Below are 72,089 nucleotides of genomic sequence, written 5' to 3'. Positions count from 1 at the left end.
TGCCTTCGCTGGCAAACGCGAACCACCCAAAGTTCGCCTGCGACCGTTCGCGGGCGAACCGTTCAAGCCATCTCTAGTGACCAGTCAGGTCACATCTTTTAAGACAAATCAGCCAATTGGGGACCAGTAGTATGAAGAACATCACTGCTCATATTGTTGTGTACATGGCCCTGCCTTAACATAGATATTACGGTAGCTAAAGCTACATACACATGAGGCACGGATGTCTGCAGTTGCATGGAGACAAGCAACAGTTGAAAGTCTCCAGCAACGACAGTTGTATACAAGCAACGATTGTATACACGCGGCAACAACCTGTCTGCAACATAGCGGAAACTGTTGCTCAGCAACTTCTGTCGCAGGTTCAATGAACTGTCGGACTCACAACAGTTGCTAGAGACTAGCATACACACGACCGCACCGACTTGAGACTAGGGACGGTTGCTGCAACAGCTGTTGCCGGGGATTGAACAAGTCAATCGCCTGGAGACAGCTCTGATTAGCAACAGTTGCTTGCTCGCACCTCATACACATGGAGGACCTGTTGCCGCAACATGCGCGCGCCATGTGTTTCCAGCAACAGTTGTAGCCCGTGTGTATGGGCCTTAAGACTACTCCTGGGCCTTTCTTGTAGTTGAAGAGATGAGTGAACTGTGACACCACACTTAAAATAAATAAATAAATAAAAACAACAAACAGAGAAGCTTCCCCATATTGGAGCATTGGATTTGGTAAAGTCTTAAAGGGGTTCTTTCGCGAAAAAAGTAGGCAGTTAAAAAATGTGACAGATAACAGGTTTTGGGTCAGTCCATCTTTTTAAGGGGGATTCTCAGGGCTTTCTTTGTTTTCAACAGCATTTCCTGAACAACAGTTGCAAAATCTGACTGACATAGTAGTGTGCAAGTGATTAGGGAGGCCGGCTGGTATCTTGCTATTTTGGCAGTTAAACTGCTGTTCAGGAAATGCTGTTGAAAACAAAGAAAGCCCTGAGAATCCCCCTTAAAAAGATGGACTGGCCCAAAACCTGTCATCTGTCACATTTTTTAACTGCCTACTTTTTTCGCGAAAGAACCCCTTTAAGCCAATGTGTTGTAAGACACAAGTAAGCTTTAGGTTAGCAGGAATGGTTGCATGGCCACCTACCTTTTCATCCTTCCCAGGCCAGCTAGACTGGCTTCAGCCTGTAGTGTTGGTAGTGTAGTGTAGTGATGAGCATAGCTGCCCTTTAAGCAGTTGACCTGGGTTCGATTCCTGGCCAAGGTATGTGAGTGTGCTTTTGACATCCTACAAATCCCTGGAAGACAAGATCCTCCTCCTCCTCCATTGAAGTCTATGGCGGTTCGCGAAAGTTCGAGCGAACCAAACTTTCGCGGTAGATTCGCGAACCGGGTTCGCAAACCTAAAGTCGGAGGTTCGGGCCATCTCTACTGGTCACTCAGTAAGAGAGCAGAAGCAGACTGTGCCCCTCATTATAAAACGGTTGTGATTGGTGGCTGGGATATGACCAAAGTTGCAATAGTGATCTTTTCAATGATAAAAATGTGACATAGCAATACCAATATGCCTATTGCATCTTTACAATTATCACAGTAAACAAAAAATAAACCAAAATGCTTTTTTATAAAAATAGACCCCCTAGAATTCCCGATTACTTGCATTTATTTACACCGAGCCATTTACATTGCATAGAGGCTTTACAGAGTACATAGATCCATTCAGGTCTGTTTTATGTGAGATATTATGATGCTGTGTTAGAGACTGCACTTTTTATCACATCCCAGGCAAGTCTGTTGAATCGCATTGCAGCTTTGCCACTTCCTCTCATAGAAATTTATGAAGAAGGTTTACCGCCTGTAGAACAGCCTAAAAACCCATAAAATCCATGAAAGAGAAATAATGGCAGAAGGAGAATGTAGCTGATTCTCATTTCATCAAATAGCAATATCGGCGGCTGCACAGTATTTCGCACCCACTCAGCCATACAGATCCTGAAGTGCACTGAAATGAATAGCACTTTCCACTACCAGCCTATCTCGTGTAATCATGGGCTTTAGAACCTTCAGTGGTGGAATTCCATCTCATCCACTCGCTATGTGTATGCAAATTGCCTGTTAAACAACAAGTATCTCTTACTAGCCTCGAGGGAGATAACAGAAAAATAATTCAACTGTAAGCAAGCACCAATTCCATGAATATTATCGAGTACTGGCTTTATTAAAATGCATCTTATATTGATATTTTGAAGTAAGAAAGAGGTTCTTGTAAATCTCTCCAAACATTGTGAAAAATGAATTCTCGCAATGTGTTATTGTAGACATAGCTGAGTTTAATAACCTGAAGCCTGTAGTTACACAGCTTTGCCCATCTGAAGTGTCAGTTATTGACTGACAGCACTCTAAAGGCCCATTTACATGAGTGGTTGCGCCAACATTAGCCGCCTCCTCCCACCGCCAACTGCTTGTTTTTTTTTGGGTGTGTGTGTTTTTGACCTTGTTGTTTGACCAGTATTCAGTCAAACAGTTAATTTTGCCTCTGTTTGGACACCAAGCAGCAAGCACTCAGAGCAGTTGAAAGGGGCACCCGAAAAAATAGCGGGCGCCAGGGCAGTGCAGTGAGTTTATGTATGCTCTGTAAAGTTAACGTATCCTCTGTAATTTCTGTGTATCGAGTAGGCATGTGCCTAGATGTTTGCCTACACTCATGTTCCTGAAGGTGTTTCTTTGGGTAGACGTTTGATTGTAGTGCCCAATATGATGGACTTGGACTTACCCTGAAGGGTTAATGTAGTAGTTGGTCAGCTGACCAAGGAGGAGGGACTATCAATTTGGGTGTGTATTGTTGAAGTTCATAAGTTTGCTGTGTTGGTGAGGTTGCATGTACACTTGAGGAAGGGGGAAACCCCAAAACATGTCGTGTCGGCTACTGAATTGATAAACGCAAGTTTATAATGCCATTTGAGTGCCTCCTTCATTTCTGCTTGTATCGCAATAAGGTGGAGTGGTGACCCACGGAGGGATCGTGCACCGGCGGACCAGGTGTCATATCTGGTGTTGAAGCCCAGCTCAGCAACCCCCTGTTGTGTCTTGAGCATTGATCACCAGCTGAGCGAGGGGTTCGTGTCCAAATGGACGACAACACAGGAGTTGGAGTCAACAATATAGATACACAGGCTGGGGACACAGCGAACTTTGCAGTAACCTTTGCATACAATGACGAGGATGTGTCCAGGATTCTAAGCCAAGTGGAATTTGAACCATTGGAAGTAACCACAGGTACTTTGACCACGACCCACCAAAGGGAACTGTTTGACCTAAAGAAACAAGCCTTGAGTTATACCCTGCATCAGTCATTTCTGGCAGAGTACATCAAGAATAAGCGGATTCCGAGAGGATATCGTATCAGCCTGAGATCTACTCTACTGAATGACGATCAAGTGTTCACCACACGTTTTTTTGAGATTTTGAATAAAGGCAGCCTTGATGTAATGCTCTTAACGGTGGAGAGACTGCAGGTCAAACTAGGCATCATTAAGAAACAGATCTCTGATGTTGAATTAAAAGTGCTGGCGGCCTTACCTGAGGAGGATTACGAGAAGCTGTGTGAAGAGCAGCGTGAGAAGTTGGAGGAGGCGCGCCGCGTGATCCTGCAGAGGAAGCAGGGCAAGCTGGTAAGAGACGCAGAGGATTACCAGTTGAACCGCGTCTACACGTGGAAGAAGGAACGCAGGAATACTCAGCAGCGTCCCAGACCGAGCCCAGGAACAGGAGCACCCACCGGAAGCAGCAGCAGAGGCCAGACCGGAAGTAGAGCGGGCATAGCGGACGGCAGTAAGGGAGCAGGGCATCAGCCACAACGTCGGAGGCAACGGCGTAAGCGTCAACACGAACGGAGAAACCCAGCAAGTGGGGGCAGCACAGGAGGCTACAGCAGTGGATCGGCATCTGACTCCCTGGATCCGGATTTTCGGGAGGAGCAGGCCTCAGCCGATACAGGGGGACAAAACAGAACAGGAGGGGCAGGCGGAGGAGTGGGTTCCACGAGACCCCGCCGCAATCCGAGAGCCCCATTACCACGGGACCATTACCCAAGGAGGGACAGAGTGCAGAGGTAAGCACCCTAGTGGTGAACATTTCCACTTATACCCTGACAGAAAGTGAGCAGTGTGTGCTGGACAAAGGGTTGGGGTATATACCAGTGTTTGACCTGGAGTTTTTTGACTGGGAAATTGACTTCCATAGATTCATTAGGAGCCTGCAACTAAAAATGTGCTTTAAAGACACCACGGGCAGTACAGGTGTGGTCCCCTTGCGCAAAAAGAGTACCTGGATGCCGGATCTAATGACTCCTGCATTACAAACATTTAAAAGTTTAGTATACACTGAAGTGCAAAGGTTATGGAAAGAGCAGGATTATACAGTAAAAGAGAACTTGTCATCCAGGGAGAAGCAGGCATTAAGATCTTTAAAAAATAACGAATCCATCATTATTATTAAAGCGGACAAGGGGGGAGCCACTGTAGTCATGGATAAGCAGATGTATGTGCAAGAGGCAGACAGACAGTTGCAGGTTCCGGGGCACTATGAGAAATGCAGAAGTGATCCCACTTGGGTAATAAAAAATAAGGTAGATCACATGGTGCGGGATGCCCTGTTGCTGGGATTGATCACTAAAAACACGGCTGAGTTTTTGGAGGTGGTGCATCCACAGGTACCTTTGCTGTACCTGTTGCCTAAAATCCACAAGAGTTTGAGTTTACCACCAGGTCGTCCGATTGTGTCCGCGGTTGGGTCAGTGCTTTACCCCTTGTCCAAGTTTGTGGATGTTTATTTGCAGGACTTGGTAAGAGGTATACCCACTTGCCTAAAGGACACCACAGACCTGCTACTAAGGTTGAAGGAGGTGGACACTAGGGAGGCAGGGTTAATCCTGGCCACCCTTGATGTACAAAGCTTGTTTACCTCAATCCCACATGAGGAGGGCATGAGGTATATTGAAGAATTGCTGCTGGAGACATCTATGGACAATCGGTTGATATACTTCGTATTGGATTGCCTAGAAATGATATTGACGAACAATTATTTCAAATTCTGTAATGATTTTTATCTACAGAGACAGGGCACGAGTATGGGGTCCCCTGTGGCCCTGTCATTCGCTAATCTTTTTATGCACAAAATTGAGCAATGTATGTTTTTCAAGAATGACAAGTATCGTCACAATATTGTGAGGTACTATAGATTTGTCGATGACATTCTGATTTTGTGGCAGGGGAAGCAGGAGGAGTTACAACTGATGGTGAATGAGGCCAATGAGGCACATTCCACCATCAAGTTTACGATGGAGGCCTCAGATAGAGAGATCCAGTACTTGGACGTTTCTATAAAGATTACAAGTGAGGGGTTACAGACTGATTTGTTCACCAAGCCCACGGATCGTAATAACCTGCTCAGAGTGGATAGTTTCCACAATAGGAATGTCATTAAAGCCATCCCGAAAGGACAGTATTTAAGAGCTAGAAGGATAGCCTCCACAGAGGAGGGCTATCAAACTGCTGCAGATAGACTGACGGAGAAATTCAGATCCAAGGGGTATGACTCTAAAATGTTGGAGAGTGTACGGGCAGAAATTGGTGAGGTCCCCAGGGAGTCCCTATTGTCAGGTAGGCCCATGCAGGAGAGGAGAATTGATCGTATCCCATTTGTGCAGACGTATTGTAAGCAGTCCAAGGTGGTTAGACAGGTGGTGAATAGGTATTGGCCGATACTGCAGCAGGATCCGACATATGGGGAGATCTTTAAAAATGCCCCACTGTTTTCATTTAAACGGGGGAGGACCATCAGAAATATAGTCAGTCGGGTGGATCTTGCAGAAAGATGTGTCGAGATGCACAAGCTCACCAAGAAAAGGGGTACCTTCCCATGCATGAACTGTAATTGTTGCGGGGCGGTCATTAAAGGAGATCATATCAGCCATCCGCATACGGGGGAGAAAATTTGGATCAATTCTATGTATACTTGTGAGAGTACATTTGTGGTTTATGCTTTGAAATGCCCATGTGGGCTCTTGTACGTGGGAAAGACGACAAGAGACGCCAAAACCAGAGTACAAGAACACAGAGGCTCCATCCGTGGGTTCAAACCACTGGAAGTAAGCAGCCATACACCGGTAGGCAAGCATTTTTTTGCCCGTGGACATGGTGTATCGCAGCTTAAATGGATGGTATTGGACCACGTACCCCCACTCAAAAGAGGAGGAGACAGGGACAGATGTTTGCTACAAAAAGAAGCACGGTGGATGAGGAAATTAGACTCTATTACGCCTAGGGGTCTTAATGAAATGTTTAGTATGAAATGCTTCTTGTAAGAAAATGTCATTTTGTTGTTTCTCTCTTGCAGGTTGTGATGAACTGTCATCGCTTTGGTGGGTGGAGAGAGGGAACGTCTGCATCGGTGGTGCAGTGAGTTTATGTATGCTCTGTAAAGTTAACGTATCCTCTGTAATTTCTGTGTATCGAGTAGGCATGTGCCTAGATGTTTGCCTACACTCATGTTCCTGAAGGTGTTTCTTTGGGTAGACGTTTGATTGTAGTGCCCAATATGATGGACTTGGACTTACCCTGAAGGGTTAATGTAGTAGTTGGTCAGCTGACCAAGGAGGAGGGACTATCAATTTGGGTGTGTATTGTTGAAGTTCATAAGTTTGCTGTGTTGGTGAGGTTGCATGTACACTTGAGGAAGGGGGAAACCCCGAAACATGTCGTGTCGGCTACTGAATTGATAAACGCAAGTTTATAATGCCATTTGAGTGCCTCCTTCATTTCTGCTTGTATCGCAATAAGGTGGAGTGGTGACCCACGGAGGGATCGTGCACCGGCGGACCAGGTGTCATATCTGGTGTTGAAGCCCAGCTCAGCAACCCCCTGTTGTGTCTTGGCGCCAGGGCAACCCAATATCATCCCCTTAATGTTTACCATTTCCTGGCGATTAAACTTAAAGCGGACCTAAACTCAGAACTTCCTCTTTGCTCCAAAAGGTATGCAACAGTATAATAACCTTTCAAGAAAAACATTTTTTTGTTACAGCTGATACAAATCCTGCAATTAATCTGCAATGTGTCTACTTCCTGCTTTCATGAAAACAGACATATTATTAACATCCAGTGCTTTCAAATTAGCTTATCTACCGTGGCAGTCAGCTGACCCAGTGGGAGATCAAATTACAACTTGTGATTAGTCACAGATGAGGGGAAATTAGACAGGCTAAACTCTAAATACATACAGGGTGCATTTCTGTATGTTTTTCTTCTGTCCTGTACAAGCGTTCAGGTCCACTTTAACCTTGCCTTATCTTTTTATGGAGTTTAACCTTAACCTTCTCATATTAACTATGAAAGTTAGCCTCACCCCTCCATATATTGGTGATATGGAAAATGGATAACATTACAGGAGAGGTTAAAGTTATGAGGGAAAGAATTATAAAAAAAAAAAACAAAGTGACACCATTTAAATAAATAAGGTATATAAATAAATGTATGTCATGAGGGTATATTATTGTTATTTTCACAAATAAGGGCTTGTAATTAGTGATATAGTATAAACAATCACAAAATGGAAAAAAAATACACTTTTTTTTCCAAATAAAATATTGTCACTATACATTGTACTAGTGACATAATTTAAATGTTTTAATAACATATATAACAATCTGGAGAGTCCCATGTATCGTGTGCTTGAGCAGGCTCTAAATGAGCAAGAGAAGCAGGCACAATAGAATGGGGAAGTTCATGCTGACGTGTCTGAAAAAGGACCTCTGTACCACAGCAATGAAGTACACGGACCTGTACTGGGTGGCAACCTTATAAGACTCTCGATACAAACAGAAAATGGTGGAGATGCTACTTTAACCTCCTTGGCGGTAACCCCGTGTGTGACACGGGGTAAGCCGCCGGAGGGTGCCGCTCAGGCCCTGCTGGGCCGATTTTAATAATTTTTTTTTTGCTGGACGCAGCTAGCACTTTGCTAGCTGCGCCAGCACTCTGATCGCCGCCGGCCCCTGCCCGATCGCCGCTATCTGCTGCGGCGCGGGCCCCCCCCCCCTCCAGACCCCAGCGCTGCCTGGCCAATCAGTGCCAGGCAGCGCCGAGGGGTGGCCCGGGACTCCCAATGACGTCCCGACGTCAGTGACGTCGGTGACGTCATCCCGCCCCGTCGCCATGGCGACGGGGGAAGCCCTCCAGGAAATCCCGTTCTATGAACGGGATTTCCTGATCGGAGATCGCCGAAGGCGATCGAAGCGGGTGGGGGGATGCCGCTCAGCAGCGGCTATCATGTAGCGAGCCCTCGGCTCGCTACATGATTAAAAAAAAAATTTTTTTTAAAAAAACTGCTGCGCTCCCTCCTGGCGGTATTTTTCATACCGCCAAGGAGGTTAAATAGTTAAACAGGTAATTGCTCAATTTTTCAGGCTTCAGCTAGTGGGGCTGCTATTTCAAATGTTTAGACAGGTAACTGCTCAATTTTTCAGGTCTCAGCTAAAGTGAATGCAACTAAAAATGTTTACTCTGACGCCTATCGCTAGAGTCGGGTGGTAATATTGCCAAAAAAATACATTGTAAAAATAACTTCAGAAAATTGTAATCATTTTGTAATAGAATGCCGGATATTTCAGGCCATCCTTACAGTGGAGGCAACTAACAATAGTTACTCTGTTGTCTGCCACCTTCTACTGGCCCATGCTACAGTACCTGCTGCAAATAATGTTAAAAATTGAAATTGTAAAAATAATTTCAGAAAAATGTAAGGCCCTGCTCACAGTGGTCAGTTACGTTGCAGAATAATTTTCCATTACAACTCACTGCCCATACAATTCTATGGGCCTGTTCACAGTACTGCGTTGTAACTGATCGCATTATTCTAACTCGCTGCATGCAGTATTCAAGTCTATGTCCAGTCTACATGCCAGTTCACAGTTATTATAACGCATTATAATGTGTGCATTATGCAAATGACCACAGTGAACCTAGATGAATAGTTTGCCTATGGAATGCTGGATATTTTAGGCCTCTCCTACAGTGGAGGCTGCTAACAATGTTTACTCTGCCACCTGCCACCTTCCCCAGGTTTATGCTACAGTACCTCTAAGTAGAGATAGCCTGAATAGTTCACCGGCGAGCACTATGCGCATACGGCGAAGATTGTGTATTTGCACGAGCGGCGAGCATATGGCTCTATTCGACTCACCCCCATACATCATTGTTGGGCTAAACTTTGACACCTTACATCACAATCAGCAGGTACATGGCAGCCAATCAGCCTGCACTCCCTCACAGACCCACACGCCCCCTATAAAAACGCTGCAGCACCCGCCATGTTCCAGTCTGTCTTGAGCTGGAATAGTGAGAGGAAGGGACAGAGCTTAGTGGAGATAGGGAAAGCTAGGCTTGTTCATTTTGTTTCTCGCTGGCTGATAGCTGTTTAATCACCCAAACAGCCCTTCTGAGGGCTACCTCATCTTCCTGCTGGTGTGTGTGTGTGTGTTTGTGTGTGTTTGTGTGTGTGTGTGTGTGTGTGTGTGTGTGTGTGTGTGTGTGTGTGTGTGTGTGTGTGTGTGTGTGTGTGTGTGTGTGTGTGTGTGTGTGTGTGTGCGCGTGTGTGTGTGTGTGTGCGCGCGCGACAGGGCCGTTTCTTGAGCAGTGTGGGCAGGGCGACCGCCCTGGGCGCAGCCCGGCAAGTAGAAGAAGGGGGGCGAAGGCAGTAGGACATAACCGCTGGTGATGAGCAGTGCAGCCAAATGGAAGAAGAGATAAGATTACCACTAGTGATGGGCGAACATCCAGATGTTCGGGTTCGGGGGGGTTCGGCCAAACATGCCCCCGATATTCGGCATGTTCGGACCGAACCCAACCCGAACATGTCCCTTTGGGGCCCCTATAGGGTCCCAGCATAAAGGGAGAGCATGCCCCGAGCGCGGGGGGGGGGGGGGGGGGTCGGAAATGCCCCCCACCCCTCCCCGCTAAGCTCTCCCTTCTGCTGGACCCTATCAAATTAAATAGAAGTCCCCCAAAGTACCTGTAGCAGGCTGGCAGGAAGAGGTCAGGAAGCGGGCAGCCGGCGATCACAGGCGCTAGTACCATTTGGTACTTCCGCCCTCTCTCTGACGCACTTCCTGTTTACATTTGTAAGTCGCGTCAAGAGAGAGCAGAAGTACCGCGATGACGCGTACGAGGGTACGCGTCATCTACATGATGGCACGTACCCTCGTACGCGTCATCGCGGTACTTCTGTTCTCTCTTGACGCGACTTACAAATGTAAACAGGAAGTGCGTCAGAGAGAGGGCGGAAGTACCAAATGGTACTAGCGCCTGTGATCGCCGGCTGCCCGCTTCCTGTCCTCTTCCTGCCAGCCTGCTACAGGTACTTTGGGGGACTTCTATTTAATTTTATAGGGTCCAGCAGAAGGGAGAGCTTAGCGGGGAGGGGTGGGGGGCATTTCCGACCCCCCCCCCCCGCGCTCGGGGCATGCTCTCCCTTTATGCTGGGACTCTATAGGGGGCTTTGTTCGGCAGGACACGGCTGTGTTCGGCCGAACACAGAAGGAATGATCGGGTTCGGGCAGCGTGCCCGAGCACCCTCCCGAACACCATGAGGTGTTCGGGGGGTGCCGAACCGAACCCGAACAGGCCAAAATCCGGGCGAACCCGAACAGTGGCGAACACTGTTCGCCCATCACTAATTACCAGCGCAATTGCCTTCCTTGACTCCTCCTAGGCTGCCGGCGTCAGACGTCAATTCATCATCAGACAGACACTGAGAATATGCTGCAGTTCAAACACAATTTAGTGATAATAACAGAGGCCCTGGATCACTATTTGTAGTGGGCACTGGGCACAATGCTGGGTGGCTGTGGAGTGTCGCACACCAGGGCAGTTTCTGGGCTAAAGTGCCCCCAATGCAAGGGTGTAAAAATTAAAAACCCTTCCCCACCACCCCCGTGTCCTGACAAACCCTCCTGATGAAAAAGCAACATTAAGGGCCCTTTTTTTCAGCCAAATTACCCATAGAGTCCCTGAGCCGTCTACCCTCCTCCCTCCAGATCACACCTCAACTTAACTGTGCCCTCAGGGGCCCCTGCAATGTCTTCAGCAGAGGCGAGCTCCTCTGTCAGTCCTTCATTACTCTATTGCAGGGTCCCTGGGGAGCACAGGTAAGTGTGGGGGGAGGACACCTTGTAGGGCCCGTACAGGCTCTGGAGCCCTGGGGCAATTGCCCTCTTTGCCTCTACGGAAGCGCCGGCCCTGCATCTAGTCACCTATACTAAGGAAGGGGGAGGGAAATTTGACTACCTATAATTAAGTGGTGTTATCTGGCTACCTAATCACTGACACATTGTATATATTTTGGCGAAACACTGCGCATTGTGTGTATTTTAGGGGAAACACTGCGCAATGTGTGTATTTTGTAGGGAAACACTGCGCAATGTGTGTATTTTGTAGGGAAACACTGCGCACTGTGTGTATTTTAGGGGAAATACTGCGCAATGTGTGTATTTTGTAGGGAAACACTGCGCAATGTGTGTATTTTGTAGGGAAACACTGCGCGCTGTGTGTATTTTAGGGGAAACACTGCGCAATGTGTGTATTTTGTAGGGAAACACTGCGCGCTGTGTGTATTTTAGGGGAAACACTGCGCACTGTGTATATTTTGTAGGGAAACACTGCGCAATGTGTGTATTTTGTAGGGAAACACTGCGCACTGTGTGTATTCTAGGGGAAACACTGTGCAATGTGTGTATTTTGTAGGTAAACACTGCGCACTGTGTGTATTTTAGGGGAAACACTGCGCACTGTGTGTATTTTAGGGGAAACATTGCGCAATGTGTGTATTTTGTAGGGAAACACTGCGCAATGTGTGTATTTTGTAGGGAAACACTGCGCGCTGTGTGTATTTTAGGGGAAACACTGCGCAATGTGTGTATTTTGTAGGGAAACACTGCGCAATGTGTGTATTTTGTAGGGAAACACTGCGCAATGTGTGTATTTTGTAGGGAAAAACTGCGCGCTGTGTGTATTTTAGGGGAAACACTGCGCAATGTGTGTATTTTGTAGGGAAACACTGCGCGCTGTGTGTATTTTGTAGGGAAACACTGCGCAATGTGTGTATTTTGTAGGGAAACACTGCGCAATGTGTGTATTTTGTAGGGAAACACTGCGCACTGTGTGTATTCTAGGGGAAACACTGCGCAATGTGTGTATTTTGTAGGAAAACACTGCGCAATGTGTGTATTTTAGGGGAAACACTGCGCACTGTGTGTATTTTTTGGGAAACACTGTTTATTGTGTGTATTTTGGGGGGAAACCACTGGCGTAACAATAAGGGATGCGACCCCTGCCCCTGCAGGGGGGCCCGCTCGGGCCGTTTTGGGGGGCTGGAGGGGTCGCAGCATGAGGGGAAAGCCATACCCACAGTCGGCGGGGAGGGGGGAATGGTCCCCCCCCCCCTCCCTCACCTCGGGGCTCTCCCCTCTGTGCTCCCCTCCAGCTTAATGAGTGTCCGGGCAGCGGTGGGCAACGGCTGATACATACCTTTCGTCTTCTGTGCGCTCCAGCGTGCGTTCCTCAATCTAGTCTCTGATGCAACTTCCTGTTTTATATCATCTCTAGCAGAAATACAGTGATTTGACATTTCCCGGAGTTATGCTTTTTTTTTCACAGGAATCATCCTCTGATATAAATAATAGGTACTTACATATTATCCCGGTCTGGAAGGTTTGGTGGCTTTTTGTTAAAGTTCTGTTTGCTCCCCCAGGATGATCTGACCATTTTTGGAAAGCTGAAAGTCCCGGCTATCTGTTGCACCAAGTCAGTATGATGCTTAGTTCCCAAGTTATGGGGTTTTGATGGAGGAGTGTCCCCTGAACTTGGCTGCAGAAAGTGCAATTACAGAAGCATGGGACGAACCCGACATGATGATAAGCAGCACACCCGGTAGGTCTTCTTCTTCCTTCGCAGCATAAATCTGTGTCTTCAAAACTTATGTCACGTGTCCTGGGTCTCTCATTACAGATGAAGGAGTAGCGCAGCTATGCACCCTCATCTCCTCTCTGTCTAAGGCCCGGTTCATATCTGCATTTTTTTTTTGTGGAGCCGGCCGTACGGATCCAACCATCTGGATCCTGGAGAAAATGGTCCATTTTTAGAGCCAGTGTGCTATAAACCATCCATTTTCCATAGGTTCCAATTGTGCTGCCGAAACCTTCCGTTTTCGTTCCGCTGAGCAAAACGGTCCGGAAAATTGGGTCCTGCTGCATTTTTTGTTCATTCAGCAGAACAGACAACGGAACCGTACGGCCGGTTCCGTTGTCAAAAGCTAATGTGAACCGAGCTTTACTGACATGGGCAGGAGACTCAATTCCACTGTGCTCTCTGCAGCAAAGTGCAGGGGACACCGTCCCCCAACCACCCCTAACTTAGGAAAAGGGTATCACATTAACTCGGGACACAGTGCAAAGGAAAGCTGGGATGTTCAGCTTTCCAATAATGGGTAGATCTAGCTAGGGGATGAAACAGAACTTTAACAATAAGCTGCCAAACTTTCCAGGCGGGATAATACGTAAGTACCAAATAATAGAAATAATGACTTAGAGGTCCTTTGTATTGAAGATGCCGGAGATGTAAATCCTGTCGTAGATCCACATACAGCTATGGGAGGAATTCAGTTCTAAAGAACAATGCTGCCCTCTTGTGGACTTTGCCTAAGGATCACATTAAAACATTTAGCAGAAAGCTTTTAAAGTAATCTTATTAATAAAATAACAATGTTGTTTCTGATAGCTTGCTTCTGCATGGAGATAAGGGATGTCAACAGGAAATTTCTGGGTAAAAAATGGGTGCGGTAGAAAGACAGGTTCAAACAGCAGCTGTTTCAGGTTAGCACAGTTGTTTTGCAATGATAGTATGAAGCCTGGGGCATACTCAGGGTTGCCAACTCATCCCTTTAAATACCAGCACATATGAATTATACATGCCTTGTGGCTATTTAGTGCAGTGCAGTGCAGTGTAGCTTAGCTGATGGTGGCAGCAAGGGCTAGTGTAGGGTAGTGTAGTGCAATGTAACTGGTGGGGGCAGCAGGATTTAGTGTAGTGTAGTGCAGTGTAACTGGTGGGGGTAGCAGGAGTTAGTGTAGTGTAATGCAGTGTAGTGTAGCTTAGCTGGTAGGGGCAGCAAGGATCAGTGCAGTGTAGTGCAGTGTAACTAGTGTGGGCAGCAGGAGTTAGTGCAGTGTAGTGCGGTGTAACTGGTGGGGCAGCAGGATTTCGTATAGTGTAGTGCAGTGTAACTGGTGGGGCTGCAGAAGTTAGTGTAGTGTAGTGCAGTGTAACTAGTGGAGGCAGCAGGAGTTAGTGTAGTGTAGTGCAGTGTAACTGGTGGAGGCAGCAGGGGTTAGTATAGTGTAGTGTAGTGTAGTGCAATGTAACTGGTGGGGACAGCAGAAGTAAGTGTATTGTAGTGCAGTGCAGTGTAACTGGTGGAGGCAGCAGGAGTGAGTGTAGTGTAGTGCAGTGTAACTGGTGGGTGCAGCAGGGGTTAGTATTGTGTAGTGTAGTGCAGTGTAACTGGTGGGGACAACATAAGTAAGTGTAGTGTAGTGCAGTGTAACTGGTGGAGGCAGCAGGAGTGAGTGTAGTGTAGTGCAGTGTAACTGGTGGAGGCAGCAGGAGTTAGTATAGTGTAGTGCAGTGTAACTGGTGGGACAGCAGAATTTCATATAATGTAGTGCAGTGTAACTGGTGGATGCAGCAGGGGTTAGTATACTGTAGTGTAGTGCAGTGTAACTGGTGGAGGCAGCAGGAGTTAGTGTAGTGTAGTGCAGTGTAACTGGTAGGGGCAGCAAGAGTTAGTGTAGTGTAGTGTAGTGCAGTGTAACTGGTAGAGGCAGCAGGAGTTAGTGTAGTGTAATGCAATGTAACTGGTGGGGGCAGCAAGATTTAGTGTAGTGTAGTGCAATGTAACTGGTGGGGGCAGCAAGAGTTAGTGTAGTGTTGCAATGTAACTGGTGGGGGCAGCTGGAGTTAGTGGAGCACAATGTAACTGGTGGGGGCAGCAGGAGTTAGTGTATTGCAGTGTAACTGGTGGGGGCAGCAGGAGTTAGTGTAGTGTAGTGCAGTGTAACTGGTGGATGCAGCAGGAGTTAGTGTAGTGCAGTGTAACTGGTGGGGGCAGCAGAAGTTAGTGTAGTGTAGTGCAGTGTAACTGGTGGAGGTAGCAGGAGTTAGTGTAGTGTAGTGCAATGAAACTGTTGGAGGCAGCAGGGGTTAGTGTAGTGTAGTGTAGTGCAGTGTAACTGGTGGGGGCAGCAGGAGTTAGTGTAGTGTGTAGTGTAATGCCGTGTAGTGTAGCTTAGCTGGGAGGGGCAGCAAGGATTAGTGTAGTGTAGTGCAGTGTAACTGGTGGGAGTAGCCAGGAACGGTTCTAGTAACAGTGGGGCCCCAGGGCAAAATTAGCCTGGGGCCCCCAACAGAGACCCCCTGGCCAAAACGCAGCATTTGAGGCCCATTGTTGCAGTCAAATTTCCCTTCCGGGGCTCTGCAGAGTCTTTGGCAGTGAAGCGTCTCACTTGCCCGGCAGCACAGATGAGACTCTACTCTGCCAAAGAGTATGCAAAGTCCTGGGGAGCAGTTATGATGGGGGGGATACCTCGGGGGCCCCTTACAGGCTCTGGGGCCCTGGGGCGATTGCCCCCTTTGCCTCTCTGCTAGTGCCTGCCTTGGGAGTAGCAGGGGTTAGTGTAGTGTAGTGTAATGCAGTGTAATGCAGTGTAGTGTAGCTTATCTGGTAGAGGCAGCAAGGATTAGTGTAGTGTAGTACAGTGTAACTGGTGGTGGCAGCAGGAGTTAGTGTAGTGTAGTGCAGTGTAACTGGTGGGTGCAGCAGGAGTTAGTGTAGTGTAGTGTAGTGTAGTGTAGTGCAGTGTAACTGGTGGTGGCAGCAGGAGTTAGTGTAGTGTAGTGTAGTGCAGTGTAACTGGTGGGTGCAGCAGGAGTTAGTGTAGTGTAGTGTAACTGGTGGGGGCAGCAGGAGTTAGTATAGAGTAGCTGGGCAGTGTAGCTTAGACAGAGTAGCTTAGAATCAGCTTGGGGGAAAAGGTCCATTAGATGCCTCTGCACCATAAACGCTGTAGGTTTAGTATTTTTTTCCCTGATTTTTTACCTCTAAACCTAGGTGCATCCAGGGCATTTTATAGTCTGGAAAATACAGTAATTTCCAATATTCTCCTTAAAATAACTTAAAAACAACTTTTCAGCACTTTGGAATTGAAAATGTACCATAGCAGTTTAAAAAGTACATTCTTTTGAGTATTTTCTTGCTTAAAAGGCATTTTATTAAAATATCACCTAGGAGAAAACTCAGAAGAAAATTGCATATGGGCCATAGGGGTTGATTCACTAAACAGTGCTATTGAATAGCACTATAGCGCTATATGAATTACGCGCGTCATCGTGTGTGTAACACTTTACACGCAGTAAATCTGATAGTACGCATTCATTTAAGCGCTTAGAAGTTTACGCATGTAATGTTAGCATTTGTCAGCTGTTTGCCTATATAAGATTTGATCAACAGCACTTGCTTCAGAATAGTTTGAGACTGGGCAAGTAAGTTTTATTTGTTTGTATTTGTCCTTTTACAATTTTCAGCTGTTTTTGGCCTCTGTGCAGTTTTTCAAAGTAGTCATTAAATTGTGTTGGTCATACGTACAATGCAAAGCAGCCGTAACTTTTATTAATTGTATAACACTGTATGCATTGTAACATGTGGATACGTGTAGTGTGACTTGTGTTGTGTGCTGTGCAATGTGTGTGTACTGTGAAGCTGCAGCACACTGCTGGGGACACTGTGAAGCTGCAGCACACTTCTGGGGACACTGTGAAGCTGCAGCACACTGCTGGGGACACTGTGAAGCTGCAGCACACTTCTGGGGACACTGTGAAGCTGCGCACACTTCTGGGGACACTGTGAAGCTGCAGCACACTGCTGGGGACACTGTGAAGCTGCAGCACACTACTGGGGACACTGTGAAGCTGCAGCACACTGTTGGGGACACTGTGAAGCTGCAGCACACTGTTGGGGACACTGTGAAGCTGCAGCATACTGCTGAGGACACTGTGAAGCTGCAGCACACTGCTGAGGACACTGTGAAGCTGCAGCACACTGCTGGGGACACTGTGAAGCTGCAGCACACTGCTGGGGACACTGTGACGCTGCAGCACACTGCTGAGGACACTGTGAAGCTGCAGCACACTGCTGGGGACACTGTGAAGCTGGAGCACACTGCTGGGGACACTGTGAAGCTGCAGCACACTGCTGGGGACACTGTGAAGCTGCAGCACACTTCTGGGGACACTGTGAAGCTGCAGCACACTTCTGGGGACACTGTGAAGCTGCAGCACACTGCTGGGGACACTGTGAAGCTGCAGCACACTACTGGGGACACTGTGAAGCTGCAGCACACTGTTGGGGACACTGTGAAGCTGCAGCACACTGTTGGGGACACTGTGAAGCTGCAGCATACTGCTGAGGACACTGTGAAGCTGCAGCACACTGCTGAGGACACTGTGAAGCTGCAGCACACTGCTGGGGACACTGTGAAGCTGCAGCACACTGCTGGGGACACTGTGAAGCTGCAGCACACTGCTGAGGACACTGTGAAGCTGCAGCACACTGCTGGGGACACTGTGAAGCTGGAGCACACTGCTGGGGACACTGTGAAGCTGCAGCACACTGTTGGGGACACTGTGAAGCTGCAGCACACTGTTGGGGACACTGTGAAGCTGCAGCACACTGCTGGGGACACTGTGAAGCTGCAGCACACTGTTTTGGACACTGTGAAGCTGCAGCACACTGCTGGGGACACTGTGAAGCTGCAGCACACTGCTGGGGACACTGTGAAGCTGCAGCACACTGCTGGGGACACTGTGAAGCTGCAGCACACTGTTGGGGACACTGTGAAGCTGCAGCACACTGTTGGGGACACTGTGAAGCTGCAGCATACTGCTGAGGACACTGTGAAGCTGCAGCACACTGCTGGGGACACTGTGAAGCTGGAGCACACTGCTAGGGACACTGTGAAGCTGCAGCACACTGTTGGGGACACTGTGAAGCTGCAGCACACTGTTGGGGACACTGTAAAGCTGCAGCACACTGCTGGGGACACTGTGAAGCTGCAGCACACTGCTGAGGACACTGTGAAGCTGCAGCACACTGCTGGGGACACTGTGAAGCTTGAGCACACTGCTGGGGACACTGTGAAGCTGCAGCACACTGTTGGGGACACTGTGAAGCTGCAGAACACTGTTGGGGACACTGTGAAGCTGCAGCACACTGCTGGGGACACTGTGAAGCTGCAGCACACTGCTGGGGACACTGTGAAGCTGCAGCACACTGCTGGGGACACTGTGAAGCTGCAGCACACTGCTGGGGACACTGTGAAGCTGCAGCACACTGCTGGGGACACTGTGAAGCTGCAGCACACTGCTGGGGACACTGTGAAGCTGCAGCACACTGTTGGGGACACTGTGAAGCTGCAGCACACTGCTGGGGACACTGTGAAGCTGCAGCATACTGCTGAGGACACTGAAGCTGCAGCACACAGCTGGGGACACTGTGAAGCTGCAGCACACTGTTGGGGACACTGTGAAGCTGCAGCACACTGTTGGGGACACTGTGAAGCTGCAGCATACTGCTGAGGACACTGTGAAGCTGCAGCACACTGCTGGAGACACTGTGAAGCTGCAGCACACTGCTGGGGACACTGTGAAGCTGCAGCACACTGCTGGGGACACTGTGAAGCTGCAGCACACTGTTGGGGACACTGTGAAGCTGCAGCATACTGCTGAGGACACTGAAGCTGCAGCACACAGCTGGGGACACTGTGAAGCTGCAGCACACTGCTGGGGACACTGTGAAGCTGCAGCACACTGTTGGGGACACTGTGAAGCTGCAGCACACTGTTGGGGACACTGTGAAGCTGCAGCATACTGCTGAGGACACTGTGAAGCTGCAGCACACTGCTGGGGACACTGTGAAGCTGCAGCACACTGCTGGGGACACTGTGAAGCTGCAGCATACTGCTGAGGACACTGTGAAGCTGCAGCACACTGCTGGGGACATTGTGAAGCTGCAGCACACTGCTGGGGACACTGTGAAATTTCAGCACAATGATGGGGACACTGTGAAGCTGCAGCACACTGCTGGGGACACTGTGAAGCTGCAGCACACTGTTGGGGACACTGTGAAGCTGCAGCACACTGTTGGGGACACTGTGAAGCTGCAGCATACTGCTGAGGACACTGTGAAGCTGCAGCACACTGCTGGGGACACTGTGAAGCTGCAGCACACTGTTGGGGACACTGTGAAGCTGCAGCACACTGCTGGGGACACTGTGAAGCTGCAGCACACTGTTGGGGACACTGTGAAGCTGCAGCATACTGCTGAGGACACTGTGAAGCTGCAGCACACAGCTGGGGACACTGTGAAGCTGCAGCACACTGTTGGGGACACTGTGAAGATGCAGCATACTGCTGAGGACACTGTGAAGCTGCAGCACACTGCTGGGGACACTGTGAAGCTGCAGCACACTGCTGGGGACACTGTGAAGTTTCAGCACAATGATGGGGACACTGTGAAGCTGCAGCACACTGCTGGGGACACTGTGAACCTGCAGCACACTGCTAGGGACACTGTGAAGCTGGGACACAGTGTGTGCTGGAGCTGACATAGAGGTAAAGGAGACAATTGGCCCAGGGCCCCTGAGTTCTGCAGTGGCACCTGCACTGCTGGACCCCAAGTTGCCTCTCCCTCCTACTGCACCCCAGGTCCCCCCCATAGGGAACATGTATTTACATGGTGTTGTGGGCCACTTACAGATGCTCGAATGTGCTTGATCACATAAATTAGTATTTTTTACATTTAAAAAGTATGAATAATCCTGGACAAATGTTAATTTTTTAAAAAATATTTTTGTTTAAATTCCCCTTCAGTGATGGAACCGTTTGAGGTTTGGCTGGATGAGTGCATGTTAGATAATGAATGCTAACTTTGCATTTTTAAAGCATACACTATTAAACTACACACTATTTAAATTAATAACACATAATTTTGTATGCGCGTAATTCTTTAAGGGCGCAAAGTATTACGTGCATTGAAAATATCACCGGTCTTGATTATTTCCCTACCAACCCCTATCTAATTAATGCGCTCTACCGTACTTGCTGATAGTGCTTGTGGCGTTACGCCGTACGCGCGTTATAAAATAGCACTATTTAGTGAATCATAAAAAAGAGAGAAAGAGGTAGAAGTGCGGCACTCTCCTTTATGCAGCAAGAAGGATTATAGCTGTACCTGCAATCTCTCACCTCTCGTGCCAGGTTCTTCCAGCCTTCTATAATAGACAAAGGGTGGGGAAACAAGAGAGCGCTCCGTAGTGCATTAAATGGGGTTTGCTATTATCACAAAATTAAAATCATAACACTCACATTTAGTGATAGTGTCTGTCTCTGTGCCTCTAGCCCGTCCGGCGGGTCGCCTCGTACCATAGATAGCCTGGCCAGCGCCAATGGTGTAGATGGAATATCGGAGGGACGTCACCTGAGGAAGGCATGGACTTACGCCGAAACCGGTAGTGACGTCAGACGGCAGAGTCTGTGCACTGCTCGCCCCAGACGGACGTCCCTCCGATATTCCATCTACACCATTGGCCCTGGCCAGGCTATCTATGGTACGAGGCGACCCGCCGGACGGGCTAGAGGCACAGAGACAGACACTATCACTAAATGTGATTGTTATGATTTTAATTTTGTGATAATAGCAAACCCCATTTAATGCACTACGGAGCGCTCTCTTGTTTCCCCACCCTTTGTCTTTTACAGTTGCTGGCACCAACCAGTTTAAGAGAGCAGCGCCGTGTGCATTCTTAAAGGGCCAGTGCTATTTTGTTTGAGCGCAAGTGTTTCTTTTCTTAGCCTTCTATAATACCCTGGGACGTGTGCTCCGTGAGAAATATTGAAGGAAGACAAAAATGGTATATGTTCTCAAAAGAAAAGTATGTGCACCATCCGTCCATTGCTTGTGGTATTTATTGATCATAAAAGGCATCAATAAGGAAAGAACATACAGTGGTCAAAAACGAATGTTACAATCTGACCTGTGTGGCCTTCAGGGTGGAGGAGGTGGGTGGTGGGCACTGGTGGAGGGAAGGCGACGGCCGTTTCGTGTTGCACAGACACTTGGTCACGCTGCGTTCCACAGGTGCCCAGGGGCGTCTCCCAGGGGCATCCCACTCAGGGCTATTTTACAGTCCTCCCAGAGGCATCCTACTCAGGGCTCTTTCACAGTCCTCCCAGGGATCTCCCACTCAGGGTTTCTGCACCTACTATGAGAGTATCAGCTCCCTATCCAGTTACACACAGAGATGGTTCTTTCAAACGAATGTCCTTGAGAGAATCGTCGGCAGGAATGGAATACTAAATACACGTTACCCATTCTATATGATTTCTTAGCTAATGCTTAGATTTAGTTTATTATTTACTTCTACAAGGATTAAATATAGACCGTCAGAATACAGAAAATAAAGGTATGGAATAAATAAATAGCTTGCATAAATCCGTACATTGGAAAAAAAACCTGAAATCTAACCTGGCTGTCTGTGAACTCTGGCGACCTGAAATTTTCCAGAGAAAAGAATCCACTTTTTGTTGAAAATGTTTAGGTGTAGCTCTTACCTACACAATAGCGAGGATAAGCAGCTTTCACCGTGAATAAGACTTTGTGTACGGAATGTACTGTATATGCCCTGCATACACAGTGTGGCGATTATTGCAAGGCGTAGCTGAATTTTTTATGTGACCCCCCTGAATTTGTTATGACATTTTTAAATGCTTCTCCTGAGTTGCTATATTGATTACATGAATACAGACAGCTTCCGAGATACAAAGAATTGGTACATTGAAAGACAAACACAAAGACAGCGGGTGCCCAGATGGTGCAGTACGTTTGGCAACAAAGAAGAGAAAGGTACTCATAAAATAGGGTTACTTGAAAGGGCAAGCAACCAATAAGGGCCTTAGAGAATAACCGTCTCGGATACGGAGGTCTTTTGTTCTCTTTCAACACCAGGGATAAAACCCACCAACGAAAAAGTGATCACCGCACATGTAAACATATTTCAATAGCATGAAATTTTTATTTAGCTGAGGACTTGTACTGTTACTGTGGGGGGGGGGGGTGAACGGAGTGGTGCGTACATCACATCACTAGGCGGAAAGGGGGGAGGTTGGAGTGGCAAAGTAGTTTGACATCTGTCGGGTATTTAGATCCACCGGGTGCATCTCTTGTGGGTTTGCGGTCGGCCCATGGTGATTTCTGTGGGAAATTGCTGTCCAAAATGGACATCCCACTAGTGCAGTGATGGCTAACCTTGGAACCAGGGGCGTAACAATAGACCCTGCGAGGGATGCAACCGCAGGGGGCCCAGAAGCCACAGGGGGCCTCGTCCTGAGAGACTGACAACTAAGGGCAAGGAGAGAAAAAACTTTCTGCTCTCTGCACTAATGACTGCAACTGCTCAACCACTGATAAGGAATCATACAAAGTTTTGCAGACAATATTTGTAGACAGTCCCTATTCAGTGAGCAGCAGGGTCTTGTGTACAGTGCCTAGCCCCCAACCTCCCTACTCCTCCACAAGTGATATACAGGTACAGTATATAATACAATGTAGTGATGGTGGAAGAGTCTACAGAGCCAGTTCTGCTCCATAAAAGGAGGACAGAGTGGGTGCTATAAGATGAGGGTGGAAACACACTTGTCTGTGTGCGTGAAAACATGCACGTTTTATCATAGGGGATGGGGGGGGGGGGTAGGGGTGTTTAATGGGAGAGGGCCCCATCCAAAGTTTTGCAGGGGTTTCTAGTTACGCCCCTGCTTGGCACTCCAACTGTGGTGGAACTACAAGTCCCATGAGGCATTGCAATACTCTAAGCATAACTCGGGGAGGCAGAGGCATGATGGGATTTGTAGTTTTGTCACAGCTGGAGTGCCAAGGTTAGCCATTACTGCACTAGTGTTAACCCAGCCTTAGGGATTGATTGATTATGATGGATAAAGTTGTCTTTTATTGTTCCTTCAGCTTGATCATCTGCCACTAAGGGCTTATCTCTACTAGGTGCCGCGGCCGTTTCCGATTTGGTCGGCTGCTGCGATGCCATGCATGGCTATAGGGATTCTGGTGCGTGCTGCAGGACACTGCAGCATGCTGTCCAGAATCACACCACAGTGCAATTCAGATGGCAAGCCATAGCAGGAATAGGAACAGTTAATAGGCACTGTCACCCTGTCCTGCTCACCCACTCCAGATTCGGGCCCAGGTTTGGCTCTAGATGAAACGGGTTCCCATTTGTCCTGCCTTCTTTTTCCGCAGCAATGTGTCTGTACAGATCTCATTCCTATCCGTCTCCTTCAAACACTAAGCTGATTATCATTTTGTGCAGCAGCTATTCTGCAGGTCTACAAGGCTTTATGCTGGGAATACACAATGAGATTTTTCAGCAGATTTACTGTCCGATCGATTTTCCGATCCTTATTTCCACTCGATTTCCATTCACTTCTATGAGAAATCGATCAGAGAAACGATTGAAAATCAGATCGGACATGTCAGAAATTATCTATCGAACCATCTATCTACCCAAAAAAATTCTCATGGTGTATTCCCCGCATAACAATCACTGTTTACACAACCTACAGAAAGCAGCAATAAAAGAAGTTGCATGTAAAGTTGTATTATCACATCATGATCTGCAATTGTGTTAACCTGGCTGTCCAAATAATTAATTCAGGTGCAGATTTTGTTTAGTTTTATTTCAGCTTTGTTTCAATCACTCTATTTACTATGTTTACAACAACTAAAACATTTTTTAACAACACTTTTGGGTACTTTTCCGTTAGCCAGGCGCAAGTGTAACAGGGCAAAGTGATGTGTTCCGTGAGGCGTTAGCCGGCCGCAACTTTAATAGGGCAAAGTAATGCGTCTGCCGCGGAATAATAGTGGAATACGTGTAACTTGTAACAAATTGTAACTAGTTTTTACTGGCCGTCTCGCTGCGGCTAAATGTATCAAAAGTGAGTTAATTGAATGAAATTAAGCCGTCGGCAATGTAACAGATGAAGCCGCCGGCTTCGGCTCTCTCTCCTTCCCCTGCCTCTCTCCTATACAATAGTGGCAGCCGGCGGACATGTGTGTCCCCCCAGAGTCGTTTGTCGTGGCAGGGAATGTCTGCAGCCTCCCCGCTCTGATTGTTTCTTGCGACGAACGACTCTGGGGGACAGGCGTGTCCCCTGGCTGCCAGTGTTCTATAGGAGAGAGACAGGGGGAGGGGTGGAGGCAGAGCCAAAGCTGGCAGCTTCATCTTCTGTTACATTGCCCTATTCAATTTGCGGGCAGCTAACGGGCTGACAGAACACATTACTTTGCCCTATTCAATTTGCGCCCGGCTAACGGAAAAGTACCCATTTTTGTTTTCAATACAGAAAAAGAAATATTACAAATGAAAATTAATATTTTTTTAGAGACCTTAAGTGCTTCAATATCAATGCCCGTTGTAAAAACTACTATCCTGACTTAGTTCCCGCTGCGTAACTACAGGGGAGCAGTCCTTACGACCGCTTCTGCTTCACTCCCTCTGATAAGGCGGTCCATCCTTCAGGTCAGGTGATTTTGTGGCCACACTTGTTATGAGTGTGAAGATTATGATGTTCACACTTGTTTTATGACCCTTGTGAGATGGGCCTCCAGGTTCTGAGGGTCACCAAGGGTGTGAACATTGGGGGACCCCATGACTTGTAGTTACGCCCCTGGTCAGTTCACTCATTTTTCTGGTGAAAAGTGTTGAGAGTAGTGTACTTGCACATAACAATACAATAGTTGTTCTCAAGGACATCAAAGCAATTGCAAAAAGATTAAAATCAATAACAACAATTAGACAGTCAAACAAGCCAATACTGTAAACATGTTTTTATTTACGTTTGCTTAGATATATCATACGTATGAAATGTAATTCTCCAGTAAAAGACTTTCCATCCATTAAAAGTCTTTCCAAATAAATACAATACATTTATTAAACAAAGAATAAATCCTTTAATTTCCTCTAAACAAAAATACCTATATCAGCTATATCAAGGAACATGAATGTCATGTAACATCTATATCAATCTATATAATCTAAATCATCTCCTGGATGTGTATTAAGGATTGTACACACGTGTAACACTTCCGCCCGACTATCAACTATGGTCCAAACTTGCTCTGTTGGACGATAGTTGGACCTGTGTACGCCTGACAAACAACGAGAAGAGCGACTGATAACAGGCGGTTTGCCCGATCCAACAGGTGGTTCAAGTCACATGACTGTTGGGCTTATATCCTGCAGTAGGCCACGTATGTGCCAGTGGGCTGAGCGACTTGTACTTGTTATCAACGTGGCCATATCGTGCAGTCCGTCGTTCCGTTTGCGTGCACAGTATGCAAATTAGTTGGTCAATCCATAGTTTGGTGTGTGGAAAAGCACAATCTCTTGGTCATGTGGTGGGTCATGTTGTCGGGTTGGTTGTGCGGTTTTGTTGGATATGTGTACGAGCCTTTAAAGGGAACCAGAGAGGAACGTTAAGAAAAAATAGAACAAGCTTTTATACATACCTGGGGCTTCTTCCAGCCCCATAAGCCTGGATCGTTCCCACGCCGCTATCCTCTGCTTCCTGTATCGGAGGTACCGGGTCCCGTCACTTCCGGCAGACGCGGCCAATTGTCCGCATCACAGGGGCTCCCTCCATACCCTTATGCATGAGGCTGCGCAGTAGGCAGCCGACTCGCGGCAATGACGGGACCCGGTACCGGCGGATCCAGGCAGCAGAGGACGGCGGCATGGGAGCGATCCGTGCGTATGGGGCTGGAGGAAGCCCCAGGTATGTATAAAAGCTTCACCCCAACGTCTCTGGTTCCCTTTAAGAGTATAACTAAGTAGCCACCTGGCTTCAGCCACCATAAGAGATATGTGTAAAGGGGCATCAACACTAAATCTCAAGCACTTTAACACACACACACACTAACACACACACACACACACACACACATATATATATATATATATATATATATATATATATATATATATATATATATATATATATATAATATATATATATCATCAGAGTATTTTCCAGCTGTTGGCAGGCTAATGCATTTGAAATCCTGATTTACACTGACAAGTATGGGATGGCTCCCTGTGGCATAAGAACCTTAATAATCATTGCTTATAGAAAAAATACAAAAAATACAAAATATTATCCTAGGGAGTTTGTGGCCTGGACAGCTCTGACCCTTTTAGGACCAGAGCCGTGTGTGCGCTTTTAAGAGTCACTACGGAGGCGACACCAGAAGACTGAGTGACATCGAAACTGTAGCGAGAGACACAGATAATCCTAGGGGCTAGAGGAAGCCCCAGGTAAGTAAAGCTGCAGTAAAAAAAAAAAAAAAAAAAGCCAGATACTTACCTATGGAGAGAGAGTTCCCTAACCCTGTCCTCAAGGCCCACCAACAGTACATGTTTTGCAGGAAACCCCAAACATACACAAGTGGGGTAATTAGTGTGGTAATTAGTTATTGATTAACTGCCTCTGTAGATTTCTACGAAACATATACTGTTGGTGGGCCTTGAGGACAGGGTTGGGGAACACTGCGGAGCCTTCCCGCTCCTCTCTCGGTCCCCGTTCCAGCGCTGGCTCCCCCATAGCAGCATTCAACCAATTCGGTCAAATACTGCTATCTCCGCCGCTGAAGTGAGGCTTCGGGAAGTCTTGGGGGGCCCAAGTGCTCCCGAAGACGGGCTGCTCCATACTGTGCATGCGCGAGTGCCCTCTATCGCGTAATCATGCGCGCACAGTATGGAGACGCCTGTCTTCAGGAGGACTCAGCTCCCAAAGACGTCCCCCACAGCGGGGGATTCAAACGGGGAAGGAAAGGCTGCACGGAGGGCACCGGGAGTGGAGAGGGATGGCTCATTAGGACCCAGAGCCTTCCCTCTCCTTAGATAAGTATCTGGCCTTTTTATTAAGCATTCGGTTCCCATTTGCTTTAAGAACGAAAATGCAAACCTTTTTCCTCCCAGCTCAGTACATTGCAAATAATTAGGCAAAAGTATTCCAGTGTTTTTACCTAGTTTCTACTGTATATAAATCTTCAAACTAAAGGTACACTAAAAAGTTAATAAGTTAGTTATACAACTGTGTCAGCCCGCTGGCATCACTTGTCCACGTGTCCATGTGTTGTAAAAAGAAACCATAAAGTTCAGTTCTGTGCAGCTATGGAGCCTCATATACAAACCTGAGTTCTATGGGCCTGAACTATCGGTCATTAGGGTGAGAGTCTCGGGATAGATGGCACAGGCACTCCCGGTAATTCCACACACTGGAGGAGGCCAGGATCCATGCCAGTGGATAGGTGGGCCTTCAACACAGCACATATACACCACTTAGGGGGACACCGGCTGAGGGTCCATTGGTTGTAAAAATATCAAACACGGTTACTGCCACATACCCGATCGAGCCCTTGGAACTGAAATATTGATCGGGTGGCCAAAACAAATCATATATAGGCACCCTTACTCATGCTGAAAGATGCTCTGCTACTATACTCTCAAGAGTATTCCCAACCCCCTACTGTTGTCATGGTTACATAGATGTGAAATTTGGCGCTTCATATCTAGCTGTAAATTGAAATGGAAAGTGACCTGCTAACAAAGTCAACTTACAAAGTACCTTGTATGGCACTGTTTACAGCCTTTAAACAAAAGTGAAATAAACTTTTAAGTGTGACTATACCCGTAGATCCACTTTATTGTTGTTTTGTTTTTGGTTTTGGTTTTGTAAAGGTTACACTGTATATTCCCAAAGGCATTTTCAAAGAAGTAAGCTGTTGTAGAATCTTTTCTTGTGAGCTCATTGAAATGCTTCCTTTGTGCTAAGGTGTGACCGTCTTTTTTGTTCAAGGTTACAAGACAGTTTGTTCCTGTCATCCTTTTCAGCCGTGTCTTCCGGCTTATACCCGTCTCACATCTGCATGACCTCACATGGGCCCTTATTCAATTCACTCTTTCTACTAGGTGATATTTTCACATTATAAATAAATAGTTTGTTAAGCCATCAGCAAGCAAGAAAATACTTCCGTCAGTACTTTTTTTTACCTACTTTTTGTACTTTTTCAATTGTAGCGTGCTGAGAAATTATTTTAAAGAGAAAATGAAAAATTATCTCCTAGGAGAAATGTAATTGTAAAGGCAGGCAATATAAAATATCAAATACCTATGGACAGGAAAGGCTCTGGATCCCATAGCGCCTTCCCTGTCCTCTCCTGTAACCCTTGATCCAGCGCCATCACCCCCATTTCATTTGCCAGCTCTGGAGGCTTCAGAAGCACTTGTGTACCCGACTGCTTCTGGAGACTGGCAGCTCCTTACTGCACATGCGCAAGAGCATGCATAAGCCTGCCCACGCATGTGCAGTATGGAACCGCCCATCTTCGGAAGCACTCGGAGACATGAGTGCTTCCGAAGCCTCCCAAGGGCTCACAGACGTGTATTCAAACAATTGGTTGAGTGCACACAACTGGGGTGACAATGATGGAATGAGAGGAGCAAGAGAAGACAAGGAAGGCTCCATAGGATACAGAGCCCTTCCTGTCCATAGGCAAGCATCTGACTAAGAGATGTTAGAGAAGTGACTTCTGTTGAACAATATCACTTGGAAACATTTTAGTTAATGTAGCTTTGGCAATCGAATTAGTGCATGCTTCTGCATCGGTCTAGAAGTTCTGTTCACCATTAGGTAGATGTGGAATCTTCCTTTAGATGCTCATATTTTGCAGAAGACATCAAATAGTGAGTAAGTTGAATGCATTCTATAGAAAATAGAAAAGGGAAGGGCAACGTCTATGATAACAATCCAGGGGATGATTCCAAACACTGTAGCCTCCAGTCCATTGTCATACTGTGGGCGGCATCCAAAGGCTGGCGGAATCCAAAGCTGCAAGAAAAGCACAATATTATATTACTGACCTTATTCTTCCCTAACTTATATCACATTTCCATTCAATTCCTGATTGTTCTCATGCTACATGAATGAAGAAAATCTATGGATACCTACATGTGATCCTAGAACTAGCCATTGGATTTAATAACCTGATTTAAAGATGAACTGGTGTATAACTTAACAAGTTAACATATACAGTGCTGCCCATAATTATTCATACCCCTGGCAAATTTTGACTTGAAGTTACTTTTATTCAATCAGCAAGTAATTTTTTTGATGGGAAATTATATAGGTGTCCCTTAAAAGATAATAAGACGACGTACAAGAGGCATTATTGTGGGGAAAAAAAACATTTCTCGGATTTTATTTACATTTGAGCAACAAGTGTCCAGTCCAAAATTATTCATACCCTTCACAAACTGTCACAGTCTGTGGGAAAATCCAAAGTTCTATACCATTCCAAATTGTCCAAGCTGTTCTAATTACCCTGCTTAATTGGGAACAGCTGTTTTAATCAACTCAACAGGTGAAAAACAGCAGCTCTCTGCAGTTGGTTTGTGGACAGTCATGGCTGAGACTAAGGAGCTCAGTGAAGACCTGCGGCTGCGCATTGTGGCTGCTCATAAGTAAGGAAAGGGCTACAAGGCCATTTCTAAATGTTTTCAAGTTCCAGTGGCTACAGTGCAAAGTATTGTTAAAAAATACAAGATGTTCCGCACTGTGGAAAAAGCTAAAAATCCCAGAGGACGTGGTCTGAAGCCAAAAGTGACATCTGTGCTGGCTAGGAGGATAGTGAGAGAGGTGAAAAAGAATCCCAGGATCACCACCAAGACCATCCTGGTGAATCTGGGCTCTGCTGGTGGCAATGTCTCAAGGCAGACAATCCAACGGAAACTGCACACTGCTGGGTTCCATGGATGCAGACCAAGGAGGACGCTACTTCTCCAGATAAAGGCACACAAAAGCTTGCTTGGCCTTTGCAAATGCTCATCTGGAAAAAGAAGAAGACTTCTGGTCTTCTGTGTTATGGTCAGATGAAACAAAAATTGAATTGTTTGGTCACACAATGATGTTTCCTTCATTTGACATAAAAACTGAGAAGCCTTCAACTCAAAGAACACCATCCCCACTGTCAAACATGGTGGTAGGAACCTAAAGCTTTGGTTGGTGTTTTTCAGCTAATGGACAAGGGAACCTAATCACAGTAAACAGCACCATGAAAAAAAGCAATACATGAGGATCCTCAACAACATCATGCAGCCTCCAGAGAAATTTGGCCTTGTGCACCAGTGGGCATTTCAGCATGACATTGACCCAAAACACACAGCAAAAGTTGTGAAGAAATGGTTAGCAGATAACAACATTAACATGTTGGAGTGGCCCAGCCAGAGTCCTGACCTGAATCCAATTTGAGAATCTGTGGAGGGAACTAAAGATCAGGGTGATGGCAAGAATTTTTAAAGAGATAGCTCACTACAGCCCCTGTGTTAGCTTTTGCAGACTTTTCCCTGCCTTTTAGGCTACAGACAGATGTTAGTATACATGGGTTAGGGGGTGTATTGTCACGGGAGGGAACAGGTGATACCTATGCTAGCAGAAGTTTGCATGAAACTGAGAAAAACCCAGCTAACTATAGCTCATTTAAAGTTAGAATTGTTAGCACTGGTCTGGACAGGGACAGAGAAGTTCAGTGAGTACTTGCTAGGTTTTACCTTTGAGGTCTGGATGGATAACAATCCACTGGTCCATCTGCAAACTGCAAAACTTGGGGCCTTGGAACAGCATTGGGCTGCCAGACTCTCCAAATACAACTTTACCATCTACTATAGGCCAGGCAAGAACAACTATGCCAATGCACAGTCCAGGTTCCCCAGCAGGGGTCCAAATAGAGATGAGGATACCGAAGCGGAGGAAGTGGAAATTCCAGACCTCGACAGATTACAAGTGAAGACTTGTAGTAAAGTTTGTGGACAACATATGGTCACCACCACTTTTGGAGCTTTTGAATGGCAGAGCCTACAGAATGCTGATCCCATCATGACACCACTGATAGAGGCTGTGAAAACCTGTAAACTGCTTAAGTTGAAGGACCACTGCAAGTGGCCGGCTGAGAGTGTCCGATTGTTGTGAGATTGGGCCCGTTATGAGTTAAGAGATGCAATTCTGTACCGAAAGGTTCGACTAGCCCCAGAACCTGATCTTACCTGGCACTGTGCCGTGTGGGAAGTGTCCCTGTGGCTGAGAGAATCCACCAAAATTCTGGACAATTGGGGACAGAAAAATCTACTAGCTGGCTGCTAAGGTAATGCTTTTGTGTGGGAATGGATGCCGTCATGGAACAAGTTTGTTGGCGCTGTCCCGTGTGTGTCAGTGTGAAAGGCAGAGAGACCAAGGTACCATCAATGCAATGTCATACTTCAGAGCCATTGGAAGTATTAACAGTGGACTATTTGACACTGGATGTCTGAAGAGGGGTACAACCATGCATTAGCGCAGGGGTGCCGCGAGGCACCAAGCAGACCACGCGGCCACTTGGGGCCTCAAGGTCTTAGGGGCCTCGGCGGCTCCGTGACGTCGGCGTGACGTCACTGTTTTCCCGCAGCCCAGCGGGGCTGGCAGAGCAGAGCAGGGCTACGGGAAGATGGCCGCCGCCGAAGCCCTGCTCTGGAGACTATTTATGTCTCCAGTACAGGGCTTTGGGTGGCCATCTTCCCGTAGCCCTGCATTCAATCAGTGCGGGAGATTGGAGGAGGGAGGGAGCTCCGTGGGAACTGCGCGCCTAAGAAGCCGGCCGGGAGACGGGGAGAAAAGACTTCTGCCAGTGCCAGGTGAGTAAATTCTTTTCTTTTTGCAGCCCTAATTGCGTTTATCTGCTGAAAATGTGCCCTAATTGCGTTTGATTTCTGCTGAAAATGTGCCCTAATTGCGTTTGATTTCTGCTGAAAATGTGCCCTAATTGTGTTCGATTTCTGCTGAAAATGTGCCCTAATTGCGTTTGATTTCTGCTGAAAATGTGCCCTAATTGCGTTTGATTTCTGCTGAAAATGTGCCCTAATTGTGTTTGATTTCTGCTGAAAATGTGCCCTAATTGCATTTGATTTCTGCTGAAAATGCGCCCTAATTGCGTTTGATTTCTGCTGAACTGTGCCCTAATTGCGTTTGATTTCTACTGAAAATGTGCCCAAATTGCATTTGATTTCTACTGAAAATGTGCCCAAATTGCATTTGATTTCTGCTGAAATGTGGCCCAAATTGCGTTTGATTTCTGCTGAAATGTGGCCCAAATTGCGTTTGATTTCTGTTGAAATGTGGCCCAAATTGCGTTTGATTTCTGCTGAAAATATGCCCAAATTGCATTTGATTTCTGCTGAAATGTGGCCCAATTGCGTTTGATTTCTGCTGAAATGTGGCCCAAATTGCGTTTGATTTCTGCTGAAATGTGGCCCAAATTGCGTTTGATTTCTGCTGAAAATGTGCCCTAATTGCGTTTGATTTCTGCTGAAAATGTGCCCTAATTGCGTTTGATATCTGCTGAAAATGTGCCCAAATTGCGTTTGATTTCTGCTGAAAATGTGCCCTAATTGCGTTTGATTTCTGCTGAAAATGTGCCCTAATTGCGTTTGATTTCTGCTGAACTGTGCCCTAATTGCGTTTGATTTCTACTGAAAATGTGCCCAAATTGCGTTTGATTTCTGCTGAAATGTGGCCCAAATTGTGTTTGATTTCTGCTGAAAATGTGCCCAAATTGCGTTTGATTTCTGCTGAAAATGTGCCCAAATTGCATTTGATTTCTGCTGAAATGTGGCCCAAATTGCGTTTGATTTCTGCTGAAATGTGGCCCAAATTGCGTTTGATTTCTGCTGAAATGTGGCCCAAATTCTGTTTGTTTTCTGTTGAAATGTTGCACAAATTGTGTTTTTATTTTCTGGTGTCTGGGGTAACTGTTGCTGCATTTATTATTTAATGGTCATAGTTGGCTATATTTGCTGTGCTACGGTTAAGCTCCGCCTATACAATGTCATGGCAAACCCATCTTTCGGCACGCGCCTCAATCACACCCACATCCATTTTTCCCCGCAAACAGCCCCGCCCCAATCCGCCCTTCTCCACCCACATGTCATGGCCACGCAAACTTATGCGGGATAGCCACACCCATTTTTCACCGCCGCGATAGGGCCACTTACTAGAGTCCGCTTGGGGCCACAAAAACCTTAGCTGCACCCCTGCTGCTGGTCTCTGCATAGCCACTGATACACGCTCTACTTCCTGCTAATCAGGAAGTAGAGCGTGTATCAGCAGCTATGCAGAGACCAGCGCAAAGTGATCAGCGATTGGAACGGCAGGGAGGTAAGTTGCTCTATTCAAGGCTTCTCTGTGCTAACTCTGCAGCGGAAGGGTGAGCATGGAGGGCGGCCCCAGGGAGAGGAAGGGAGGGAGAAGTCGAGTGGCCCTCCCCGTAGCTGTCTCCCCCCTCCATTATGGGGGGGGGGGCACCTACCTATCTAACCTATATTGCGGGCACCTACCTAACCTATACTGGGGGCACCTACCTATCTAACCTATACTGGGGGCACCTACCTATTTAACCTATACTGGGGCTCCTACCTATCTAACGTATACTGGGGGCTCCTACCTATCTAGCCTATACTGGGGGCATCTATCTATCTAACTTATACTGTGGGCATCTACCTATCTAACCTATACTGGAGGCACCTACCTATCTAATCTGTACTGGGGGCACCTACCTATCTAACCTATACTGGGGGCACCTATCTACCTAACCTATACTGGGGGCTACTACCTATCTAGCCTATACTGGGGGCACCTACCTATCTAATTTATACTGTGGGCACCTACCTAGCTAACCTATACTCAGGGCTCCTGCCTATCTAACTTATACTGCGGGCACCTACCTATCTAACTTATACTGGTGGCAACTACACTGGCTACCTATATTTGAGGCATCTACCTATCTAACCTATACTGGGGGCACCTACCTATCTAACCTATACTGGGGGCAGCTATACTGGCTACCTATATTAGAGGCGCCCACCTAGCTAACCTGTACTGGGGCACCTAACTATCTAACTTATACCAGGGGCGCCTGCCTATCTAACCTATACTGGGGACAGCTATACTGGCTACCTATACTGGAGGCACCTACCTGGCTAACCTATACTTGGGGCGATTATACTGGCTACCTATACTGGAGGCACCTACCTGGCTAAACTATACTGGGGGCGATTATACTGGCTACCTATACCGGGGCACCTATGCCTGGCTACCTATACCGGGGGGATCAAGACCTGACTAACCTATACTGGGTGCACCTATACCTGGCTCCGTGGGGGGGCGCGCAATTTTTACATCCTCGCCCTGGGTGTAATTTAGCCTAGAAACTGCACTGATTTCTATTCACAAGACTGGAAGGGGCAGCACGGTGGTTTAGTGGTTAGCACTCTCGTCTTGCAGTGCTGAGTCCCCGGTTTGAATTCCAGCCAGGACACTAGCTGCAGAGAGTTTGTAGGTTCTTCCCGTGTCTGTGTGGGTTTCCACCAGGCACTCGGGTTTACCCATACATCCCAAAAACATATAGCTAAGTTAATTGGCTTCCCCTGGACTATGATACATGCACTACACAATACAGTACATACATATGACTATGGTGGGGATTATATTGTGATCCCCACTGAGGGACAGTTAAAGTGATAAGACAATACATACTCTGTACAGCACTGTGGAAGGTGTCAGCCCTATATAAATACTAAATAATAATTATAAAAGGGGCAGGGGTAAGAGGGTAAAAGGTGCCTTGCCAGGGGCACCTAAATGACAAGAAAGGACCCTGACTTTTGAACAGGAGTAGTTCCTTAGCTACCGTATCTTACTTTTTCTATCAGCAAAACTTTGACACGTACATTTTATATACAGGAGGTTCCTGGTTAACAAACGAGATAGGGTCTGTAGGTTGGTTCTTAACCTGAATCTATTCTTTAGTCAAAACACTGTCCCATATCTGTCCCCTGTACCTCCTCTATGCCCCCCTGTGCCTCCAGTGTCCCCCTCTGTGTCACCTCTTTTCCCCTGTGCCTTTAAAATGTACCTGAGGCGACGTGACATGATGAGATAAACTGAAAGAGTTAATTTCTAGGCATGGAAGTAACAGTTTCTGTCTTGTTAGTACCATGTCAGCAATATAGTAAACATCACTGATAAGCAAATGACATCCATAATTAAGTCTGGGATACTTAATAGGCTGCCACTGATTACAGACAGTAAAACATTTAACCTTCTTTGTAAATGTTTAAATATAAAAGAAAACCATGGGATACTTAAAAAAAAAAAGTTTAGGAGGCGGAGGATAATATAATTCACCTCGGGTTCACTTTAATGTCCCCTTCATCCCAATCAGTAGCTGGCCGATCCGGCGACTTTGGCTGAAGTTGCGTGTGGGTGCCCCCAGCGTGTACCCTGTGCGTCATCATGCTGGTCGCCGTAAGAGTCCTGCGCATGCACGGTTCTCTAAAGACTGAGCCGCACATGCGCAGGACTTTTACAATGACCGGCATGATGACGTACAGGGTACACCCTGGGGAGAGGTACGCGCAACTTCACCCGAAGTCACTGGATTACCAGAGTCACCAGTGGAAGCGCGGCAGGGACCCAGAGGACGCTGGGGGACCTTGCCGGCTAGGGGCGCTGGAGGAAGCCTTAGGTAAGTCCAGATTTTAATTTTAACTGTCTGGTCAGGGTCCCTTTAAGAAACAGAGGTACCAGAGATTATCCATTTATTCTACATGAATGGTTATTTAGGTGACGTATTATTGAGAAGGTTATAACTGCTTCAGGAATACACCGTCCAGTTGTAATTTGTAAAGCGAGACCAGAATAGATAGAAGGAGCAGTGCAGTGGAGACTTCCCAGCACTACCACTTGTTCCACAGAATACAATATGATCTTTCAAGTGGAGGGAGCGACCCTCCTCTTGAAAAACTCAAAATTGGATAATATAGGGTATATAGATAATAAAATGCGAATGAGCTAAGTGAATCATCATCGTCATTAGTTTTGGTACCCGTAAAATCTTCTATTATTGTCTGATGACATTATTTTAGACTTACCGACATGTTACAAAGGAACAAAAGGACTGTTATGTTCTTTAGCAGTGATTTCTTAAAGCTCCATGTTTGGTGGTTTCTGCCAGAACACTGATTTTGCTGTTTCTTGGCTTCTAAGTGTGAAGACTGTCCCATTCCAGAGCTTCCATTTGAAGTTTTGAATTCCGTGCTTTGAACAGGCACCAAGGCACGACCCGTCACCACGGGTATCTCGATATGAGTCACTTTCAGATCGTCCTCTAGATTGTGATTTATGTAGGTAATGATAAATAGGTTTTGGAAGTACTTCTCTACTATGACCAGAATAGAATAAGGCAGAGTATACCAGGAGTACGTCGGGTGACTTCTTGAAACCAATATCGCAATGATGGAACCCCACGATGTAATCCAAGAACCGATGGCAGAACCCACAAGTAAATCAGAATCGAGTTTTATGGAGGGACTCTTCTCTTTCATTATAGGCTTTGCTTCTATTTTATATATTATAAGTCCAATAAGCGTCCCTATGCACATGATGCCCAGGACTGCCAAAGAATAAAAATAGTAAACGCTTAGAGCAAACTCACTGTTCTCCTTTGATCGTCCAATATTCACCAGGTACGTTACAACGATGCCAATTGTAACTGCTAAAACTGAGAGTCCTATCACAGTCCCTGGGGCCACACCGTGAAACCTAAATTTAGAGTTGTGATGCACATTGCCCAATTGGTTTCCAATATTTTTCCAAAGGACATACAACATTGCAGAAGCCAAAATCTGATACTCGATGTTGAATGGATAGATGTAATAGATTCCTTTTTTAAAATCTTTACATAGATCTATAGAACAGTTGCATTCTGGTACGTCAGCCTCTGCAGAGTAGAATAAAAAAAAAAAGAGATGGAATTAAGAAAAGTGCACATACTGTTATCCTCAGACCTTCCAATGATTATATTATCCTCAGACCGTCCAATGATTATATTATTCTCAGACCTTCCAATGATTATATTATCCTCAGACCTTCTAATGATTATATTATTCTCAGACCTTCCAATGATTATATTATCCTCAGACCTTCTAAAGATTACATTATCCACAAATCTTCAAAAGATTATATTATCCTCAGAACTTCTAAATATTGTATATCGGTAATCCTCCTCAGACCTTCCAAAGGTTATATTATCCTCAGACCTTGCAAAGGTTATATTATCCTCAGACCTTCCAAAGGTTATATTATCCTCAGACCTTCCAAAAGTTATATTATCCTAAGACCTTCCAAAGGTTATATTATCCTTAGACCTTTCCAAAGATTATATTATTCTCAGACCACCCAAAGGTTATATCATGCCAGACCTTCCAAAGATTATTTTGTCCCCAGACCTTCCGAGGCTTAAGCCACATATACACGCTCAACAGCAGTCTTTTATGCAGCACAATTGTTGAACAACTTTTGTTGAAACAACAAAAAATGTCTCTTGCTATTGTTCAAACAGCTGATAAGACTGAGAAGAAGTCAAATCCAACTGTGCGGCCACACTTTCCTCTCATGTTGTGACTCCTCCTGCTTCCCAAAACAGCCCTGAGCAGGCCCGGGCGGAGGGAGGCCCAGTGATTTTTTTTTTGCAGGGGGCCCGGGGATTTCTAGTTATGCCCCTGGCTACAGCGGCACCCAACTCACTCGGCCAGTGCCATGTGCCAAAACCACCTGCTTCTCCAGCTCCCTGTGGACTGTGGGCTCTCTTGCTTTCCTCCCAGGCAGCTCCGATCCTCCTCTGACAGCCCCAGTCTCATCCTTCAGTCGGCCCGGTCATGCCATGCTTCACATGCATGGCCCCCAGTAGTAACTGCTCAGATGCAAAATGCTCCCTGTAATTGGGGGTGCATGTGTGGCTGGGTATGAGCAGTAAAACGCGACTGGGCTGCATGAAGGAAGAGACCGGGCTGGCCAATGGAGGATTGGAGCGGCCCAGGAGGATGGTGAGGGAGGCCAAGGTCCACAGGGGCTGGAGGAAGCCCCAGGTAAGTATACAGGAAGCACTTGGATTGGTCTTAAGTAGACTTGATGATGCTTATAACTACTTAAAATGAGCCTCTGCTCAATAAACGTATGTATTTTATAGTCAGGAGGAATAACAGCATCCCTGAGATGGCAGCAGCCTTAATAATCAGATGCCAATGAACTGATAATTTTTCTGGTAAGAGAATAAAATCAGCATTAGTTTTAACCACTTGAGGACCAGGGGATTTTTCCCTTATCTGTGCTGCGTGGGCTCTTCAGCCCACAGCACAGATCGTGTTTGCAGCATGGCGATCAGACTTCCCCCCTTTTTTCCCCACTAGGGGGATGTCCTGCTGGGGGGTCTGATCGCCGCCGGCTGTTTGTGTTTTGTGGGGAGGGCTCCTCAAAGCCCCCCTCTGCAGCGCTATTCTGCCCTCCCTCTCCTTCCCTCCCTCCCCTCCTTGCTGTGGGCGGCACAGGACGGCGATCCGTCCTGCACCGCCTCTGATAGGCTTCAGCCTATCAGATGCCGGCGATCCACGGCCAATCAGAGGCCGGGGATCGCAGATCTCCTTTACGACGCTGCTGCGCCGTAAGCGCCGAATGATGTAAACACCAGGGATTTCTTCCCCGCGTGTTTACATTTAGCCTGCGGGCCGCGAACAGAGGCGCGCAGGCTGTTCACGGAGACACCCTCCTTGAAATGACATGGAACGGCCGGCCGTTTCCATGGAAACACCACTGCGACCTGCCGACGCCTACCGGCGTTAGGCGGTCGTTAAGTGGTTAAATATACATCCATTACAAAAATATTAGCTACAGGAAAACTCTAGGTTTTTTCAAAACATAAAGTGCTTCACTGACTACCGGTAAATGTGCAATACATGAGGAATTACTGTGCAATAAACAAGTATTCTAAAGTGCACGAAATAAAGGTTTTTGCAAAATCAACTGAACTACAGTATACACTTCCAAACCAGCTTAATGGTACTCATACACGGTACAATATAAACATTAGATTTTCCGATTTATTTGACCAAAACGATTGAATCGAATGAAAGTTAAAAATAATCTTTTTTTTTTCCAATTAAGAAAAACAAACGATTATGCCTTTTTTTTCAATAAAAATCTGATTGGACATGTTGGAAAAATCTTTATATTCAATCTAACGGAATATTTGAACGCAATTATCTAATCGAAAAAAAAAATGAAAAAATTGTACCATGTATGGGCACCATTAGAAACTTGCATACATTCTAGTTCAAGTGGTATGAAACCCAGCATTTCTTCTTTGCTCTAAAAGATTATTTACAGCATATTATATACTACCACCATTTTTATTTGTTTTTACTAGAACAGCATTCAACTAGTTAAACACAGGACTTACAAGCTCCCTGCAGGGAAAGCTGGATGCATCCCAACTGGAGATAACATTATCTTGTGTTTACTTAATTGTATCAAGTGAGGAATGTAAACATTCTATGGCAATTCAGACCCTCCAGAACACAGACAGATGCTCAGAAAGCATTTCTGGGTACATTACAATATGATTACACCAGTTATGAATAAAATGATAACTATATGGGATATAAAAAGTAGGAAAACATGTTTTTATTGAATATTATGTCAGAGTTTTATACCGCTTTCAGATATACATTTGATGTCCCACTTACTCAGTGTTAAGTTTAGAAAGCCGAGAGACTTCAGTCTTTCCATGTGTTCCTCCAGCTGATGGTCCGATTCTGTTGCTACGGCGCTTGCCCAGAGGAGTAGGTTTGTAAACACAGAGTGTATTAAGCCAAACCTAAAGTAATTTTAACAGTCTATTGTTAATAATGATAATATTTAGCAAAGAACTTATGGACATAGTCCAACAAGTTTATTTTCATATAGACATTTTACTTCAGACCTCACATTGCTTCCAAAGCATTTTATTGGTGGGTCAAACTTGGGATAGACAGTGGTGTAACTACAAATCATGGAGACTTGGTTGGGTGAGATACACATGTGACATATATGGACTGTCTGTATGGATTATATAGGAAGATTACTGTTCACATCTGATCGGATCTATAAAGTTACACTTGAGCCCCTGGAGCTACCCTCGACCCTCTGGAAGTACTCTGGAGGTAACTTTAGGTCAGCATAATATGTTTGTTTCATTGCAGTTCCACCTTTATCTTAACCGATTTTATCTGGGTTTTGCACAATATGTTTTCATATTCATGAAGGCCGAAGACCATACTGTCCATTGCCTGTCCTTCAAGATACCAAACTGGACCATGACAGGGGCTCATCGGAGCTCCATATCTGCTGGGTTCCAGCGTGTAGCCCTGCCACCTTGCAGAAAAAGGCCCCTACCTTTTCTATATCTGCAAGGGGGCAGATCTATGCACCGGAACCTAGCACGGAGTTCCAGTGAATCCTATTAAACAGACAATGTGTTGGGACACTCAACTTTTAAGCAGTCTGAGTTTTTTATGTACACCAGAGATGCATTTTAACTTAACTTAGGATATTGCTGTAAAGTAGCTGTGAAAGGCACCCTGAACAAAGAAAATAAATGGAATGTGGACTTACCTGGGGCTTCCTTCAGCCCCTGACTGAAGTCGTGGATGCGCGGCCCGTCTGCATACAAAATTTGCATAAACCTGCATCAACGCAGAATTATTGCATCTCAATGACCATCCCTATTAGTGACACAACTACACAACAGGCTTTATTCTTACAGCAGAGATGTAATTTATTATATATAAAATGTTCCTGTGTACATATCAGATATACAGTCACAACCAGATATGTATATCTGACTTTAAAAATATGATAACTGCTTTATTGCTGCAGCACAAGTAACTGCTTTTTGATTGGTTTATTTCATTTTTGTGGACTAAGCTCTGCTATTACTGTATATATATAAATTATGTATCATGACTATTATCTGAGAAATAGAATATTTTATCATATTTTCTATTTTAAGTGTAAAGTTTAAATTCATTAGCCGTCAGAGTCGGAGTTGGTGCTTTTCTTCTCGACTCCAAGTACCCAAAAATTGCTCCGACTCCTCGACTCCAACTCCAACTCCACAGCCCTCAGGGCTGGAATTACCATAAGGCACTGTAGACATGTGCCTACAGGCGCCTGGTGATGGAAAAGTGGCTCACTTCCCTCCCTTAAAGCCTCCCTCCCTCCCTATGCATGAGTCCCAAGCAGAGCGTAAATCAGGGGTTACTCACCCAGCTCTTGGCATTCCACTGATGAGAGCTCCCAACAGCTGGGGGCACCACTAGCTACTTGCCGTTAGCCAAAGGTACCCTCATTGTTAAAGCGGACCTGAATTCAGAACGTCCTCTCTGCTCTAAAAGCTACACAACAGCATAATAACTTTTAAACAAAAAACATTTCTATGTTACACCTGATACCAATCCTAAAATAAATCTGCACTGTTTCTACTTCCTGATTCATGGAAGCAGACATATTGTTACCATCCTGTGCTTTCAAATGAGCTTATGTGCCATCTCTGCCATAGGCAGTCATGTGACACGGGGAGAGATCAGATTACAATTTGTGATTAGACACAAATGTCTAATGTCTTTACGTTTGCCCTGCTCTCTCTAACTGCCTAAGTCATGCTGGGCAAACTCACGCTTCTCAGTTCCTCTGGCGTGGTTATATAAAAAGGCCCCCCACTGCACTCTCTGCCCTGCAGGCATTGAGGGAGGCAGCTGTCAATGCGGACACGGCAGCGTAATGAGCCGCTCTCCCCCTTCGTCCGTTTGCCGGTACCTTGTCTCCACTGTAGCGGCTGCGCAAAGAGCCGCTCTGCCTCTCGATTAATTCACTCTTGATGACGTGGCTGCGCATTGATGCGCTCTTCATCTCCGTTCAATCGCTGATTCTCTGCTGCCCTGTGAGGACGCGCTTGTGCAGTACAGCTGAGTCGGCGTTACTGCACTGACAGCTGCCTCCCTCATTGCCTGTAGGGCACAGAATGCAGCGGGGGCCTTTTTATATTACCACGCCAGAGGCACTGAGGAGTGTGTGAGTTTGCCCAGCATGAATTAGGCAGTTAGAGAGAGCAGGGCAAAGGTAAAAAAAAAAAGGAATAAACCATCTGTTATTTATTTTCACACTCTCGGACAAGTCTTCCTCTACTATGGGTTTACAGTTACAAAGGTCCGTCAGAGTTATTTCAGGGACTGACGGAAACAGGGAACAGTGACATAAGGATATTTAAAGGACCATGACAGAAAATAAAAAAAAATTGCACAGTGAAGCTTCTTTATGGTTTGTATAACTACTGTGGGGGTGCTTAAAAATCATGTTTCGCTATAGTGGTCCTTTAAGTGTTGGATAGAAATCCACAACCTGTATTCCATTAATTTTCTTTGACCCTCACACTCAGACAGCTATTCACAACCTTTAGCAAAACACAACAATAGACAATGAAACATTGCAGGTGTATTTAAGTATTCCATATTTCAAACCTCACTGTTTTCTTTCTACAGACTTATATATCAGGTTGCAATAACATTGCCTGAGTCATTGGAAGAGGCAGGTCCACATAGAAAGGTTGGTATTGTGAAAAGTTCATGTTCCCTTCTTATCCAAGTCTTCTTATCCTTCTCTCTATGCCTAGCATTGTCTGGAAAGAGTTTCTCCTTGTTTTCTGCACCCAAAGATTGCACAATAAACAATCATTTGGGGAACCTACAATTTCTGATTAGAAGGCCTAATTGTTACCAATTAATGAAAACAAATTATGTTGGCTGGGCAACACTAAAGTACGTCAATGTACTCTTGAATGACAGGCAGGCCTTTATACTATCAACTCAGCTACATGTTAGCTTATTATCAATTGTGAGCCATGATTTAACACCTGAACAGAGTAAAATTATTTAAATTAAACAGAGGATGTACCTGCAAATGAATATTACATACTTACGTGAGCCATCAGTTCCTCTCAGAAGCTCACCATTTTCTTCTTACAATGATTCATTATATCAGTTGCTGTCAGATATATATCAGTTGCTATCAGTTACAACTGAAGGGACAACTGATGTGCAAGGTAATGTCCATGTTTGCCTACGGCTCAAGTCGGTGATATTACAGTTTAACAGTATGCTGACACAGAAGCTGTAAGGGCTTCATCACCTTTTTTTAAAGGATGGACGATGGAGAATTCCATCGCTCACAGTGGACAAACAGCACACGGGAGAGGACTTAGGCCCTGTTCAGACTATGTGCATTCCTAGCCGTTTTTACAGAACGCATACAAAAAGATTTTACACATAGAAACGGCTACTAATGTTTTCTAATGGCCTCGTTCACATGTATGCGTATGAGACGCATACGTTTCTCATCCGCATTGCTCCACGCAGTTCTGTGCGTCACGCACAGAAACGGACGCAATGAAAGTCTATGGACGCGTATCAAAAACGCATACTATTGCGTTTTAGCATACGTTTCCCTCTGCGGTACCCATAATTTTTTATCCTGGGTCACGTGTGTGTGCAAAACGCAATAGAATACGCATTTGAACGCAAGAAAAACGCATGCATTTTTCAACTTGCGTTTCTTTGAATTTATACGCGTTCTACAAACGCTGACGGTCTGAACAGGGCCTAAAGAGATTGATGAGTAGACTAAGTGGGAGGTAAGTATGACGTGTGTATGTTGACTTTTAATTTGCAGTTCGGGTTTATCAGTAGCCCACAGGACTATCGCTGACAATTCTAAAATTTGAAATGTATGTGTATGCATATCTATAAAATGTACATTCGTTTCAGAGTAAAATGCACTATAAAATTATTTTTCCCTTCATTGCAGTCACTTACAATAGGTTGTAAAATGCTGACAGACCTGACTAGTCCATTTCCTTATGAGGGAATCTGAGGGTTAGCTATTATGCTGAAAACCACTTACAACAGTAGTTGCTCAGTCCACTGCCTTAATAGTATATGAGCAAGTAGGGAGGCTGGCCTGCGTCTTTCTATAGGTCCTTTCCATAGTCCTTTTCTAAACATTAAAGGACATACTGTATATTCCTGCGTATAAGACTACTTTTTAACCCTTGAAAATCTTCTGAAAAGTTGGGGTCGTCTTATACGCCGGGTGTTATTGATGCCGGGTGATACGCCCTATCCTGTTACCGATTCTCAGATCTCGCTGCTGAGGGAGCGCAATCTATTCTTCCATACCACTCTGATAAACAGGTAGACAAGGACAGCTGACCAGTCTAGGAGAGTTGACCAATGCAACAAGTCAATTGACTATATACTGTTATATACTGGGTAACACATACAGTACAGCACCAGTATCTGTTCATACACCACACCAGTACATTATTATTTTTTTTATTTTAATTTGGTGTGCATTGGAAGAGGGGTAGTCTTATACGGCGAGTATATCCCAAACTCTATATTTTAACTGGAAAAGTTGGGGGGTCGTCTTATACGCCCAGTCGTCTTATACGCCAATCCCCCAAAAGAAAAAGGACTAAACAAAAACCTGTCAAATTTGTCCGATTTTTTTCTGTCTACTGTAAGCGACGGCAACAAAGGAAAAAAGTAATTGATACTGCATTTTACTATGGGAGACGTGAACTTGTTATGAGTATGTTTACACAAGTATTTTAAAATGTACAGTTTTTGGCAATAGTGGTCTTTTAACAATGAAGGGAATTTTGTTTAACTAAAGACTCCACCCGAAACTCATATAACTATCATCCTATTATATAAAGTATTTTTTTATGGTGCTTTACTTTACCTGTTTTGGGTGAAAGATACCCTAAATGGTCAGAAAATTACCAATTTTACCTATTTACCTGGGTGTCAGTGGTTGTTTATCCCTTTATTTCGGAGGTAACCAGATAACACTACAGTTGCCCCTTACTATATTACCTATGTGTCCTTTTCAGGGAACATGGCCGAGGGAAAGAGTCCCTTGCTCCTCAACATTGCTACAAAGGTACTTTGCAAGGCCCAGGGCTTCTACCAGCCCCCCTTCAGCCGTCCTGTGCCCGCGCCGGTCCTTTACGATCCTCCGTTCTCCCGCAGGCGCAGGACACTATTGCGGACTCAGGCCCTCCGACTCTGAGTCGGCGAAAATGAAGTAAGCTGCAGCGAGAGAACAGAGGATCGTAGAGGACCGGCGTGGGCACAGGACGGCTGCAGGTAAGTGAAACTCTTTTTTTTTCCGGATGTATCCCTTTACGACATGCCTCTGCCACACCCCCACCACACCCCTAGTCACAAGTACTAACAATAATTCATGAGAAAAAGGCACAGGCCCTGATTCACCAAACTATGGTAAGATTGACGTGCACGGGTAGCGCTCAGAAATGTTACCTACCAATGCGGAAGTCACTGGAGGAGCCGGGACTCAGATGCGACATGCTGCAGATTCTCTGATCCAGCATGCAATGGAAACTGTTCCATTTGCCGTGCTAACGGAACATTTGTGCATTGGTTACAGTTCGACTGCATTTATGTAGCCACATCGCACTGCGTGTAGTGGAAACAGGCCCTTAAACAAATTGTAGTCAAGAAATTCATAAAATTATATAGCTCTGTACATCAGTCCTGAAAGAGCAACATAGGAGGAAGAAAAAAGTGCAGAGGAATCTGGTTCCCATAGAGGGACTGTCTTCCAATAAAGGCACAGTTGTGAGTTATGGTAGCACATGATTGTGAGGAGCAAATCTTCATAAGAGCCTTATGAAACTATAACTTTATTGAACCAATATTAAACTTTTTCCCAATGGGCTTAATCTGCCTGTGTGTTGCAAAGGTAACACAAACTGTCATTTTTGTAGTGCAAGCGAATAAGGCCCCGTTCACACTGCACGCGTTTCCAGCCGCATTTTGGAAACGCGTGCAGGTGGCCGACACGCACGACATCAGACATTGCATAGAGTGCAATGTCTGATGTTCACACTGCATGCGTTCCGGACCTGTGCGGTCCGGGAACGCATGCTGCACGCATTTTTTGCCAAAACGCATGGCTGTCCCATTCACTTTTCAGTGATGGGATCAGCCACGCAACGCATACAAACGCGGATGGCGTGCGTTCGTACGCGTTGCGTTCCGTGTGCGTTCCCGTCCGCGTTTGTAATGTGAACGGGGCCTAAATGAAAGAGGCTAGCTGTCTGCTTTCTATGGACAATTTTTTTTCCTGCAAAGAGAACGTGTTTGGAGTTAAATATCAAGACGATGATGTCATCTTACTCACCTTTCAAGGGTTTTGAAAGACTTGATCACATCTTTTGAATGACACCACAGGAAGTACACCTATAATATATAGAAAAATATATTTGTTTAAGGATTATTTAGAGTGTGAGGAAGTTTGTATAGCTCTAGAAGTTTCATACTTTTTCCATTTTCTGCTTTGTGGATAGCCCTAAGTCATGTTTGTACTGCTTTGTGTTTTTGTATGTATTTTTATATATTGTTTTTAAATCGTACAAGTGTAGAAACATGTAGTGTATTTTTAAGTTATATTTTGTATACTTTGACAGGCAGCATTTCAGTTGTAATAAAGCACGCCCATACCTATATTAGCTATTTATTGATTTAGTCACATTAGTCCCAGGAGGAGGGACTATTTGCACAGCCAAAAGGAAGGCTCGGGTTCCAAAAGTGAACCTGAGATGAGAGTTATATGAAGGCTGGCATATTTATTTCCTTTTAAGCAATACCAGTTGCCTGGCTGTTCTGCTGATCCTCTGCCTCTAATACTTTCTGCCATAGACGCTGGACAAGCATGCAGAAGATCTGGTGTTTCTGACAATATTGTCAGAACTGACAAGATTAGCTGCATGCTTATTTCTGGTGTTATTCAGAAACGACTGCAGACACAAAGTGGCCTCAATTCACTAAGCTTTATCAAACACTTTATCAAACATTTGATAATTTACCTCATGGGTAAAATCTAATTCTGAATTCACTAAGATGTTATATATTTATCGAATGTTTTCTTGATAAAACGTTCAACAAATCTATAACATCTTAGTGAATTCAGAATTAGATTTTACCCATGAGGTAAATTATCAAACGTTTGATAAAGTGTTTGATAAAGCTTAGTGAATTGAGGCCATAGATTAGCAGGGCTGCCAGCAGGGGGGTTGCTAGCCCCAAAGATCAGTGGCCTGTGCCCCGTATCTATTCAGGGGTGCCCCAGATGTCCCCCAGGAAGAGTCAGCTGTAATGCCTCAATGGCAAGCATGCTGGGAGCTGTGGTGCATCAGTCGGGTATGCTGGGTGCTGTGGTGCCTCTATGTTCGCATACTGGGTGCTGAGGTGCCATGCTAGGCACTATGATGCCTTTATCTGGCTATTCAGGGAGCTGTGATTCTTCTATGAAGGCATGCTGGTAGTTGTGGTGCCTCAATGGAAGGCCAGTGGGAGCATGGGAGGGGGTCCACTTGAAGGTCAGGGAATGCTATGGATGGACTGGCAGATAACCTGGCGGCAGGCCAGCCCTCCCAGCAGAAACCCAGAAGCCAGGTGACTATGTTTATGTGATATGCTGGGGCAGGCCTAACTAGACCACTGTTAAGTTCATGTAAATTTGGCTCCACCCATGACCACACCCACATTCTGATGCGTGACCACACCCATTTTCTGGCTGGAGTGCCCAAAAGCGCCCCGGATCTCTTAGGATCCTAGCAACGTCCATGGCTGCCAGGCAACTGGTATTGTTTAAAAGGAAACAAATATGGCAGCCTCCATCTAACTTTCACCTCGGGTTCACTAAGCCAGATAAGGAGAGATAATTAATTTTTGTAAACCACATTTTGCTTTAAACTGTAAGCATAGATTTTGCTCACAGTTGAGAATTATTTTTTTTAATTTTTATATGCAATGGTCACAAAGTCTACATTCAGCAAATAATACAAATGATTCCCAGCAGAAGTTGAGATTGATTTTGCTATGAATGGAGTACAGATCATCACTTATTGTAAGAAACATGGCAGGCTGGGTGATTAAACACAGAGCAAACACTTCACACACTCTGTTGCAAGAAAGACAATTCACTGGCGACAACAATGCCTAGAGACTCCCACACAGCGTACAGAGCAAGTTCAAGCTGCTATGGAAGCTTTGGTGTTGAGGATTACTCTGTCAATACAAAAGACAAAATACATCCACCACAACATCCCTGAACCTGAGCATGTGGGTGTAACTCTATGATGCTTCAACTGTTCAAGTGGAGTCTATAAACACTGGGAAAATGTGATTACCGCACTACCTTGTGTGATAAATCCATTCTTTTCTGTTCTATTCAACTTTGTCTTTCTCCTGCTGTCTATCGATCTCATTCTAATAATAAAAGGGAACACGAGACATGTGGCATAGCAATAGGGCATGCAGAGGTTGTGACTGCACCAAGGCCTTTGGACCAGAGGCAGGGCCATTTATGTATGCAGGTAAGATAGAAAACAAAGATAGTTGCTATGTGTTTAGCCTCGTTCATCGCTGTTGGTTAAAGATCTAGCGCTTGATTCACAAAGTGGTGCTAACCCAGTTAGCACGCCTAAAAGACTTTGGACGTGATAACTAGGGTGCTAACTGGGTTAGCACCGTTTTGCAAATCTGATTGCGAGCAAAGTCACGCACACAAAACTGCGCGTGCAAAGGTTGGTGCACACGAAACTTTGTATCGCGATGCGACGAAAACGGGGCACTCGAGGCTCCTATAATGACGCATTGGGTGCGACTTTAACGTTGCATGGTGCGACGTTAAAATCGCACCCAATGCATTCCTGAGCACCTATTCCTGAGCACCTATTCCTGACTACCTATTCCTGACTACCTATTCCTGACTACCTATTCTTGACTGCACCTATTCCTGGCTGCACCTAATCTTGGCTACACCTATTCCTGGCTACACCTATTCCTGACTATCTATTCCTGACTACACCTATTCCTGACTACCTATTCCTGCAGGGCTGGGCCGAGGCAGAGGCGAGAGAGGCTCCAGCCTCAGGGCGCAGTGTAGGAGGGGGCGCACCACTTACTCAGCTATCATTACACTATTGTGTTTGAAGTAGAGAGAAATAAGAAAAGGGGACACATGGCAGTGACTGCAAGCCAGATAACTAGAGATTAATGTATTGGGGGCCCTGGGGCGTCTCTTAGTTTAATAGCAATCAGTGTGTGACGGCTGGGGTGAGAGGGATGGAGGGGCGAACTTTGGTGTCTCAGCCGTGGGTGCTGGAGGACCTTGTCCCGGCTCTGTATTCCTGACTACACCTATTCCTGGCTACACCTATTCCGGACTACCTATTCCTGGCTACAACTATTCCTGACTACCTATTCCTGGCTACACCTATTCCTGACTACCTATTCCTGACTACACCTATTCCTGGCTACACCTATTCCTGATTACCTATTCCTGGCTACACCTATTCCTGACTACCTATTCCTGACTACCTATACCTGTCTACCTATTCTTGACTGCACCTATTCTTGACTGCACCTATTCCTGGCTGCACCTATTACTGGCTACTCCTATTCCTGACTACCTATTCCTGACTACACCTATTCCTGACTACCTATTCCTTGCTACACCTATTCCTGGCTGCACCTGTTCCTGACTACCTATTCCTAGCTGCAACTATTCCTGACTTTATATACTGGCTACACCTATTCCTGACTACCTATTCCTGGCTGCACCTATTCCTGACTACCTATTCCTGGCTGCAACTATTCCTGACTATCTATACTGGCTACACCTATTCCTGGCTACACTTATTCCTTGCTATTTATACTGGCTGCACCTATTCCTGGCTACTTATACTGTGGCACCACATGTACCTGGCTATCTATACTGCAGCACCTATAGCTCACTACCTATTACTGAGGGCACCACCTGTACCTGGCTACCAATACTACAGCACCTATAGCTCGCTACCTATACTGAGGGCACCTCCTGTACCCAAAATCATATATTAATCGGGGACTACCTGTATTTTGCTAGTATTTGGCTCCACCCACATCATGTATTGGACACGCCCACTTTTTTTCCCGCAGTGTTTTCTTCAATGGTGGGGCCACATTCATTTCTGCACCATTCCATTCATGGAAGGAGTTGGGGGTGGGGGCCTCCGGTTATAACCTGTTTGGGGCCACCAAAACCCTAGCTGCACCCCTGAAAATAGTGTCCTTTTAGAAATCCAGCTTTTGCAATGATTAAACACACATTTATACATACACACACACTTGTTACATACCTGAAAGAAGGTATGAATGATATGGGTAACCGGATAGACACCTTCCATTATGGAGAGGCAGTCCGAATATCCAACAAAGTAGCCTAACTTCAGGGCATGCATCACGAGTGTGGTCGATGCAAACAGGACTATGCCACCTAAGTGAAAAAGAAATGATGTAAGCTTTTGCCAACTGATAAGAGTTGTCACAATGCAGGTAACAAAGGCATAGAGTTTTGGGTGCATGAAGAATACATAAAGTCATGTGATCAAATAAGAACACTACATTAAAAGAATTTCAGACATATTCACATAGAGATGTCTTTTATTTATCTCAAGAAAAGGAAGTGATTTGAGTAAAGGGAAACAACAACAACAAAAAAACACTTGATTTACATATTCATAAAAGATATCAACAAAAATGTGTGTTCAAACGGAAGAAAAAAAACACCCTGCCCCTTAATAGCTAGTGTTATCCCTTTAGCTGAAATAACTTTAAATCATTCTTGTAGCTTTCTACGAGTCTCTGACATTTGTCACTCCTCAGTGCAGATTCAATGATTTCAGTTGTGAGTTGTATGAAGGGTTTCTTACATGTTCAGATGGTTTTAAATCACTCCACAGCATCTCAATGGGATTAGAGTCTGGGAGTGAATGGGATAAGACTCTCCATTTCGTAGTTTCCAGCTAATGTTTGGTGGATTTACTGGCATGTTTTAGGTCATTGTCATGTTACCTCCATACTTAACAGGTTGTATGAGGTTGCTTTCCTGAAATGGTGCATTTGGTCCTGTGTTTTGGTGTCCAAATAATTTAATTTTAGACTCATCTGTCCAATGGACATTACCAGTCCTGGTCTCTGTCTATGTTCTTCTGGCAAACTTTAGTCTGGCCTTGATGTTTCTCTAAAGGCCCCTACACAACATGTGGGGAATGTTGCCCGACAGGGATCGGTACCCAATCCCTCAGGCGACATTGCAGGGCTGAGGCTGACATACGCGTCACTCTCACTAGCCAGCAGGCTAGCAATGTGTTCTATTGCTATGGTGGGGGGGGGCACAATGGAGAGGTATGGGTGTGACGTCACACTGGTAGCCAGGTGAGTGAATATAACAATATATGTGTATGCATCCATCTACTGTAAGATGTTTATTTGTCCTGTGGTAAAATGAATTATACATTATTTTATTCCTATGACACTGTCTCTTAAAGTAGGTAGGACAAATTTGACAGGTTTTGGACTAGTCCATCTCTTCATGGGGGATTCTCAGTACTTTATATATTGTTTACAAAAGCACTCCCTGGAAAGGATCTATACAAAGATACCTGCTGGCCTGTCTACTGGCACTGGACTGAGCAATTCCTTTTCAATTAGTTATTTTAAGAATAAAGTGAGCCTTGAGACACCTCCCCAAGACTGGACTAGTCCAAAACCTTTCAGATCTGTCATATTTTTACAGCAACATATGAAATAAATAATTTATACTGCATTTTACTCTGGGACAAATGGACATCTTATATTATAATATGCATGCACATGTATTGCAAAGTTTATGTATGGAATACCTGTGGACTTTTCGTGTAATTTTGTGCTGACTTTAGCGGTTAATAGTAAAGTCCCATACACGCTATCATCACCAAAATTTCTATGTATGCTAAAGTGACACTGAAGCGGAAAAAAAAATATGATATAATGAATTGGTTGTGTAGTACAGATAATTAATAGAACATTAGTAGCAAAGTAAATAGTCTCATGTTTTTATTTTCAGTTATATTGTTTTTTTATAACATTGCATCATTCTCTAATATTTGCAGTTTACACAATTTACTTAGCATTCTAAATTATTTTACAGAGTAGGCTAATGACCTTTTGAACTTTCCTTTACAGATAAACAGAACAGAGCTCTCTGCCACTTGACTTTGAAAGTCGGAGAGATCAGTGACGCTCTTTTGCATAGATAACAACTGGAGTTTCTTTACTCTTCCTGTACTGGAAACAATATTAGACTCATATCTCTGCTGCTAATGTTTTATTTCTTAGCTGCACTACACATACAAATCATTATATCATAAGTTTATTTTCACTTCAGATTCCCTGTAAGGAGAGTAGTGGGAACAAGACAAACATTTTTTTTTTTCAAAAATACCTTGTAGTTTTTAAGAAAATCAATTTGAAAAAATGCAAAGGATTACAAAATGCAAAGCAAAGATGCAAAATGTTTTTTGAACTGTCATTTTTTTAGTTTAAAAAACATTTTTCCTTTGCATTTTAAAAATTGATGTACTCAAAAACTACAAGGTCTTCTTGAAAAATTATTTGTTTGACTTGTTTCCACTATTCTCTTTAAAGGACAATTGTAACGAAAAGGATATGGAGACTGCCATATTAATTTCCTTCTAAACAGTACCAGTTGCCTGGCAGCTCTGCTGATCTATTTGACTGCAGTAGTGTCTGAATAACACCAGAAACAAGTACCGTAAGCAGCTAAACTTGTCAGATCTGACAATAATGTCAGTCAGAAACATCTGATCTGCTGCATGCTTGTTCAGGGTCTAAGACCAAAAGTATTAGAGGCAGAGGATCAGCAGGATAGCCAGGTAACTGGTATTGCTTAAAGAGAGTCTGAAGCCTTCTAAAATACCTGCTTATATGCTGCAGGCTTTTCCATCATTATAACCCAAGCTGATTTGCCTCGGGGACGCAGCAGAACAAGGTCTTAATTCCCTGAAATCCCCGGGGCAAGATTTGGGGCTCCTTCCTGGTAGAGGCAGAGCTTTGTGCAGTAGCTCTACCTCTACTAGCATCAATCTCCATGGATCTCCGCCTCCTTCCGCCCCTCTTAGTCTTCTTTCACTGAGAGGGGCGGGAAGAGGCGATGATCAGCGCTGATGAATGGAGGCAGAGCTACAGTGCAAAGCTCTGCCTCCTCTGGGCAGCAAAATCCATGACCTGGAAAGTTCTGGAATTTTGCCCCATGATCTCATGGGGATAGACACCTCGTTCTGCTGCGTCCCCGTGGCGAATCAGCTTGAGTTATAATGATAAAGAAGCCTGCAGCATAAAAACAGGTATTTTAAAAGGCTTCAGTCTTTCTTTAAAGGAAACCTGAGACGATTAAACTTAAAAGTTTCATCCATACTTGGGGCTTCCTCCAGCCCCATGCGCACAGATCGCTCCCACGCCGCCATCCTCAGTCTTCTCCCTCTTCGGTACCGGGTCTCGTAACTTCCTCCAGCCCCATGTGCACAGATCGCTCCCACGCCGCCATCGTCAGTCTTCTCCCTCTTCGGTACCGGGTCCCGTAACTTCCTCCAGCCCCATGCGCACAGATTGCTCCCACGCCGCCATCCTCAGTCTTCTCCCTCTTCGGTACCGGGTCCCGTAACATCGGCATTCGTGGCCAGTTTGAAGCATGTGCATTGCCAGAAACACCTGATCTGCTGCATGCTGGTTCAGGGGCTATGGCTAAAAGTATTAGAGGCAGAGGATCAGCAGGATAGCCAGGCAGCTGGTATTGTTTGAAAGGAAATAAATATGGCAGATTCCATATCTGTCTCATTACAAATGTCCTTTAACATACGGTACGTAGCAATTTTGGTGATGATAGCCTTGCTATTAACCGCTAAAGTCGGCAAGAAATAACACAAAGACTATGCAAAAATTATGCAGAATTACGAATGGACTATACGAAATCAATGTCCAAAACATAATTATGTATGGGGGTAATTGCAAAAATGTATGCGACATTTCAGGTAATCGTAATTAGCTGATTATGATCATCACTAATGGACATATGGACATATCACATTGTGAAACCGAGTCACCTTGAAGAACAACTAACACCCATGCTAACCTACAAATAAAAAACACATGTATAAGTAGATAAATACTAGTTCTACTTACATAACAGATGTATTGCACTGTCTATGTTATGATTCCTGTTAATTTTATAAAGGAAAAGCAGAGAATCCTATTCTAGACAGTTTCCATCTTGGTTACCTTTGAATGAAGTAATCCTGACATCATTTCCTCCCTCACTCTTTTTTTCTCCTCTTGCTAATTGTGTATTCATTACCCACCTTCCTCCCAGTGACTCCCACTGAAGTCTATAATAGGAAGTGCACTGTCTTATGTCATTAGAAGGAGGGGGACATAAAGGGAAGAGGGGTCATATATTATAGATAAAAAGACCTCCCAGCATGCAATGTTTTGTCAGTCGGTGGCAATGGCAATTAAAGGGCCAGTGCTCCTATGGTATTTGATAACTCCAAACCATAACAACAGAAAATGTTTTGAAAGTTTTGAATACAGGATTAGCATCTTTATCACTTAATACACTCAGACCAGTTGCTGTTGAAATGTGATTTTTATAGTGACAATCCCCCTTTAAACACAAAAATCCCAGCAGGTTTTTGCAGTATTTAGTTGTGTTGTGTGAGGTAATCTGGGATCTCACCTTCTCCCTCGCTGGGCCCTTCCCTGAGCTATCCATTCATGTGCTTTGTTAAGACTCATTCCTGCAGGCTATAGATTTTACACTGAATCTCAAAGGAGAGGTGTGTTCAGAAATTCAAATCTGTTGTCTGGCAGCTCTTTCTAGACTTCAGAATGTACATAGGATATTAATCCGCACGCACCTTCATATCTTGCATGCTTCACCTTACTGACACAGTATTGAAAGAATTAATCATAAATTATTCATACAAGTTAATGACCTGAAAGGTTTTCAGGTTTTTAATTCCATATTGTCTAGGATAAAATGTCTGTTTTTGTTTGTTTTTTATAGTTTTTTTTTTAATTCGTTCTTGTCTGATTTAGTTAGAATTTTCCTTAACTGCCTTTTTACTGTTTTTTGTTTTGATTTTTTAATTTTGTACAACGCTGCTGTTGCTCTTTTCCTTCCTTTATGACAACTTGGGTCCAACTCCATTAAAGAGACACTGAAGCGAAAAAAAAATATGATATAATGATTTCTATGTGTAGTACAGCTAAGAAATCTAACGTTAGGAGCAGACACATAAGTCTAACATTGTTTCCAGTACAGGAAGAGTTAAGAAACTCCAGTTGTTATCTATGCAAAACAGCCATTGAACTCTATGACTTTCAAAGCCACAGAGAGCTCTGTCTTCTGAAGCTTGTTTTCTCAACTGTCAGTAACTGTATTTTCATTTTCTCTGCAGAGGACAGTTCAAACGTTTGCTGGCCTTCTCTGTAAAATAATTTAGAATGCTGAGTAGCGTGTAAACTGCAAATATTAGATAATGATGCAATGTCATACAAAAAAAACTGTATAACTGAAAATAAAAATATGAGAATATTTTATTTGCTACTAATGTTTTAGTAATTATCTGTACACTACCAATTCATTATATTATAAAAAAAATGTTTTGCTTCAGTGTCTTTTTAACCACTTGAGGACCCAGGCTTTACCCCCCCCTTAAGGACCAGCGCTGATTTTGCTGATCTGTGCTGGGTGGGCTCTACAGCCCCAGCACAGATCAAATACCAGGCAGAGCGACCAGATCGCACCCCTTTTTTCCCCACTAGCGGGATGATGTGCTGGGGGGGTCTGATCGCTCCTGCCTGCGTGTGGCTGGCGGGAGAGGGGCACCTCAAAGCCCCCTCCACCGCAGGATTCCCCCTCTCCTTCTCCTCCCTCCCTTCCCCGGAGACCGGAGGCTGCACAGGAACGGATCTGTCCTGTGCAGCCTCTAACAGGCTCCTGCCTGTCATGTGACAGCGATCCCCGGCCGCTGATTGGCATGGGAACGCTGATCTGGTACAACGCTGCTACTGTTAGCAGCGTTGTACAAATGTAAACAAAGCGGATTATTTCCGCTTGTGTTTACATTTAATAATTGAAAGAAAACAAAGGCGTGCACCTTCCGTCCAGGGTTTTAATCTCATGTAGTGACAGTGGTACAAGTCAAAAAGTACATCTCAGCGTGTCAGCGTGCAAAATCCAACATGAGGGTTGAACATTGATGTGAAGCTTACGTGGCCATCCAAATGGCTGGTCTGTGGAAAGGAGGTGGGTGGGAGGCACAGAGGTGGCGAGCGACGGCCGTTTCGCGTCTCCTGACGCTTGGTCACGCTACTTGCCACTAAAGGCACGTAGCGTGACCAAGCGTCAGGAGACGCGAAACGGCCGTCGCTCGCCACCTCTGTGCCTCCCACCCACCTCCTTTCCACAGACCAGCCATTTGGATGGACACGTAAGCTTCACATCAATGTTCAACCCTCATGTTGGATTTTGCACGCTGACACGCTGAGATGTACTTTTTGACTTGTACCACTGTCACTACATGAGATTAAAACCCTGGACGGAAGGTGCACGCCTTTGTTTTCTTTCAATTATTACTTGAACTGTTTCTTCTTGGTGTTGGCGGAGCACACGTCCAGTGTCAGTGGATTCAAGTGTAGCTAGTGCAGACCTGCTGGACTGTGAGGGTATTGTTTGTGTTCCTCACTCACTGAATGGAATGTGCCACACCTACCACTTTGATTTTTAGAGCTACTGTGTTTACATTTAGCCTGCGAGTCGCGATAGGCGGCCCGCAGGCTATTCATGGAGCCCCCCGCCGTGAATTGACAGGAAGCAGCCGCTCGCGCGAGCGGCTGTTTCCTGATTAATTAGCCTGCAGCCGGCGACGCAGATTTGCGTCGCTGGTCCTGCAGCTGCCACTTTGCCGAAGCGCTTTATGAGTGCGCGGTCGGCAAGTGGTTAAATCAATGAACCCTTTCCACACTCACATACTGCAGACCAACCATCCAGTAATCACTGCTATTATTACAGCTAATCTAGAAGCAGAGGTCTTAGTTTGCAAAAGAAAAAAATGTATTGTTTTGTATTGTCATAAACGCCACTCAAAGGCTCTACTACGATTTATACTAAAAAACAAAATTGTTCAGAAATGTCATTTTTTTTAAATGTCTGACAGATTCGCGACACTCATCAGCAGGGCTGCTGACAGGGATCCCCTCTTTTCTTGGCCTCTTCCACCTGAAATAACTCCAACAAACAAAACTTCACAGCTGTAGCAGATAAGTAATGAGCTGCATGGATGTAATGGAAATATTTTATTTGTTGGAATAGCCGGGACAAATGGGCAAATAAAATGTGTGGGGTTTATGCACAGTAAAACGTTTTATTTTAAAACTATAATGGCCAAAAACTTAGAAATAAAGAATTTTTTCAATTTTTTTCTTATTTTTCCTCTTAAAGTGCATTTAGAATGAAATAATTCTTGTACCACCCAAAGAAAGCCTTATTAGTGGCAAAAAACAAAACAAAAAACAAGTTATAGATCATTTAGGTGTGATAAGTAGTGATAAAATTATTGGTGAATGAATGTGAGGAGCGCTGACAGGGGAAAACTGTTCCATCCTTAAAGTGAACCAGAGACGAAGCACCCTTGTGTATTTTACCATATATATCAGTAAGAACATTAGAGAAAACACTTACCATGCTCTCTGTTTCATCCTCACTGCTAAAAGTGTCTGTTATCAGCTGTGATAAGAATCCCGGACTGAGTATTCAGTCTGGCTTTGCAGGGAATAATTATAGCTGAGTCATTATAGCAGAGCCACAAGGGGGCAGGCTTGGGCTTCAAAAGACACCAGAGAAGACAGACTCAGCTATAATCTTTCCGTAGCAAAGCTAGACTGAGTGCTCAGTCGGGATTCTTATCAGAGGTGATAACAGTCAGATTAAACAGAGAACAATGAAACAAAGAGCAGATTAAGTGTTTACTGTCATGTTCCCACTGATTTATAAGGTAAAATACAAGAGGGTGCTTCTTCTCTGGTTCTCTTTAAAGAGGATCCCCATCCTAATATAAAAAATCCTGCAGTGCTGCTGTAAAGAAAAGTTATATTTACTGCAGTGTCTTGTCGAGCGAAGCTCTCCCAAAGACCCTGCTTCACTCCACTTCCGCCGCCTGGCCCTGTCTCTCCCTCTGCCCAGAGAAAAACGCCAAGCTATTTACTGCAGTAAAATAGCTTGCAGTTTTTTCTCCGGATAGAGAGGGGAGGCGGGGCCAGGCACCAGAATTGGAATGATGCAGGGTCTTCGGAACAGCTCCGTGGGACAAGACACCGCAGGTAAATATAACTTTTCTTTACAGCAGCACTGCAGGACTTTTTATATTAGGATGGGGATCCTCTTTAAGGTGAAAATACCTGCGGGCTAAAGTGGAATACAGGAAGTGGTATCACCGCTCACATCCTGTATTTGAAATATTTGGCGCTGCACTGTAGATGGCACGCATGCCCTCTCGTCATCACTGTGAGCACCAGCCAGCACTGATCAGAGGTCTGATGCCAGTGGGGAAGGGCTGAGGCGGACTGAGTGAGGGAGAACAGGTGAGACAAGTCACAGCTCAGATCATGGGGGGTATGGGGGGAAGTATTCAGCTATCTGAACTAGAGGGGGGGGGGGCTGAAAGAGGACTAACTATATTAGAGGGAGAGTCACTTGCCTATCTAAACTGGAGGGGGGGTGAGCTATGATGGAGGGGGAGTCATCTGCCTATATAAACTGGAAGGGGCGAACTATAATGGAGGGGGAGTCACCTGGGTATCTAAACTGGAGGGAGGGGGCAGAAGGGGGAGCTAACTATATAATGAAGGAGGAGTCACCTGGCTATCTAAACTGGAGGGGGACGGACTGTAATGGAGGGGGAGTCACCTGGGTATCTAAACTGGAGGGAGGGGGCAGAAGGGGGAGCTAACTATATAATGAAGGAAGAGTCACCTGGCTGTCTAAACTGGAGGGGGACGGACTGTAATGGAGGGGGAGTCATCTGCCTATCTAAACTGGAGGGGGGCAGAAGGGGGGCTAACTGGGGAAACAAACACATGCCTATCTAAACTGGAGGGGGGAGCAGCCCCGGACTTACCTTAGAGGAGCCTATAGGCACAGATGTCCTGGTACCCTAGACTTCACCATCCATGAAACACCCGCCGAACCGCGCACAAAGAGTGCTGGCTGTCCCAGCTGTCACTTCTCCCTTACTTCCCTTGCCAATCGTAGGTAACTACAGGTGTCCCTTTAGTATTAGGTAGCCAGACATACCCTCAACGTTAAGTAGCTAGAGTTGCCCCCAAGTATTAAGTAGTTAAAGGAACCTCAATATAAGGTAGCTAGAAGGGTCCCCAAGTATTAGGTAGCTAAAGATGTCCCTGACTGAAGGAGATCTCGTCAGTTGAATGCCGAGAGCAGGTTGAGTAATCTCTTATTCACACTCTGATCAGGACTTTGCATAGGGAAGGAGGAAGAGAGGCACTCGGGAAGGGGGTGGGACGCCTTTCCTTCATCAGGTGCCTACAGTGCCTTATGGTAAATCCGGCCCGAGGGGGGAGGATGAACTATAATGGAGGGGGAGTCACCTGGCTTTCTAAACTGGAGGAGGGGCAGAAGGGGGGCTAACTATAATGGAGGGGGTGTCACCTGGATATCTAAACTGGAGGGGGGCAGAAAGGGGACTAAATAAACTTGGGGGGGGGCAGTCACCTGGCTATCTAAACTGGAGGGGGGCAGAATGGGGGCTAACTATACTGGAGGGAGAGTCATCAGGTAAACTCCTGTATATTGGTTAGTTGCGCATGCGTTGCCTGGGAGCGTGATGGGGCATGCATGCGCAGTGGAGCAGTGTACATGTCAGTTTGCCATCCGGTCACTTTGGTGCAGGGTGAGCCAAATGATGGTTCACCCTGCTGCAGCTTAAGTTCTGGGGGCATTAATTGCAATTAATTTAGTTTTTAAGTGTAATCAGGAATGGTAATTTTGCGTAATTTTCACATAATTTTGTGCCGAATTTAGCAGTTAATGGCAAAGCCCCCGTACATGTTACTGTCACCAAAAATGATATATATGTTGGGGGGAATAAGGCAAAAAAATATATATTTTTCAAAAAGACTTTGTAGTTTTTGAGAAAATTGATTTTATAAATGCAAAGGTAAAAATAGTTTTTTTTTTCATTTTTTCTAAGTTTAAAAACCATTTTTCCTTTGCATTTTTAAAATCGAATTTCCTCAAAAACTAAAAAGTGTTTTTGAAAAATTATTTTTGTTTTGCCTTATTCCCCCACATAGCATAGTGATGATAGCATGTATGGGGACTTTGCTATTAACTCTTAAAATCGGCACGAAATTAGGAGAAAAGTACCCAAAATGTAAGCGAAATTACAAATGGCTTACACGAAATCAGTTTAAAGTGTACCTGAGACAAGAAGCTTCTCAGGTACCATACTTACCTGGGGCTTTGTTAAGTCACCTTAAGTCACACGTCCCTCGGTGTCTCCCTGGGTGGCTCCAGTGCCTCCGGAAAACGCTCAAAGCCGCGGGAGCATGACGGGGAGTGTGCCTGGCCGGGCTGCGCATGCGCAATGAACCACGAATCAGCCAGGCTTTCGGGCTGAATTGCGGGGGACAGGAGCCACCTAGGGAGACTACGAGGGACGAGCAACCTTAAGGGAAACCCCAGGTAAGCCTCTCATCTCAGGTTCCCTTTAAAGTCCAAATCGTAATTACGTATTGCAGTAAATGCGAAAATGTATACTTAATTTGGCATAATCTTAATTAGCACATTACAATCACCTCTTTGTAGGAAATACACATGTTGACTTACATCTTAGCCACCTGGCCCCAGCATGGACATCTTTCTCTGTGGAGGCCCACTTCTTCCTTTCGCCAACAAAGATGTAGAAGATCATCCATAGCACCTGTATCAGCATTAAGACAATCAGGAAGATGAGCCGATCACTCTCAGTTATTCCATTGACTTTCAGGTAGATGGCAAACATCAAGGTGAGTCCAACAATGAAAATATTAATTCCATACTGGCTGCTGGCAATTTCACTGTTTTTATGCTTCTTGTCATAGACCCCTCTATCTACTTCAACAGCCAGATCCTCAATCAATGGAGGAGGTGGTATGAAATCATCCATTACATAGGTGCTAAAGTGTTCCGGTACATCGCTTATTTCATTCGAGTTGGTCTTCTCCATCCCGTCCACTGCTGCATGCTGGGAGTTTTGTATCGTGTCCACTGCCATGATGTTCATAATCGCTCCAAGATGGTGCAAGCGCTGCAAAGTTACATAGCAAACTAGTCAAGTGAGTGTCTTCTACCTTTGTGTAATAGTTCATGTGACTGTGCAGTGTAGTAACCCAAACCAACAAATCAGACATTTTTCTTGAGCAATTTATAGTGCAAAAATAAATTAGGTTGCCAGTAGCTACTGCACCTAAAGGGTTACTAAAGCCAATAAAAAAAATATCAGTTTAACTTACGGTACCTAGGGCTTCCTGCAGCCCCCTGGAGTCATCCAGCACCCACGCCGTCCTTCCAAGTTCTCAATGAGCAGCAGCAACCCCCGACAGCTGGCCAGTCGCCGCCAATCGGAGGCTACAGCACATGCATGGCCCCCGAGCCATGCACACCCCGATCACACTCCCGTTGACATTAGGCGCTCTGCGCAAGCGCAGTAGTGATTTTCGCGTACTGCGCATGTGCATAATGCTGCAAGCAATGGGGACGCGGCGAGGAGGCGCGTGGCTGGACAGCTTTTTGGTGGTCGCCACTGCTGGACAGAGGGGCTGCGAATGATGCCGCAGGCATAGGATGACTCCATGGGGCTGCAAGGTAAGTTAAACATATTTTTGTATTTGGCTTTAGATTTCCTTTAGTTGCTTAGTGCTTTACATAACAGGACATAGAATAGTCAAGGCAAACCTATGAGCATTACCTTGTCAAAGATGAGTATTATGCAGTGTAGCAATAATCGCAGTGGCATAAGAATAGGGGATTCATAGGTTGCAGCAACAGTGAGGCCCCTAGATCTCTATATTAGCTTTTTAATTGGTGCTGTGCTGGTTATGGCTGATTCTCATATAGGTCTAAATGGCGTTAAATGACGGCCACGAGGCTCGTTGTTTAAGTGCTGTCGATTCAAATGAATGGACAGCCATCGATACAATAATTTACTGTTGTTCACGCAAACACCGTCTCAATACCATAATTTCCCATCATCTCGTTTCATCCTGGATGCTATATGTACCATCCAGAATCTGCTAATCACGATGCTTTTGTGTACCTCCTGCGGGGGTCAAACCACTACACATTTGCCAGACAATGGGAAGAGCTACTGAAGGTTACAAAATGCTATTCTACTCGCTAGCGAGACACCATGCTGGTTCAGACATCCACCCATCTAAACCAGCCCTATATCTATTTGGCATACGTATTGCATCATCGTCCGGTCCATTGGGCACAGGGTCCCATATGCAATTCACTTTTTCTCCCAAGTTTTCTCCCAGGAGATAAGTTTTCATCTTTGTTTTAGAATAATGTTTGAGGACTTTGCAATAGAAAAAATACCAAAAAGTAGGTGAAAAAGTACTATCAAAATTATTTGAGTATTTGTTTTCTTGCTGGTGGTTTGAATGGCATTGTATTGACAATTTAGAAAATATCACCTAGGAGAAAACTCAGGAGAAAAAGTTAATTGCATATGGACTAGGGTGAGCTGAATAAGGGATCACCCTGCAGCCACTAAAATTCCAGGCGGCATTAAATACTATACCCCCTTCAAGTCCTAGCAATTTGGAGAGAGAAGTAATTTGGGGTCTGGCTATTGCCGGCACCCACATTTTATTTAAAATCCCGCTGCGCCACTATAGATGTAATAACATTATATAATAACATTACGTCTATGGTGGCGCCTAGGTCAGGAGCTACCTGACTGTGCCTGTGTGCCAAAATGACCCATCTCCAGGGCCGGATTTACCTTAAAGAGAAACTCCAACCTAGAATTGAACTTTATCCCAATCAGTAGCTGATACCCCCTTTTACATGAGAAATATAATGATTTTCACAAACAGACCATCAGGGGGCGCTGTATGACTGATTTTGTGCTGAAACCCCTCCCACAAGAAGCTCTGAGTACCGCGGTACTCTGGGCAAACTGCCCCAATGTAACAATGTTCACAGACAGGAATTAGCTGTTTACAGCTGTCTCTAACAGCCAAAGCAGCTAGGAGCAGCTACATAACCTGCCCACAGTAAAAATGTCACCATGTAATAAATGTCAGAATGTAAATTGGGGAGAGGAAAGATTTTACAATGAGCAAACACTGACTAAATCATTTATACATAATTATGGTAAAAAATTAAGCACTTTTTTTACTACATTATTTTCACTGGAGTTCCTCTTTAAGACACTGTAGGCATGTGTCTACAGGCCCCTGATAATGGAAAGGCTGCTCACTGCTCTCCCCAAGTGCCTTCTCCTCACTTACCTATGCAGGATCCCGAGGGGAGTGTAAATGAGCGGTTTCTCACTCAGGTCTTGGCATTCCATTGACTAAATCTCCATTCAGTCGGGGGCACCTCTAGCTACCTAATACTTGGAGGCACTTCTAGCTACTTAATACTGAGGACAGCTCTGGCTACCTGATGCTAAGAGGCACCTGTAGCTATCTATGACAGGTCAGGGAAGAGAACTAAGGAAGAAATGACAGCTGGGACAGCCAGCACACTTGCAGTCACAGTGTGGTTCAGTGGGTGCTTGGAAGTTCATGGAGGGCAAAGTCTAGAGTGCCAGGACATTTATGCCTACAGGCTCCTGTGATGTAAATCCGGGCCTGTCCGATGTATATCAGCTTTGAATAGTGATAACCATTTATGGTTCACCTCCCCATGTTTATACCTCTCTGACACTGCGGTAGAATGTGTTGTTCCATAACAGTTGTTATGTATAGAGTGCTCAAGGGGGCACAATGTAAAACTTGTACTGTGGTCCGTAGCTCCTTAGCTACAGTCAGGGGCGTAACAATAGACACTGCAAGGTATGCATCCGCAGGGGGGCCCAGAAGCCACAGGGGGCCCTGTACTGAGAGAATGACAACTAAGGGCAAGGAGAGGAAAAATGTTCTGCTCTCTGCACAATTGTTCTAATGACTCCATCTGCTCAGCCACTAATAACGAACCATACAAAGTTTTGTAGACACAAATTTGTAGACAGTCCCTATTCAGTGTGCAGGGGGAGGGGGCCCCAACCAAAGTTTTGCAGGGGGGGCAGTAATTTCTAGTTACGCCCCTGGTTACAGTGCTGACTAATTGTACTTATTGCTGTGATGATACAGCCCATTGCCACAAATTGTTTTGTTTTGCTGATGAAAGATACAGACTGCCTTTTAAGGGTTATTGTACTTTGCGCTTTGTATTATTATATGTGTGTTTCACAGCCAAATTGAGATCACAGTTAAAATTATACTAACGGGCCAAAATTCTCATTATGATTTATTTATTTCAAATTGTTTTTTGCATTTCTAAAGCATCTCTTTCTGAGTCTAACTATTCATGTTTATTTAATGTAAGCTAAGGTGAAAGAATACAATATTGATTTAGTGGACTGACGCCACCAAATTTTAATTACACTTTTTTTTTTCCTTTTTTTTACTGAAATGTATTCTTATCTTCAAGGAAAATTAACTGATGAGATAAACAATTGTATCTATCCACCTGCTCCTGAAAATTACTTTTTTTAGAATCCCATTTTTATATTTATTTAAAAGCTAAAAAAAAGTAGGTTTAATGTGGTATTGTCTCATATGAATGATACATTATTTCACAGAGTCTTTATGTCCCAGAGTTAAAATATATGAAATATTGACCTTTTTATATATCCCCATGCACTAAGAAGCTGTTCTCTGCCAGGTAAAAGTTTTATGGTGGTAATTCCTCCTTATCAGTGAGCAATATGCTATAGTCTGACTAAGTCCCGACTGTAGAGACACTGCTACTTGCATACCTAAAAATGGTTAACCCTTTCAGGTGGAAAAAGAAGAAAAGGAACACAGACTTGTCATTTGTGAGTACATGTCTATCTCATCATGTCACATGTCACTTTGGGTATACTTTAAGCTGGCATAATCCATTACTGCTCATGGACAGAAGCTGCTAAAGCAAGTTCACTTGAGATGGAGTTGTTCTATTTTAATGTCGTAGTTTATAATAGTATTTGACATTCTGCCCGGTGTTCACCATGTTTCTACACGAATGTCGGCTTAGCACTGAAAGCATGACAGAGTTTATAAGCAGAAGAAAGATCAGGTATCAAACAGCAGATTAGTGACTATTTGGATCTCAGAGGGTTTTCATGACAATTGTATGTTGCACAAGCCACAGATATTTAGCGGCTGAATCTTTGGGGGGGGGGGGGGTTGTGATAAAAATTAGCTTTTGGCAGAGGAGTTCATCTTTAGGTAAGTGGCTGGTTGAATGCAATGTACAATCCCGCTTACATTCCACACACACACATTACTCACACTAAACACCCTACTCACTGCTCACACATGCTACTCACACCACACACACACACACTTCACACATTCTGGGTAGGAGGTCACATGGGAGCCTCCCTCCAATCAGAAGTGCCCAATTCAAGTTTATGGGAACCCGAGAAACAGACCAGCAGTGGCGCACAGAAACTGCTGTTTCAATTGAAAACTCTGTAAATGGTGTATACTGTATTGTCCCACTTGTTACCCACTTTCCGATTTAAACCCTGTCAGGGGCAGATCACCCAGAAGAAGGGGGAGTAGTCAACTCGGGCCTGACTTTGCTGGTGTGTGTGTGGGGGGGGAAGGGGCAGGTTACCTTTGCCCCGGGGCCCCCATGTCGCTTAAACTGGCCCTGCCTTCCAGCATTGTATATATAATCAAATGAAATACAACACCAAAACCGGCTTTCTAAGAAAAGCCATTGTGTGACAAGGTGTGACAGCACTAATCAAGAGCTAACACAGTGATTGGAGGAGTCCCTCAGGTTCAAGGGCCCTGGTGTGAACTCGCACACATTATTCACACCACACACACACATATACACGCTACTAATATTTAGAGATGGCCCAAACCTCTGATTTTCGGTTCGCGAATCGCGACCACGAATTTCCGCGAAGTTCGGTTTGCGCAAACTTTCGCGTACCACAATAGACTTCAATGGGGAGGCGAACTTTGATAACTAGAAAAATGTATGCTGGCCGCAAAAGTAATGGAAAAGATGTTTCAAGGGGTCTAACACCTGGAGGGGGGCATGGCGGAGTGGAATACACGCCAAAAGTCCCGGGGAAAATCTGGATTTGACGCAAAGCAGCGTTTTAAGGGCAGAAATCACATTGAATGCTAAATTGCAGGCCTAAAGTGCTTTAAAACATCTTGCATGTGTATACATCAATCAGGGGGTGTAATTAGAGTACTGCTTCACACTGACACACCAAACTCACTGTGTAAAGAACTGCAAACAGCTGTGTAGTGACGGCCATGCTGGACTGGTGCACACCATGGCGAGAGTGCAGGCCGTGGCGGTTTTCAAGGGTGTTATCTTGGGTGTGCCCCCCCCCCGAGACACTCATATAGCCATCGGTCATTGCTTCATTGTGATACGCAAGCCCCTTCACCGCAGCAGGTAATGATCACGAAGGGGAATCGGCACATGTACATGCCTTTTATTTTGTTGCAGCTGCAGTGCAGCCAGAAAAATTAGGCAGGCATGTACACGCACTAAAAAAGTAGCTAGCAGCGGCTTTAAAATTCAGGAATCCACCTGGAGTCCTGGACCCTGTTGCTGGTGGCGGAGAGAGCAGTCAAGCAGCCTACGGGCAGAGATGCTGTGTGGGGAGCGACTTAGTCTTGGGGCAGGCGGTCACACTGTGTGCAGGCAGAGATGCTGTGTGTGGGGACTGACTTAGTCTTGGGGCGGGCAGTAACCTTCTGGGATCCATGCCTCATTCATTTTAAAAAAGGTGAGGTACTGAACACTTTTGTGACTTAGGAGACTTCTCTTCTCAGTGACAATGCCTTGAGCTGCGCTGAAGGTCCTTTCTGACAGGACGCTTGAGGCAGGGCAAGACAGAAGTTGGATGGCAAATTGGGACAGCTCTGGCCACAGGTCAAGCCTGCGGACCCAGTGGTCCAAGGGTTCATCGCTGCTCACAGTGTCTACATCCACACTTAAGGCCAGGTAGTCTGCTACCTGCCGGTCCAGGCGTAGGTGGAGGATGGATCCGGAAGGGCTAAGGCATTGGACTAAAGAATGTCCGCATGTCCGACATCACCATGAGATCGCTGGAACGTCCTGCCCTTGCCTGCGTGGACATGGGAGAAGGATTACTGGCAGTGGTACCTTTATTGCGTTGTGCTGTGACATGACCCTTAAACGCATTGTAAAGCATAGTTGCCAGCTTGTTCTGCAAGTGCTGCATCCTTTCTGCCTTCTGCTGATTTGGAAATATCTCCGCCACTTTGTGCCTATACTGAGGGTCTAGTAGCGTGGCCACCTGGTAATTGTCGTTCCCCTTGAGTTTTTTTATACGGGGGTCCCTCAACAGGCTGGAAAGCATGAATGACGCCATCTGCACAAAGTTGGATCCAGACATACTATCCATCTCCTCTTGCTCTTCCTCAGTGACGTCAGCTAAGTCCTCCTCCTCCCCCCAGCCACAAACCATACCACGGGAACATTGAGCAGCACAAGCCCCCTGTAACGCCAGCTTCGGTTGTTCTTCTGCCGCTTCCTCCTCCTCCACAGAAACACCTTCCTCATCATTCGAGTCTGACGCTTCTTCCCCACATGACTCTTCTTCCTCCTCCTTCTCCCCCCTCTGTGCTGCCGAGGGTGTTGAGGAAACATCTGGTTCTGGTGATAATTGATCCCACAATGCTTCCTCCTGTAACTGTTCCTGTCCACGCTCCTCCACAGCTTGATCCACAACTCTACGCACGGCATGCTCCAGGAAGTAAGCATATGGGATCAAGTCGCTGATGGTGCCTTCACTGCGACTCACCAGGTTGGTCACCTCCTCAAACGGCCGCATGACCCTGCATGCATTTCGCATGAGTGTACAGTTGTTGGGCCAGAACATCCCCATCTCCCCATAGTGTGTCCTTCTACTGTAGTTGTAGAGGTACTGGGTGACTGCTTTCTCCTGTTCTAGCAGGTGAGAGAACATAAGGATGGTTGAAGTCCAGCGAGTCGGGCTACCGCAAATCAGGCGTCTCACTGGCAAGTTGTTTCTCTGCTGAATATCGGCAAAGCGTGCCATGGCCGTGTAAGACCACCTGAAATGCTCACACAACTTCCTGGCCTGCTTCAGGACGTCCTCTAAGCCTGGGTACTTTGACACAAATCTTTGAATGACTAGATTCAGCACATGTGCCATGCAGGGTACATGTGTTAGCTTTCCCAAATTCAAAACGGAAATGAGATTGCTGCCGTTGTCACACACCATGTTGCCGATCTCCAGCTGGTTCAGGGTCAGCCACTGATCCACCTGTTTGTTAAGAGCAGCCAGGAGAGCTGCTCCAGTGTGACTCTCCGCTTTGAGGCAAGACATGTCTAAGATGGTGTGACACCGTCATATCTGGCATGCAGCAAAGGCCCTGGGTAGCTGGGGCTGTGAAGCTGGAGAGGAGATCGCAGCACCAGTAGAGTTTAAGTGCCACTCAGCCAAGGAGGAGGAGGAGGACGACAGTGAAGAGGATGTAGCAGGAGGAGAGGAGGTGGCAGCAAGCCTGACTGGAGATGTCACAGCTGTCAGATGCCGGGCAAGGGGGTGACTGGCAGAAATTGGCTTCTTCCGCTCAAAGATTTCCTTCACAGACACCTGGCTGCTATGGGCAGAGGAGCAGGAAGGTCAGAGGCGGAGTGGAGGAGGGTGGCTGTAAAGGTGCAAGTGAGAAAGCGGCTGAAGATGCTGCACCTGAAGGAGGAAGAGGAGAAGGAGGGTGGCTTTTCTTTTGTGTGCTGCTTTTCCTCTGGTGCTCTTCCCATTGCAGTTTGTGCCTTTTCTGCATGTGCCTTCGTAAAGCAATTGTCCCTACGTGGGTGTTGGCCTTTCCCCGGCTCAATTTTTGGAGGCAAAGAGAACAGATGGAATTGTTCTGATCTGAGGCAGACACATGAAAACATTTCCAAACCACTGAGCCCCTCTGGGGTGATGGCACTATGGTGGCATCAGCAGCTGACGTTGAAGGGCATGTTGGCTGGCAGTCCATAGGTGGCGGTACATGGCGCCGGACACTGCCACCAGCTGTTTCTGATGACGAGCTCCCCCTACTTCTTTCAGGAATTTGTCTCCTCCTACTACCCTCTGACTCCTCCACTGAACTGTCCCCTTGGTCATCTCGTCTTTTAGGATTCCACTTGTCATCCGTATCATCGTCATCATCATAATCATCCTGCTCAGCTTCGCTTGTCTCAGACACCTCCAAAACTGCACCAACAGCAGGTACTTCTTCATCCTCCTCCTCACACGTTACGTCCATAGTGTCGCCTAACTCAGACATATGAGGTGGTGTAACTTGCTTAGCGCCTTCATCTGGTTATAACAATAATGGCCTTGCATCAGTGATTTTCCCACCAAATAACTCCTGCGAATTGTCAAATGCAGCGGATGTGGTGCTTGAAGTAGCGCTGGTGGTTGCGGAAGATAAGGTGTTCTGTGTTAAATAGTCAACCACGTCCTGACAATCTTGGGAGTTGATGGGACGTGCCTTCTTCTGAGCACTGTACTTAGAAGTGGCCTTCCTTTCAGTCTGCCTCTACCTCTGCCTCTACCTGTTTTGTTCGTTTTGTCCGTATCGGGAAGGGGGGGGGGGCGGGGGGATTAACCTCCCTGGCGGTTCATTTCTGTCTGGAATTAGGAGTCAAAAGCGGTACATTTTTTTTTCAAGAATTTTAGACCTCCAATTCTTAAGTCTTAACTCACCAAAATATATCAGAATAGAGGCCTGGTAGACATTCTGCATATAAATAAAAGACTGGAACACAAATTTGCTGAAATAATAAAATTTATCAATAAACTGAAAAAATAGGAAAACTGTACAAATAAGGCAGCAAGAAGATAATTATACACATTATGTACATGTATACTTAGTACACCTCCCGTGTATGATAAGTTTTAAAGCAGGGAGCAGCACAGAGTCCAACATTGCAGTCAGGGCAGTAGATGCGCGACTCCTTCCTGACTTTTTTGCCCCTCTCATCGGTCTTAGAGCAGCACACCACACATGTCCTGGTTGGTGTGTTTTTTTTGGCGGTGGGAGGTATGTGCTCCGGGAAGTGCCGGCCAGTGAGTCGCTCTGGGTTAACGACATAGGAGGCACGTCGCCCAGTTCTGGCATCTGCGGCAGTCTGGTACCGCAAACAGATACACTCGCACATCCTCCATATGTAGTCCGCGTGAGTAATTGGCCTTTCACTGCGCTGCTTGTAGAGTATATAAGAATTCCACAGAGACTGCTCCAGAAGATGTCGGAATATCTTTTTATAGTACTTCTTCTGCTGCTTGCGGACTGCGGGATAAAATGTCACTGCTTGGTCCGCTCTGTCCACTCCACCCATTGTTTGGTTGTAGTCCACCACAACCTGCGGCTTCTGTATTTCCTTTCCTCCTCTCGTTTTGGTGGGAACAGTGGAGGTGTCGTGGACCGTGGAAAGGAGACAAACGTCTTTTTTATCCCGCCAGCGGAGAGCCAGCATCTTTCCTTTCTGCCAAGCAGCTATGTCCCCTGGTTTCAATTTCTGCTTCCCAAAAGATGTAGGCATCTCCCGCCTGTTCGGCCTAACTGTGCCGTAGGCATCAGTGCGACGCTTTATGAGGATCTCAAAGAGTTCCGGGGAAGAATAAAAATTGTCCGTGGTGACACAATATCCCTTGTCCAGTAACGGCTCAGCAAGTGATAAAACAGAAATTGTCGCCACTCCGTAGTCGCTGAACCGGGGATTGAACTTTGTTCCCTTTCCGGTGTACAAAACTGTATTCCAGATGTACCCGTTTGAAGACTCACACAACATATAAGATTTGATTCCAAAGCGGGCCCGCTTAGAAGCTATAAATTGCAGCCAGCTCAGCCTCCCCTTGTAAGCCATCAGGCTCTCATCCACGGATATATCCCGCTCTGGAACATACGTGGTCCTGAAGTTCTCCACCACCATCTCGTACACTTCCCATATTTTTTTCAGTTTGGGAGCAGGGTGAGTGGACTCCTCAAAGGTGTCGTTATTGGCGAAATGGAGAAATTTCATGATGAGCGAAAACCGGTACTCGCTCATCACCGTACCAAAGAACGGGGTCGCTATCATTTTGTTGGTGGTCCAATACCACTTCTGCAGGGGCTTCCCCACCACCCCCTGCAGAATGATAAGTCCCAAAAATAGCCAAATATCTTCTTTGGTGACCGGCTCCCAGGTCCTGCTTCTTGAGAAGGGGCGTCGTGGAGCAGCCAGTTGTTGGGTGGCATAACGATTAGTCTCCTCCACAATCTTCTCAATAACGGCCTCATCAAAGAAGAGCTGCAGGTAGGCCAGGGGGTTGTGCTCACACACTTTCTTCAGGCCAGGCTCCCCAGTAAAAGGAAAACGGGGGGGCGGTGGTGGTGCCTGAGAAAGGTCAACGGGGCACCAGACCCGGACATCGCTAACATCCGTGGTGATGGAATCACTCTCGCTGTCGCTACCTGGGTCTGATGAGAGGTCCCCAGGTGCGTCACTGTCGCTTGAGTCCGCCAGTGACTGCAAATCGCTGTCCTCCAACTCCAACAGCGATTCCGCAGCGAGCTGCCTTCTTGAAGCGGACGCCATAGCAAACTACAGGC

General features: G+C 45.5%; 2 protein-coding genes across 2 annotated transcripts; both read right to left on the bottom strand.

Annotated features, from left to right (window-relative positions):
- Positions 1-28,898: 28,898 nt before the first annotated feature.
- LOC137545809 (proton channel OTOP1-like) lies at positions 28,899-61,511 on the bottom strand. The gene is made up of 6 exons (XM_068267459.1): positions 61,060-61,511; positions 50,450-50,586; positions 46,447-46,505; positions 39,891-40,021; positions 36,243-37,090; positions 28,899-29,115 (listed from the first exon to the last, which is right to left on the bottom strand). Exons 1-6 carry the CDS (start codon positions 61,493-61,495, stop codon positions 28,945-28,947), a joined length of 1,782 nt encoding a protein of 593 aa, XP_068123560.1. The 5' UTR covers positions 61,496-61,511; the 3' UTR covers positions 28,899-28,944.
- An 8,854-nt stretch (positions 61,512-70,365) lies between these two features.
- LOC137556974 (piggyBac transposable element-derived protein 4-like) lies at positions 70,366-72,075 on the bottom strand. Its single transcript, XM_068271670.1, has one exon. The coding sequence runs from the start codon at positions 72,073-72,075 to the stop codon at positions 70,366-70,368; it is 1,710 nt and encodes a 569-aa protein (XP_068127771.1).
- Positions 72,076-72,089: the final 14 nt, after the last annotated feature.

This window comes from Hyperolius riggenbachi, chromosome 1, assembly GCF_040937935.1.
Source record: "Hyperolius riggenbachi isolate aHypRig1 chromosome 1, aHypRig1.pri, whole genome shotgun sequence".
Taxonomy (NCBI): Eukaryota; Metazoa; Chordata; class Amphibia; order Anura; family Hyperoliidae; genus Hyperolius; species Hyperolius riggenbachi.
Note: the sequence above shows the minus strand (reverse complement) of the source record. Positions and strands in the feature narration are given on the sequence as shown.

Coding starts and splice junctions, on each gene's coding strand:
- LOC137545809 (XM_068267459.1), bottom strand. CDS start 61,495: ATGAACATCATGGCAGTGGACACGATACAAAACTCCCAGCATGCAGCA. Junction 50,587..61,059: donor TGGGGCCAGGTGGCTAAGAT/GTAAGTCAACAT, acceptor TTTTTCACTTAG/GTGGCATAGTCCTGTTTGCA. Junction 46,506..50,449: donor TCATTCATACCTTCTTTCAG/GTATGTAACAAG, acceptor TATATATTATAG/GTGTACTTCCTGTGGTGTCA.
- LOC137556974 (XM_068271670.1), bottom strand. CDS start 72,075: ATGGCGTCCGCTTCAAGAAGGCAGCTCGCTGCGGAATCGCTGTTGGAG.